The sequence below is a fragment of the Diceros bicornis genome, chromosome 17 (genome assembly GCF_020826845.1).
Source record: "Diceros bicornis minor isolate mBicDic1 chromosome 17, mDicBic1.mat.cur, whole genome shotgun sequence".
In the NCBI taxonomy this organism is placed as follows: Eukaryota; Metazoa; Chordata; class Mammalia; order Perissodactyla; family Rhinocerotidae; genus Diceros; species Diceros bicornis.
The window spans coordinates 54,481,463-54,540,184 of NC_080756.1; the positions used below are offsets into that span (position 1 = coordinate 54,481,463).

The window sequence follows — 58,722 nt, forward strand, 5'->3', positions numbered from 1 at the left end:
AGACAGATTGATGGCCTAAGATTAGAAATATAGTTCTTATAAGCAATCCACTTTTATGGTTTCATGTTTTATTTTTCTGGTAGTTTTTGATGGCGTAAAATTCCAAAAATATCTTCGGTGACCTAAATTGGAAAGATAAGTCTGGATGTTAAGAAAACATAGAATTATAGCAGAGGGAAGGGCTGGTCCTAGCCATCTCTCTTGAAACCCTAGGATATGTCAATGAACTGGGGAGAGACTGAGTTCTCAGGGGGACTTTAAAAGACAGCTGAGGGGCCGGCCTCGTGGCTTAGTGGTTAAGTGTGCATGCTCCGCTAGTGGCGGCTCAGGTTCGGATCCCGGGCACGCATCAACACACTGCTTGTCTGGTCATGCTGAGGTGGTATCCCACATATAGCAACTAGAAGAATGTGCAACTGTGACATACAACTATCTACTGGGGCCTTGGGGAGAAAAAGGAGAAAAAAAGGAGGAGGATTGGCAATATATGTTAGCTCAGGGCCGGTCTTCCTCACAAAAAAAAAAAAGAAAAAGAAAAAGACAGCTGAGTTTGCTGATCCCTTCCTACCAAAGTGTTTTCTTTTGAGATCAGTAGTCTTAGTAATGCTAAGGAGTGATAGTAATTGATTTTTATCCTATCATTATGCTAACTCCGTATTCCTATCCAACATCAGCAAGATAGTGGAATAGGAAGTCCTTAACCTTCATTCTCACACAGAAACAATGATATGGCAGCCATCCATGGACAAAAGTGCAGTTTCAGGAAGCTTTGGATCCAGGCGGGAGGTTGCAAAATCGTGGTGGATACAAAGACTGAGGAGGGCCAATATGAGAAGTCACGTCCATGCCCTCATGGCAGGCCTGCTGACTGTGGTCCCAACTGCAGACCTGAAAGCAGCTCCAACCCTCTGTGGACTTGAGTCCAGCCTTGCTTGTCCATGGTCCTGCCAGAAGTCCCATCCACCAAAGGACCCTGGAGAAGCCATACCCATCCATGTCCCCAGTAGCAAGCTTGGCAATGTGGACATGACTGTGAACCCAGAGGCAGCTCTATCACCTGGCTCCAACCCTCTGCCACTGTGGTCCTGGAGGCAGTCCTGTCCACCCAAGTACCCAGAAGGAGACATGCCCATTGGTGCCCCTGGTAAGAGGACAGCAAAATGCATACCTGACTGTTGACTCTGAAGCAGCCCTGTGACCCAGCTCTGGCCCCACTCTACCACACATCAGAGGCAGTCCTGCCCACCCAGGAACCCAGCAGAAGCCACATCCATCAATGCCCCTACTAAGAGACTCACTGACTGTAGACCTAACAGCATACCTGGCAGCAGCCACATCACCTGACTCCAGCTCTGCTAGACCATCATCCTGGAGGCAGTCCTATCAGTCCAGGGACTTGGCAGAATATCTTTAACCTGTAAAAACCAGTCTGTAAAGACTGGAAGAGCTGTCTGCTCCTTCAAATGCATAGACACAAATGCAAGCATAAACAAATCATGAAGAACCTGGCAAACATGATGCCATCAAAGGAAACTAATACTTCTCCAGTAACTAACTCTAAAGAAATGGATACCTATAAACTACTTGACAAAGAATTCAAAATAATTGTCTTAATGAAGCTCAATGAGCTATAAGAGAGCACAGACAGACAACTAAACAAAATCAGGAGAAAAATATACGAACATAAAGAGTTTAATGAAGAAATATAAAACATAAAAAGAAACCAAACAGAAATTCTGGAGCTCAAAGATACAATGATGAAACTGGAAAATTTAATAAAGAGCTTCCACAAGACTTGATCATGCAGAAGAAAGAATCAGGAAGCTCAAAGACACTTCAAGGACATTTGAAATTATCAAAGTAGAGGCATAAAAAGAGGAAAGAGTGAAGAGATCATATGGGATATATGGGACATATGGGACACTATAAAGCAAAATAATATACACATTTGAGAGTCCCAGAAAGAATAGAGAAAAAGAAAGGGGCAGAAAGCTCATTTAAAAATATGATTGAAAACTTTCCAAATATAGGCAGAGAAATGGGCATCTCGATTTATGAAGCACAAAAGTTCCCAAATAGGTAGAGCTGAAAGAGGTCTACACCAAGACACATTAAAATTATCAAGAGGCTAGCCGAGTGGCGCAGTGGTTAAATGCACATGCTCCACTGTGGTGGCCCGGGGTTTGCAGGTTCAGATACCGGGTGCACACCAACACACTGCTTATCAAGCCATGCCTTGGTGGCGTTCCATATAAAGTAGAGGAAGATGGGCATGGATGTTAGCCCAGGGCCACTATTCTTCAACAAAAAAGAGGAGGATTGGCATCAGATGTTAGCTCAGGGCTGATCTTCCTCACAAAAAAAAAAAAAATTCAATTACCAAAATTCAAAAACAAAGAGATAATTTTGAAAGCAATGAGAGAAAAGCAGCTTGTCACATACAAAGGAGCCCCTGGAAGACTGACAGCAGATTTCTTGCAAGCCAGGAGAGTAGAATGATATATCCAAAGTACTGAAAGAAAAACACTGTCAACCATGGACACTTTACCCAGCGAAACTGTCCTTTAAGGGGTAAGGAAAGAGAAAAAATTTTCCAGTCAAGCAAAAACTGAGGGATTTCATCACCACTAGACCCACCTTATGGAAGTGCTAAAAGGAATTCTTAAAGATGAAATGAAAAGATGCTAAACAACAATGCAAAGTATGTTCATGTATGAAAGTATAAGTCTCACTGGTAAAAGCAAATATAAAAGAAATACAGAATATTGTAATATTGTCATGGTGGCACATAAATTGCTTTTAACACTAGTATATAAATTAAAAGACAAAAAGAATAAAAATAAATATACCACAGAAATTTGTTGTTGGAAACACAATATAGAAAGAAATAAAATCTGATATCAATTACATGAAGTGTAGAGGGAAGTAAAATGTAGAGTTTTTGTGTACTATTGAAGTTAAGCTGTCAGCTTAAAACAGACGGCTATAACTATAAAATGTTTGATGCAAGCTCCATGGTAACTACAAAAAAACTACAGAAGATAAAAAAAAAGATAAAGAGAAAAGAATCAAAGCATACCACTATGAAAAATCATCAAACCATAAAGACAATAACAGAAGAAGAACAAGAAATACAAAACAGACAGAAAACAACAAAATGACAACAGCAAGTCCTTACCTATCAATAATGATTTTAAATGAGAAGGGACTAAACTTCCCAGTCAAAAGACATAGAGCACCTGAATGGATTAAAAAACAAGACTCAAATACATCCTGTCTACAAGAGACTCATTTTAGATTTCATGACACACATAGGCTGAAAGTGAAGGGGTAGAGAAAGAAATTCCATGCAATGGTAACCAAAAGAGACCAAAGGTGGCTATACTTACATTAGACAAAATAGACATTAAGTCAAAAACTGTCACAAGAGACAAAATCATGATGTAATGATAAAAGTCAATTCAACAAGAAGATATAACAATTACAAATATCTACACACCAAATATCAAAGCACCTAAATATATAAAGCAAACATTGATGGATCTGAAGGGAGAAATAGACAGCAATACAATAATAGTAGGAGACTTCAATATACTTCTCTCTATAATGGATAGGTCATTCAGACATAAAATCAATAAGGATACAGCAGACCTGAACAACACTATAGACCAAACAGAACTAACAGACATGTACAGAACATTTACCCAACGGCAGAAGAACACACTTTCTTCTCAAGCACACACAGAATATTCTCCAGGATACATGACATGCTGGGTCACAAAACAAGTCTTAACAAATTTAAGATCAAAATCATTCCAACTCTCTTTTCTGCCCACAGTGCAATGAAACTAGAAATCAATAACAATAAGAAAATAGGAAAATTCATGAATACATAGAAACTAAACAACACAATCATATTTTAAGGTTGTTTTTTCTATTTCTGTAAACAAGGCCATTGGGATTTTGATAGGGATTGCATAAAATCTATAGATTATTTTGGGTAGTATAGACGTTTTAACAATATTAATTCTTTTAGTCCATGTATACAGGATGTCTTTCTATTTATGTGTATCTTCTTTAGTTTCCTTCATCAATGTTTTATAAACTGAACATATTACAATTAAAACAGAAGCTGGCATGCTACCAAAAAAAACAGAGAGTGAGAGGAAGAAAGTAGAGAGCAAGCAAGCCATAATTTGGAGACTTCTGAATTGTAAAAGCCTCAATATAGATAAAATACATAGTATTTGGGGAAAACACTTGTTGAATACATTTTTAGCATATTGCATCACCCTCTGCTTCCCCCGTCTACCACCTAACCCTGCCATCCTTTCCCATTCCTTCCACTTCAGACAAGCAAAAACAATCTTGAAAGATAAAGATATGGATGAAAAATAAAATCAAAAAGGGAAGCAACTGCTGTAGAAGTGGAGTGTGGGTGGCGGATGTGGCAGCAAAGGTAGCATCATAGGAACCTTTGAAACTAAAGGAGGGACACCAAAATAAAAATTCATTATTTGGTCATCCAAGGAATATATTTTGAAGAAAATAAAAGATAACACAATGGAAAATTTTTTTAATTCATAAAGTACAATTCCCTGGTTTCCAAGTGTACTCATGATTATTTATTGCTAGAATTCTTTTCTGGAAAGAACTCCCCAATGATTCCCAGTATCTAATCAAAAAATTACTAAAATTTCCAAAAAAGAAAAAGATAACCCTTAACAAATTTTTAAAAAGAGCAATCATTAAAAACAGATTCAGAAATTACAGCAATGATTGAATTAGCTGACAAGGTCTTTAAACTACTAATATAAATATGTTCAATTAAACACAAAAATAAACCAGAGAGAAAAAAAAATAACTAAATGGAACTTCCAAATACAACAATACAACATCTGGAACAAAAAATTATCTGGATGAACTTAACAAGAGATTAGACACTGCAGAATAAAAAAATTGTGAACTTAAACACAGCACAAGATGCCTGAGAAATCCATGCATCTATATATCTGAACATAGACGCCTGGGAGGCAGTGGAACCAGGGGAGCAGCCCTCTCCCCCTCCCCTGGTGGCAATGATCCAGGGTGGGGATCCCCACACCACCATGTGCACCTAGGAGTGGCTGCTGCGGGAGTGGAAACAACAGACATGGCTTGGTCCCTGTCCAACTCCCAGTGGAGCCAGTGCATGAAACTGCATATAAAAACTGGGAGCCAAAACAGCAGGCACTGCTTGGTCCCTGTGCCTCCCCTAGTGGATCTGACGTGCATTACAGTGATCAGACGCTGCAGGGACAGAAACAACAGGCACGCCTTGGTCCATGCCTATCCCCCAGTGGATCCAGCACATGCACCTGTGAACAGGCACTGAAGAAGCCGAAATACCAGGCATAGCTTGGTGCCTTCCCCTCCCACAGCAGATCCAGTGTGTGGGCCCCCTCTTCCTCCCCTAGAAGTGGCCAGGTCTTTCTAACAGTGGCGACAATTATACGAAACTCATAACTTCCCAGCTAGGGTAGGTCATCCTGACCTGAATTTTCAAAACACACCAGCTAGCACAAGAGACGAGAGGCTGCAAGAGTGAGTAGAAACAATAACCTCTTCCTGCCTAGTCTCTGCTCCCGCCTAGCAGTGATGGGTGGGACCTCTGACCAGAAGCTTCAGGAACTGCAGAAGAACTGGTGACCTAGCCCCTGGTGGTGGCACCCCGACACTGGCTCCACCAGCAATGGGGGCTGCATACAAGGCCCTGGGTCCATGGGCCCCCAACAGTGACAGCAACACCAGTGAACCCAGTGCCCCTGGTGTGGTGCAGCCAGCAGAACCAGACAACCCAGGAGCAGCAGCACAGGTGGTACATAGGCGAGCAGCATCTGAGCCTGTGGAGAGCTCACAGAGAGCCAGTGGAGGAGCATGAGATCCAGGCGACCCCAAAAGAAGCAGAAGTGCTCACCACCTAGTGACCCTGCAGGCAACACCTGATACTGCAGTAACATTGTAAGCAGGAAGGCACCAGCAACCTCAGAGGCACAAGGAGGTCTCTGATGATGTCTCTAGCAGAGGCAGTGGAGGGTGGAAAGGGCAGTCTCTAAAATACAACCAGAAGCAGCTCAGAACCAAAGTAACCAAAGCCCTACCCAAATAAGAAAGGTGGTTACTACCACAAATACACTGGCAGAGAACCAATTCATCAAACACCATCAAGAACTACAGTAACACAGCAGAACAGAAAGAGAATTACAACTCTCCTGAAAACAAACTTGAAGTGGAAGAAAATTACAATATAAGTGATAGAGAATTCAAAAGAGCTGCCATGAAGAAACTCAACGAATTACAAGAAAACTCAGAAAGTTCAATAAGCTCAGGCATAAAATTAATAAACAGAAGGAGTACTTCACCAAAGAGATTGAAACTGCAAAATAAAACACCAAACAGAAATTCTGAAGATAAAGAAAACAATTAAAGAGATGAAAAATAAACTAAAAAGTATTAAAAATAGAGCAGATCATATAGAAGAGAGAATTAGTGAGCTCAAAGATAAAAACCTAGAAATGATTCTGGTGGAGGAGGAGAGAGAAATAAGATTATAAAAAAAGAAGAAATTCTACAAGAAACATCCAAATCAATTAGGAAAAGTAACATAAGGATTATAGGTATCCCAGAAGGAGAAGAGAAAGAGAAAGGAGCAGAGAGCTTATTCAAAGAAATAATGGCTGAGAACTCCCCAAACCTGGGGAAGAAACTGGACATACAAGTACGTGATGCTAATAGAACTCCTAATTACCTGAATGCAAAAAGACCTTCTCCAAGGCAAATATTAAAACTGTCAAAAGTCAATGACAAAGAAAAATATTAAGGCCAGCAAGAGAGAAGAAAATAACCTAAAAAGAACCCCCATCAGGCTTTCAGCAGATTTCTCAGCAGAAACTGAGGCTAGGGGAGAAAGGAGTGATATATTCAAAATACTGAAAGACAAAAACTATCAGCCAAGAATACTCTAACCAGCAAAATTATCCTTCAGATATGATGGAGAAATAAAAGCTTTCTCAGATAAACAAAGCTGAGGGAGTTCATTGCCACTAGACCTGTGTTACAAGAAATGTTGAAAGGAGTCTTCCCACCTGAAACAAAAAGGCAAAGGTTTACAAAGATTTGAGCATGGATGTAAATAGACAGACAGAATCATAAAACTGCCACTCTATATCATAATAGGTTAGTAAACACTTAATTGGCACAAAAAGGATAAAGAGAAAGAAAGCATCAAAATAACTATAAACACTTCAATTTGGTCACAAACTCACAACACAAAAAAAGAATAATTTGTGACAACAACAAAAAAAGAAGAGGAAGAGGAAAATTATGGAACCTGCATAGGCTAATAGAGATAAGAGGCTATCAGAAAAATGACTATGTCATCTATGAGATCTTTTACACAAACCTCATGGTAACCACAAAACAAAATTCAGAGGAGAGCTCACAAATCATAAACAAAGATAAAACTGAGGAAAACATCATAGAATATCACCTAATTGGAATGGCAGAAAGAAAGACAAAGATACAATGGAAATATAGATCAAACAGTAACAAAAGACAAAATAGCAGTATTAAGCCCTCATATGTCAATAATCACTCTAAATGCAAATGGATTGAATTCACCAATTAAAAGACACAGAGCGGCTAGATGGCTTAAATAACAAGACCCAAGAATATGCTTCCTCCTGGAAACACATCACAGCTTTAAAGACAAACATGGGCTCAGAGTGAAGGGATGGAAGATGATGCTCCAAGCAAATGGGAAGCAAAAGAAAGTGGGTGTAGTATACTTATAGCAGAAAAAACAAACTTCAAGACAAAAAAGATAAGAGACAAAGATGGGCATTATATAATGATAAAAGTGCCATTCCACCTAGAAGACATAATACATTAATATATACACACCTAACACAGAAGCACCAAAGTATATAAAGCAACTATTAACAGACCTAAAGGGAGAAATTGACGGCAACACAGTAATAGTAGGGAACGTTAACACCCCACATACATCAATGGATGGATCATCAACACAGAAAGTCAACAAGGAGACAGTGGTCTTAAGTGAAACACTAGACCAGAGGGACTTAATAGATACATATGGGACATTCCATCCAAAAACAGCAAAATACATATTCTTCTCAAGTGCACATGGAACATTCTCAAAGATAGGCCATATCTCAGGAAACAAAGCAACCCTCAACAAATTTGAGAAGACTGAAATCATATCAAGCATCTTTTCTGACCATAACGCTATGAAACTGTAAATCAACTACAAGAAAAAAGCTGATAAAGTCACAAATATGTGGAGACTAAACAACAAGCTACTGAACAACTATTGGATCAATGAAGAAATCAAAAGAGAAATCAAAAAATACCTGGAGACAAATGGAAATGAAAACACAACACACCAAAACTTATCGGATGCAGCAAGAGCAGCACTAAGAGGGACGTTTATAGCAATACAGGCCTACCTCAACGAAGAGGAAAAATCCGAAATGAACAATCTTACACTATATTAAAAGAACTAGAAAAAGAAGCACAAAGCCCAATGTCAGTAGAAGGAAGGAAATAAAAATCAGAGCAGAAATAAACAAAATAGAGACTAAAAAAACAATAGAAAGGATCAATGAAACTAAGAGCTGGTTCTTTGAGAAGAGAAACAAAATTGACAAACCCTTAGCCAGACTCACTAAGAAAAAAGGAGAGAAGACTCAAATAAATAAAATCAGAAACATAAAAGGAGAAATTACAATGGACACCACAGAATTACAAAGGATTATAATGGAATACTGTGAAAAGCAATAGAACAACAAATTGGATAACCTAGAAGAAATGGATAAATTCTTAGATTCATACAACCTCCGAAAACTGAATCAAGAGGAAATAGAGAATGTGAATATGCAAATCACAAGTAAAGAGATTAAAACAGTAATCAAAAACCTTCCCCAAAACATAAGTCCAAGACCAGAGGGCTTCTCTGGTGAATTCTACCACACATTTAAAGATGATAATACCTATCCTTCTCAAACTCTTCCAAAACATTGAAGATGATGGGACATTTCCTAACTCATTCTACAAGGCAACATTACCCTGACACTGAAACTACACAAAGACAACACAAAAAAGGAAAATCACAGGCCAATACCGCTGATGAACATAGATGCAAAAATCCTCAACAAAACACTAGAAAATCAAATACAACAATACATTAAAAGGATCATACACCATGATGAAGTAGGATTTATTCCAGGGATGCAGGGATGGTTCAACATCCACAAATGAATCAATGTGATACACCACATAACAAAATGAATAATAAAAGTCACACAATCATCTCAATAGATGCAGAAAAAGCATTTGACAAGATCCAACATCAATTTATGATAAAATCTCTCAATAAAATGGGTATAGAAGGAAAATGTCTCAACATAATAAAGGCCATATATTACAAACACACAGCTAACATCATACTCAGTGGTGAAAAACTGAAAGCAATTCCTCCAAGAACAGGAACAAGACAAGGGTGTCCACTTTCACCACTCTTATTCAACATAGTATGAGAAGTTTTAGCCAGAGCAATTAGGCAAGAAAAAGAAATGAAAGGGATCCAAATTAGAAAAGAAGAAGAAAAACTGTCACTATTTGTGGATGACATGATTCTATATTTAGAAAACCCTAAAGAATCGTCCAAAAAACTATTAGAAATTATCAATGAATACAGTAAAGTCGCAGGGTACAATATCAACATAAAAAAATACTGGGAAGAAAATGCCAGCCGAATATTCAGTCACCAGAGAAAATGCCTTTCAAAACTGAATAAAAATAAACCACAGATAAAAGATTATAGAATTTGAGGCCACCAGACCTGCACTATACAAAAATGTAACAGAAAATTCTTCAAACTAAAGCAAAATGATAATAGATGAAAACTTGGATCTAACCAAAGGTATAAAGACTGCTATAAATGATAAATCTGTGGTAAAAATTTAAACACTTTTTCTCATTTTTTAAATAATAGAACATTTGAGGCAAAATTAACAGCAATGTATTATCAGATTTATAACATATTTATAAGTATTATGTACGAAAGCAATAGCACGAATGACACGAACAGGGAAAAGGAAGCATACTGTGACCTTACATTATATGTTAAGTGACATAACATCACTTGAAAGTAAAATGTGATTAAACAGTAATAATTTCAACATTATGATAAAATCTGTAAAAAATGATATAGTTAAGAAACCAATAGAGTACTAAAAAATGCTCAAAGATTAAAATAGAAACAATGAAAACACAGGGCAAATAACAAGCTGGTAGACTTAAATTGAACCATATCAATAATTACATTAAATTGAAATAATTTAGACAGTCCAAATAAAAGCAAGATGATCAGACTGGAGGAAAGTAAGACACAACCATATGCGGTCCACACAAACATATGTGCATTAAATGTAAACACAGAAACATATTAAAAGGGTAAAAAATGATACACCACGCAAGCCCTAAGAAAAGTAAGCTGTAGTATCTATGTTAATATCAGACAAAGTAAGACTATAGGACAAAGCATATATTCAGAGAGAAACAATAAACATTTCATGATGATAAAATACAAAAGAAATCATGTAATATCAAAATTAGTGGGATACAACTGAAGCAGTACTTAGAAAAGAATTTAGATCCTTGATGCTTTCATGGTGCATTATTAGAATAGAAAAGGAAACCTGAAAGTAGACAGTTTAAGATTCAATCTCAAGAATCTACAAAAATAACAGCAAATCATAACCAGAAAAGAATGAAAACTAAGAACAGAAATCAATGAAACAGAAAGCAAATACACAATAAAGAATATCAACAGAGTCAATGGTGATACTTTTTAAAAGAATAATAAAACTGATAATCCTCTAGCAAAACCAATCAAGAAAGAATGAGAGGGGCCGGCCTGGTGATGCAAGCAGTAAAGTGCCCACACTCCGCTGCAGCAGCCCAGGGTTTGCCAGTTCAGATCCCAGGCGCGCATTGATGCACTGCTTGGCAAGCCATGCTGTGGTGGCATTCCATATAAAGTGGAGGAAGATGAGCATGGGTTTTAGCCCAGGGCCAGTCTTCCTCAGCAAAAAGAGGAGGATGGGCAGATGTTAGCACAAGGCTGATCTCCTCACAAAAAAAAAAAAAAAAAAGAAAGAATGAGAGAATACTCAAATTAATAATATTAGGAATGAAAAGAAGGATACCATAGTAGATCCTACCGACATTTAAAAGATAATGAGATATGAACAAATTCTACCCTAATTTGAAAAAATTATGTAAAATGGGCTGAGTCTTTGAAAACTAATTACTAATTACTTGACAAACAAAACTTACCAAAAACTAATACAAAAGAAATGGAAAATCTGAGTAGTCCTTGTGAAAGAAATAGAATACATAAATTATAAAAACTTCCCAAAAGAAAATTTCAAGCTTGTCAAATGCCACTTCTGCAGAGCTCAGCAACTACTCCTACATCAAGAGATAGGAACAGAGGGAGGGAAGAAATGAGAACAGGAAGGAAGTCTAAAACAGAAGCTGTAGTGAAGATATGAATTAACATGCATCTTCAATCTCCAACCTCCTCTCCTGCAATTAGTTGCATCTTCATCCCCTTACCATTTCGTACTTCAGTACTGTAGTCCTTCTCAATTTGTGAAGCCCCTCCCAAATCTTTCTCCTGAACCCTCTGAAGTGCCCTCTTTATTTCAAACAAGTCCCTCTGTAGTCTTCACAGATCATTGTTTCTACCTCTGGATTTCTCCTAAACACAATACTTCACTCCCAACAATCTACTAAAGCTGAAATTTCTCTTCCATACCCCTTTCCTAAAATTGAGAAGACACCCAAGAGTTCAATTTAAATTTGAAAAATTGAAAAGGCACGTTTTCCTATTCTTTCTTCTTTCTTTTACCATTTATTTATTATTTTTTTATTGAGGCAACATTGGTTTATAACATTATGTATATTTCAGGTGTACATTATTATATTTCCATTTCTGTGTAGACTACATATGTTCACCACCCAAAGGCTAATTACCATCCATCACTGTACCCATGTGCCCTGTCACCCCTTTTGCTCTCCTTCCTCCCCCCTTCCCCTCTGGTAACTCACAATCTAATCTCCATATCTATGTATTTGTTTGTTGCTGTTGTTGTTGTTTTAATCTTCTACTCATGAGTCAGATCATATGGTATTTGACCTTCTCCATCTGACTTATTTCACTTAGCATAATACTGTCAAGGTCCATCCATATTGTCACAAATGGCAAGATTTCATGTTTTTTATAGCTGAGTAGTATTCCATTATGTATATATGCCACATCTTCTTTATCCATTCGTCCCATGATGGGCACTTAGGTTGTTTCCAAGTCTTTGTTATTGCGAATAATGTTGCAATGAACATAGGGGTGCATATATCTTTACACATTTGTGTTTTCATGTTCTTTGGATAAATACCCAGCAGTGGAATTGCTGGATCATATGGTAGTTCTATACTTAATTTTTGGAGGAATCTCCATACTGTTTTCCATAGTGGCTGCACCAGTTTACATTCCCACCAGCAGTATATTAGAGTTCCATTTTCCCCACATCCTCTCCAACACTTGTTATTTCTTGTCTTATTAATTATGGCCATGATGATGGGCGTGAGGTAATATTTCATTGTAGTTTTGATTTGCAATGTTTTCCTATTCTTATCTATGTGTATGGTACATCACCACTACTTTGAGTTACCCTCACATCACTAAAATATGTTCCTAAAAATATAAAAAAGACAGACCAGAGGGAGGAAATTGGTGACAAAGAGATTAGTAGAAGAAAACTGGAACAGTTCATAAAATATGAGAGCTTAAATTAGAGCAACAGTAGTCAGGGAGAAAAACCAAAATCAATATTTCGATGCCAGGGCACTCTCAAACTCTTCTTATTCTTAAAAACATCTTAACTGAAATTAATAGCAAGGGCATCAATTTTCTTAAGATGATAACATTAGAAGTTCCAATATCACACACTCCAACTTTACTCAAATACTCATTTATCAAAATAAGGCAGGGCCTCCTGCAGCATTTCCACAAGCTTATCTGCAATTGATATCATGATCAGGACATTGTGACAACAAGGAATGTTACTGGAAATGCCAGAAAACAGGTTTCTTAAAACAAAAATTCCTAACTGAAATTCAAATGCCACTTGAAAATAATTATTTTAATAATAATAACAATAAAGAGGATGGAAGAAAATTTTTGAGGTGATGGATAGGTTTATGGCATAGATTGTTGTAAAAATTTCATGGATGTATACTTATCTCCAAACTCATCAAGTTGTATACATTAAATATGTGGAGCTTTTTACTATATGTCAATCATACCTCAATAAAGTAGCTTAAAAATGAAAATTTTTTTAGGGGCCTCAACTAGTACAATCAAAGATCTGCTGCAGGTAAGATTGAAAAAGATGACTTTTCCAGTGACTTTCCCCAAGATCAGTGATCTTCTTTCTTCATGAAAGAGGTGATTGGCTATGCGATCAGGCTGTCAAGCTGCTAAGGACCTACTGCAGATGTTTGATGGTCTCCACCTGTCCCACCATCCCATCTAAGACCCAACCACCTACCTTAGGGAATTCACTGTGGTATTTATAACATCTTCCTCAAGTCAAGCTGTTCTGATGGCATCAGTGTCTTGAACATTTCATCAATGATTGTGATAACAACTGGAAACATCTCTGGCAAATACTGAGACCACCCATTCACACTCTAGTTTCATTGCTGTCTTTACTGCCTCACCTTGGCACAGGTCAAACACACTTAGACAGAATTGAGAACTTCTTATATGCCACCTCGGGTTCTCTTGGCCTCGCTGAACTTGGTATTTGTTTACTCCAGCTATTGTACTGTAAATTTTAAAACTTCATATTTTCCTGTTCCCTCAACATCCCCAGAAACAGGCTATGAGCACCCTACCCAGGTGACCAGTTGCACCAATGTGGTAAGGTTGACATCTACCACAAGTCCCCCTTCTTGCCTTCCCCTGCTGTGACCTTGTGACATTTAAACTCACCAATGAAATCCCCTCAGGCCTTTTGCTTGTGTACTCCACCCTGACCCCCAATATAGTCATTTGGCCACAGGTCTTCACTCTCTCCCTTGACTCCCCACTTGCTTGGGTGAGCCTGGTCCCTCGGTGCTTCCACTATGTGGCCCCCTTGTGGCATTAATTGACTCTGTCTTCCTAGGATCTCTGAGTATAATAAACTTTGAGCTTCTGTGCCTTTTCAAAGACTCCTCTTGTGGCTGCACCTGAATGACCATTTCGTCAAAGAATACAAAATCGTTACCATGATGACACTTATTTCACACAGGTACAACCCAGCAGTTGTATCTGTAAGAAACTTTTTACTCCACCTCCCTACCTCTTATGATACACACCAGAGATCTGAAGACCCAGTGATAAGAAGGTCTGGAGCCTTTAATGTCTAGGGTCAAGCAAGTCCTTATGCTCTCTTGAACATCTAATGCTCTAGGAATCACCGTGTGACTGGTCTTCATTCGCGTATACTCTAAAGGCTGTGATCCTGTATTCTCATGGTTATTCTGAGAATGAGACCAGGGCAATTCCTGCTGAGAATCCCCTGCCAGACCAGACAGGCCTTACCTGAGCAAACTACTCCAGCATCCCACTTATGGTAATAGCCATAATTACGATAGTTTTTAAAATCAGAATGGCGACAGTCATTGAGAGTTGATTCTGTCCCTTTGCAAAAAAGATATGCAAGCCAAATGGGCCCAACCCCTGATCCAAAATGAGCCCCTCTGGGAGCACCAACAGCATCTCCACAATCCAACTGTCTGCACAGCACAGCTGCATTCTCCAAGGTCCATTTGTAACCATGCACTGTTCCCCATATTCCTTGGTGCTTCACTTCCACTCTCCCCTCACAGTGGTGGCCTCCATTCTTCAGCCTCAGCTCCACAGCTGCAAGAGAGACACAGACACAGAACACAGGACACAGGAGAGATTTTAGGAGACTACCAAGCTCTCTGGGGGAAAAAAAATCTCTGATGTATAGCATTTGTTGATTTCTGTGGTGTAAATATTCCCACTATGGCCAATTTTAAGCTACCAATGTGGCATCATTGAACATGGAGTTGGATAGAGATGCACACGATTATTTCTCACAAGCCAGGAAGACCCAGCTCAAGGCAAGCCACTGACAACACACCTTCAGAGGACTCTGGATGCTGTCTTCCCAGTAGATATGCCTAAGGCTTGTAGGGACCCAGTTTCCTCATCTCAGTTACAGTTTATGGCCATGAGGCCAGTGGAGGAATCTTCCTTCACCTTCTCTGTCCCATAGGGAGCACTCCCATCTAGTTCTGCAACAGAAGACTGTGGTAAGCAGCTTCTAAAATTTCCTGATTATTCCTGCTTCCTGGTATTCATGCTCTTATGTAATCTCGCCCCCAACTCTGGCACTTGAATGTGGGCTGAGCCTACTAATGTATATCTAACAAATGGAATTGGGCAAAAGCAGTGAGATGTCACTTAAGAGATTAGGTTTCAAGAAGACTCTGGTTTCCCTCTTGTTGCTTGCTCCAATGAAGCCAGGCACTGTGTTGTGAGCTGCGTATGGAGAGACCTGCAAGACAAGGAACTAGGGGAGAACTCTAGCCAACAGCCAGCAAGGGACTAAGGCTCTCAGTTAAACAGTCCACCAAGGCCTAAATGCTCAAAATATCTAGGTAAGTAAATTTGGGTGGTATTCATCCCCGGTGGAACCTTAAGATGATTGCAGTGTTGTGAAAGATCATGAGGCAGAGGACCCAGATAAGCCATGTCCAGATTCCAGGCCCACAGAAACTATGAGATACTAGACGTTTGTTGTTTTAAGTTGGCAAGTTTGGCAGTAATTTGTTGTACAGCAATATATGACTAATTTAGGAGTTCCTTCCAGAGTCAGAAAACAGCAGGGTAGACCAGCTGAAGATTAATATGAGTAGTTTAATTGCTTTATCCAAATAAGACTGCTTCCTCGGTGACCAATTCTGGACCTTGGTCCTACTTGGAACTGGGACCCAAACCACCTCTCTTGTCACATCACTTTCTCATCCAGTAGCCTAGGTTCCTGCCCTCCTGTCAGTAATACAGAAATGAGTTTCCTGCGGCACTAGAATCATCTCTATTAGCTTTGAATTGGGGTCAGCAAAATGAGAATATTTTCTTATAATCTAAGCAAGACTTGATCCCTGGGGCACCCATTCACACTGCTCAGGTCTATGCCTGGCTCCCTATGCTTCCACTCTGGAAAATAGAAGTGGTGCATTGAAGAGGGAAACGTCTGGGAAGATGCTGAACTTGAAAAGAATCGTGGCGTATTACTCTGCTCAGGTGGGCTGCCATAAGAAAATACCATAGACCAGGTGGCTTAAACAACAGAAATTTATTTATTTTCTCAGAGTTCTGGAGTCTAGGAAGTCCAAGATGAAGGTCCTGGCAAGGCAATTTTCACTCTGAGACCTCTTCTCTTGGCTTATAAGCCACCACCATCTCATTGTGGGTTCACATGGCCTTTCGTCAGTGTGTGTGCATGGGGAGAGAGGGAGAGAGCTCACTCTCTCTCTTCCTCTTCTTATAAGGCCACCAATTCTATTCGATTAGGGCCCCGCCCTTATGACCTCATTTAACCTTAATTACCTCCTAAAGACTGTATCTCCAGTGACAGTCACATTGGGGGCTAGGGCTTCACCATATGATTTTGGAGAGGCACAATTTAGTCCATAGCACCTGGGGCGGTCCATTCTAGGAAGGAAACAAAGATCAATGGGAAAGAGATAGAAGAGACAGTGGAAGCAAGGAGACAGCCTGTGAAGCTTACTCAGAGTTTTTTCAAATGTCTGACATTGGGGTGGGAGTAAAGAATTGAAATGGGATGCTAAAACTACACAAGAAGCTACTTTTGTTAATACTAAAAGTACCTAATGAGAGGCAGGTCCTGAGATAAGTGCTATAATTGCAGAAAATAATAAGACAATGTTCTTGCCTTCAGGTAGCTTATATATAGTTGGTGACACAGACAAACAAGCAGATGATTTCATTACTGTGAAAACTTCCAGGATACTTGCTCAGTAATAGTAGGCTTGGTTATTGAGGCTATCTTTTCTGCTGAAAATAAAAAGTAGAACAAAATATACTAAAAATTATCTTAAAAGTATTAAAGTCCTGATGCGATAGGAAGGAAAAGTCAGGCCAAATCAGAAGAGAAAAATAGAAATTCATTGAGCTACAGGAGCATGGAAGGTGAAGGCATTAGCCTATCCAAGAAAATGTGGTTTTTTATGGCCTTTGATGGTGAGGAGGCATAAATCAAGTCTCAAACTCACACCCAGATAAGATATATAACAGAAGACATTCTCCACAATAAGCCAAACACCAGTCAAAATAGACATGACCTTGTATAGAATTAGATTTGGAGTTTGAATCTCTGGATTGCCCAGGAAATATCAATTTTTGCACTTGTATTAAGGTGGTCCACAACTGATAATACCATAAAATTGTGGAAAAATAAAAATAAAACACTATCTAGAGGAAATTACCTTCATCCTAGGCCTCAAATTAATTCTATGAATAGTTTTTATAAATAAAGTAACCAGTACATTGTCAAAAATAAACAGACACACAAAGAAACAAAGGTCCATTAACAAGAACCAAGAGAAACTCTGAAACAGACACAGAGACCTCTGTATTCAATACATTGAATACTAGGCTATATAACTACCATAGATACTATATATTTAAAGAAATAAAAACACAGCCTTGAAGAATTCTCAGGAAACTAAAAAATGCATAGAAACTTTTTTTAGAAATGCAGTGATAACTTCTATGAATGAAAAATATATTTATTGAAATTAAAATTTTTGTATCATATTAAACCCAGGTAAAGAGAGAATTAGTGAAGGGAATAAGTCAGAAGAAATTATCTGGAATGCTGCACAGAAAAACAAAAGGATGAAAAATACAGAAGAGAAGATCAGACACATAAAATGGAGCAAGGGTGTTTAACATAAGTTAAATTGAATTATGGGGAGGAAGAGAGGAAGACAGAGACAAAGAGACACAGAAAGAAAGAGAGAGAATTGAGCAGAGGCAATATTTGAAAAATATTGGCTGAGAATTTTCCAGAACTGATGAAAGACATCCTTCCTTAGAGTAAAAAAGCCCAATAAAACTCAGGTAAGACATATAAAAAGGAATTAATTTTTAGTCACATCATAGAGGTGGTAAGCATTACCAGTGTTCAGTGATATTTAAAGTTCTCTTGGGGATCTGGGGAAGATGGTGGTCTAGGAGGATTCCGAACTCACCTCTTCACATAGACACAGCAAATCTACAACTACTCGTGGAAGAATTTCCTCTGAAAGACATCTGGAAGCTGTATAAAAAGAACCCCCACCACAAGGGACAACACTGACAGGGGTGGAAGAGTCAGAAGTATACTTCTTCTGAGGAAAAAACCACATCCCAGCCACAGCACTTCATGGCCAGGAGCAACCTTAAATGTATGAAGCTTTTCCCAGAGGAGTGGGGGGATCTAAGTGGGGGATCTATGCCACAATAGGCATCCCAGGCTCTAGCTTCAGCACAACCGAGGTGAGATCCCATAATACCCGGCTTTGCTGACTTTTAAAACCAACATGGAATACCTCCAGAAAAACTATCAAACTTCAGAGAAAGAAAAAACCTGCTCTTAAAGAGCCCATGCATAGATTCATCAACAAAGAAGCACACAAAAAAGGGCATAGTCCATTGATAAAAGAGACTTAGGAATAAGCTCTGAGAGCATCTCAGAGAGGCAGGAAGTGGTTGTGCCCACCCCCCACCCAGGGACTGAGACACTGGTCACAGCCATTATTGTGACCTAGTTCAGTCATGCTGACACAGACACTGGCAGACACTATTGGATTCCTCCCTCTAGCCTGTTAGTGCAGGGTTTGCCCCTCCACCAGAACACTGATTCAATTGAGTGGGCCAGGGCAGGCAGCCCAACCTAGAGACTGGCCCCACCCATCAGCAAGCCCACAGTGATCTTGTGGCACCTCTGCAGTGGGGCGAGTGGGTCTGCCTCAGCAGGACATGTGTGTGGGGTGCACCTGAGTTGGCAAGGTGTGTGGGCCATCAAGCAGTGGGGCGTGTCAGCCACAGCAGATTTGTGCTGCTGTCCATCATGAACAGCCACACAGGGGATCTGTCCTGCATTCTAACACCTGAAATTATTGTATGTTGCTGCACCTGGGACCGGCCCCAACCATCTGTACTCCTAAGAGAGCCAGAAAAAACTGCATGCTATAGAGAGCCACACCAGAGGCCGGCAGCAATTGTGAGTCCCTGAGCCTAGTAACCAACTACACTGGGGGACTGACTCACTTAACAGCAAAACAGCAGTAGTTGTGCGCTATTAGACCTTGCAGCCAGCAATGCCAGGGCTTGCCCCGCCCAATAAAGTGACCACAGCAACCACACACGGCTGAGCCAGACAACCAGCCAACCTGAGGGCCAGCCTAGGCTACCTGCATGCCTACAGCAAGAGCAACCCCAGCACAACAGAAGGGCAAATGCAGCCCACACAGGAGACACTCTTGGAACATTTGGAATGGGTGACAAAAGGGAAGCACATTGTTGGGCCCTACAAGGCATCTCTTACTTAAGGCCACATTTCCAAGATTGGAAGATACAGCTGATTTATCTAATACATAGATATAAGCATCGAGATGTAGGCAAAATGAGGAGACAAAGGAATATGTTCCAACAAGAGAACAGGACAAATCTTCAGAAAAAGAACTAAACAAAAGAGATAAACAATCTACCTGGTAAAGAGTACAAACTAATAGTCATAAGGATGCTTACTGATCTTGGGAGAAGAATAGATGAACATAGTGAGAACTTCAACAAAGTGGAAATATAAAAAATAACCAATCATAACTGAAGAGTACAATAATGGAAATGAAAAATTCACTAGAGGGAAGCAACAGCAGAATAGATGTCACGGAAGAATGGATCAGTGATCTGGATGAAAGAGTAGAGGAAATTACCAAGCTGAACAGAAAAAGAGAAAAAAGAATTAAAAAGAATGAGGACAGTATAAGAGACCTCTGAGACAACATTAAGCATACTAATGTCCATATTATAAGTTTCCCAGAAGGAGAAAAGAGAGACAAAGGGGTAGAGAACCTATTTTAAGAAATAATAGCTGAAAACTTCCCTAACCTAAGGAAGGAAATAGACATCCACGTACAGGAAGCACAGAGAGCACCAAACAAGATGAACCCAAAAAGACCCACACCAAGTCACTTATAATTAAAATGTCAAGAATTAAAGATAAAGAGAGAATCCTAAAAGCCACAAGATAAAGGCAACAAGTTACATACAAAGGAAACCCCATAAGGCTATCAGCTGACTTCTCAGCAGAAATCTTACAGGCTGAAGGGAATGGCACAATATATTCAAAGTGCTGAAAGGAAAAAACCTACAGCCAAGAAGTCTATCTGGTAAGTTATCATTCAGAATTGAAGGAGAGATAAAGAGTTTTCCAGACAAGCAAAAACTACCAGAGTTTATCACCACTAAACCAGCCTTACAAGATATGTTAAAGGGACATATTTAAGTGGAAAAGAAAAGGCCACAAATAGGAATAAGAAAATTATCAAAAAATAAAATAAAATCACTGGTAAAGGCAAATATACAGTAAGGGTAATGGATCAACCACCTATAAAGCTAGTAGGAAGGTCAAAAGTACTAAAAATATCTACCTCCATGATAAGAGGTTCCATATGATAACGAAAACATAAAATATGGGGGAAGGGGAGTAAAAGTGTAAGGCTTTTAGTAAGAGATCAAACTTAAGAGACCATCAACTTACTATAGATTGCTATTTACATAGGCTATTATATATGAGTCTCATGGTAATCACAAACCAGAAACCTATAATAAATTCACAAAAAAAATTAAGAGAAAGGAACCCAAATGTAATACTAAAGAAAGCCATCCAGGGAAAGGGGGGAGGGAAGAAGGCAAAAGGGGTGATTAGGCACATGTGTATGGTGATGGATTATAATTAGTCACTGGGTGGTAAACATGATGTAATATACACAGAAATTGAAATATAATGATATACACCTGAAATTTATATAATGTTATAAACCAAAGTTACCACAATAAAAAAAAGAAAGCCATCAAATCACAAGGGAAGAGAGCAAGAGAAGAAGAAAGGAACAGTGAAGACCTATTAAAACTCCCAGAAAAAAGTAACAAAATGGCAGTAAGTACATACTTATCAATGGCTAGTTTAAAGTCAATGGACTAAATCCTCCAATCAAAAGACATAGGGTGGCTGAATGGATTTAAAAAAAAGACCCATATATATGCTGCATACAAGATACACACATCAGACCTAAAGCACTCACAAACTGAAACTGAAGGGATGGCAAAAGATACTCCATGCAAATGGAAACGAAAAGAATGCAGCAGTAAAAATAATATATCAGACAAAATAGACTGTAAAACAAAACTGTAACAAGAGACAAAGGGCAATACATAATGATAAAGGGAGCATTACAACAAGAGGAAATAACACATCTAAATATCTATGCATTCAACATAGGAGCACCTAAATATATAAAGCAATTACTAACAGACATAAAAGAGGAAATCAACACTAACACAATAATAGTAGGGGACTTTAACACTGCACTTACATCAATGGATAAATCATCCAAACAGAAGATCATAAAGAAACATTGGCCTTAAATGATACATTAGAACAGATGGACTTAGAAGATATATACAGAACACCCCATCCAAAAACTGCAGAATACACATTCTCTTTGAATGCACATGGAACATTCTCCAGGATAGATCACATGTTAGGCCACAAAATAAGTCCGAATAAATTGAAGAAGATTTAAATAATTGAAGCATCTTTTCTGACCACAACAGTATGAAACTAGAAATCAACTACAAGAAGAAAACTGGAAAAGCCATACATATGTGGAGAGTAAACAAAATGCTACTGAAGAACTATTAGGTCAACAAAGAAATCAAAGGAGAAATCATAAAATACCTGGAGACAAAATGGTATACAGCAAAAGCAGTACTAAGAGGGAAGTTTATAACAAAACAGGCCTACCTCAAAAACGAGAAAAATCTCAAATAAACAATCTAACAGTACACCTTAAGGAACTAGAGAAAGAAGAAAAAACAAAGCACAAAATCAGAAGAAGGAAGGAAATAATAAAAATCAGAGTGGAAATAAACAAAGTAGAGAATAAAAGACAATAGAAAAAAATCAATGAAACTAAGAGGTGGTTCTTTGAAAAGATAAACAAAAATGACAGACCCATAGCTAGACGCACCAAGAAAAAAAGAGAGAAGACTCAAATAATTAAAATCAGAAATGAAAGTGAAGAAATTACAATGAACACTATAGAAATACAAAGGATTATAAGAGAATACTACAAAAATCTACATGCCAACAAATTGGGTAATCTAGAAGAAATGGATAAATTCTTAGAATCATAACATTTCCAAAACTGAATCAAGAAGAAATAAAGAACATGTGTAAACCAACCACAAGCAAAAAGACTGAAAAAGTAATCAAAAACCTCCCAAAAAGCAAAAGTCCAGCACCAGATGGCTTCTCCAGTTTATTCTACCAAACATTCAGTTAATTCTACCAAACATTCAAAGACGATTTAATACCTATCCTTCTCAAACTCTTCCAAAAATTGAAGAGGAAGGGATGCTTCACTCATTCTATGAGGCCAATATTACCCCGATACCAAAATCAGACAAGGACAACACAAAAAAAGAAAATTACAGGCCAATATAGCTGATGAACATAGATGCGAAAATCATTAACAAAACACTAGCAAATCAAATACAACTATACATTAAAAATACCATACACAACGATCATACAGGATTTATTCCAGAGATGCAGGGATGGTTCAGCATCCACAAATTAATCAACGTGATACATCACATCAAGAAAATGAAGAATAAAAATCACATGATCATCAAAATAAATGCAGAGAAAACATTCAACAAGATTCAACATCCATTTTTGATAAAAACCCTGAAAAGAAACGGGTATAGAAGAAAAGCATCTCAACATAATAAAGACCATATATGACAATGCTACAGCTAACATCATACTCAATGGTGAAAAACTGAAAGTTATTCCTTTAAGAACAGAAACAAGACAAGGATGCCCACTTTAACCACTCATTTAACATAGTATTGGAAGTCCTAGCCAGAGCAATCAGGCAAGAAAAAGAAATAACAGGGATCTAAATTGGAAAGGAAGAAGTAAAACTGTCACTATTTGCAGATGACATGATTTTATATACTGAAAACCCTAAGGAATCCACCAAAAAACTATTAGAAATAATACACAAATACAGAAAAGTTGCAGGACACAAAATCAATATACAAAAATCAGTTGAGTTTCTGTACACTAAGAACAAATAGCAGAAAGAGAAATTAAGAATACAATCCTATTTACAATCACAATAAAGAGAATAAAATGACTAGGAATAAATTTAACCAAAGAGGTGAAAGACCTGCACACTGAAAACTATAAAACATTGTTGAATGAAATTGAAGAAGACACAAAGAAATGGAAAGATAACCCATGTTCATGCATTGGAAGAATTAACAGAGTTAAAATGTCCATACTTCCTACAGCAATCTACTGATTCAATACAATCCCTATCAGAGTCCCAATAACATTTTTCATGGAAATGAAAAGAACTCTAAAACTTATATGAAACAATGACAGACTCTGAATAGCCAAAGCAATCCTGAGAAAAAAGAACAAAGCTAGAGGTATCCCACTCCGTGAATTCAAAATATGCTACAAAGCTACAGTAATCAAAACAACATGATACTAGCACAAAAACAGAAATGTAGATAAATGGAACAGAATCGAGAGCCCAGAAATAAACCCACACATCTACGGAATGCTATTTTCAACAAGGGAGCCAAGAACACACAAGGGAGAAAGGAAAGTCTCTTCAATAAACGGTGTTGGGAAAACTTGACAGCCACACGCAAAAGATGAAAGTAGACCATTATCTTTCACCATACACAAAAATTAACTCAAAATGTATTAAAGACTTGAATGTAAGACCTGAAACCATGAAACTTCTAGAAGAAAACATAGGCAGTATGTTCTTCCACATTGGTCTTAGCAGCATATTTTCAAGTACCGTGTCTGACCGGGCAAGGGAAACAATAGAAAAAGTAAACAAATGAGACTACAACAAACTAAAAACCTTCTGCACAGCAAAGGAAACCATCAGCAAAGTGAAAAGACAACTTAACATTTGGGAGAAGATGTTTGCAAACCATATATCTGATAAGGGGTTAATATCCAAAATATATAAAGAAATCATACATCTCAACAACTAAAAAAACTAACAAGCCAATTAAAAAACGGTCAAAAGATCTGAACAGACATTTCTTCAAAGAATATATACAGATGGCCAACAGGCACATGAAAAGATGTTCAACATCATTAACTATCAGGGAAATGCAAATCAAAACTACAATGAGATATCACCTCACTCTCGTCAGAATGGCTATAATTAACAAGACAGGAAACAACAAGTGTAGAAGAGGATGTGGAGAAAAGGGACTCTCATACACTGCTGGTGGGAATGCAAATGGGTGCAGCCACTATGGAAAACAGTATGGATATTCTTGAAAAAATTAAGAATAGAACTACCATACGATCCAGCTATTCCACTGTTGGGTATTTATCCAAAGAACATAAAAACACAAATGTGTAAAGGTACATCCACGTCTATGTTCATTGCAGCATTATGCACAATAGCCAAGACTTGGAAGCAACCTAAGTGCCCATCAAGGGACGAATGGATAAAGAAGATGTGGTATATATACACAATGGAATACTATTCAACCATAAAAAATGATGAAATCTGGCCATTTGTGACAACATGGATGGACATTGAGGGTATTATGCTAAGCAAAATAAGTCAGAGGGAGAAAGTCAAATACTGTATGATCTCACTAATAAGTAGAAGATAAAAACAACAACAAACAATCACATAGAGACAGAGATTGGATTGGTGGTCACCAGAGGGGAAGGGGGGATGGAGGAGGGTGAAATGGGTATTTAGGCACACATGTGTAGTGATGGATTGTAATTAGTCTTTGGGTGGTGAACATGATGTAGTCTACACAGAAATCCAAATATAATGATGTACACCTGAAATTTATATAATGTTATAAAGCAATGTTGCCACAATTTTGAAAAAAGAATAAATTTGGCTATTTGTTACTACAATATAACCTAGCTTACTCTTACTAAAATGATAAGAAACACCAGAAAATTGACAAAGAGAAAAATATTAACATAGACACTAGATATATATTACCTCAAATTGAGAAATATCTATATTAACATCTAAGTCCCCAAGAATAAGAGACACCAGTATAGAGTAGACTGAAGCCTTAGATGTGCTAAAAGAAAAACAAATTGCCAATCTGAAATTCTATACTCAAAACCACTCTATTAAAGAATGCAGGCCTTATCTGAATAGACATTTTTCCAAAGAAGATATACAGATGGCCAATAGGCACAGGAAAAGATATTCAACATCACTAATCATCAGGAAAATGCAAATCAAAACTGTACTGAGATGTTACCTTACACCCCTTAGAATGGCTGTAATCACCAAGACAAAAAATAGCAAACGTTGGAGAGGATGTGGAGAAAAGGGAACCCTCATACACTGCTGGTGGGAATGCAAACTGGGGCAGCCACTATGTAAAACAGTATGGAGAGTTTTCAAAAAATTAAAAATAGAAATACCATGCAACCCAGCTATCCCACTACTGGATATTTATCCAAAGAACTTGAAATCAACAATTCAGAGAGCCTTATGCACCCCTATGTTCATTGCAGCAGTATTCACAATAGCCAAGATGTGGAAGCAACCCAGTGCCCTTCCATGGATGAATGGATAAAGAAGGTATGATATATATATACAGTGGAATACTACTCAGCCATAAAAAAAGACAAAATCATCTGATTTGCAACAACATGGATGGACCTTGAGGGTACTATGTTAGGCAAAATAAGCCAGACAGAGAAAGACAAACACCATATGATTTCACTCATATGTGGAAGACAAACTAACGCATGGACAAAGAGAAATGATTAATGGTTATCAGAGGGGTAGGGGGCTAGAGGGTGGGCGTAAGGGATAAAGGGGCACATTTATATGGTGTCTGATAAATAATAATGCACAATTGAAATTTCACAATAATATAAACTTTTTTGACCTCAATAAAAAAAAAAGAATACAGGCCTCAGAAGTGACATCACCAAAATAGCAATGTAGGAGATACCAGCCTTTGTCCCTCCACAGAGATCAACAATTAGACAGTTATCTATGAACAAAAATACCTCTGGGAAAGCTCTGGAATCCACTTAAGAAATGTCAGCAACATGAAGACATCTTCATTTTGCCTGCAACATTCCATCCCTCAAACCAGCATTGTTCATTGTCAAGAACGCCAAGAGAGTTGCCCTCGCCAGGCAAGTAAGAGCAGGCTGAGCAACCAGCTCCCCTGGCCTTTTGGGTCACTGCATGAAGGTCCTGCTTCAGTTTCACCCCACCCAGACCAGCAAAGCTAAGCATAGAGAGATGACTAGGAATAAGGAAGAAAAGCAGGGGCTACCAACGGCAACCACTCAGCAGGAGAAATTGCAGCTCACAATGACCAGCTCTGGAGACAAAGGCAGGAGATTTTGCCGCTGAAGAAAGTAATAGCCAGCACAGGCATTGTGGACCCCCTGCAGACTTCACTAGCTTTAGCTCCACAGTATACACCTTCACTGACACCAGCTGCTGGAGTCCCTCTCTGCTCCCTCCCCCTCCTCTTGCTCCAGAGCCCAGGGACAGCACTGGCAGCCAGCTCATGCCTCTGTGGTTGCACGAGTGCAAGATGTTAGCCTAAACCCAGGGTGCTGACCCCCAACACCATGCACGTGCTCAGGGTTAGACCCTCTAACTGTACACCTGCATACCACCAGCCTGACAACTGTCACCAGCCACCATTGCAGTGTGCATGCCCAGGGGAAGAGTGTGCAGCCACATGAAAGTACATCAAAAGCGAGAGCCCCTGCAGCTGGCAGCAAGCCACCAGTTGACCCAAGTCCTTGCTGCCTTCCCGAGAGCCCACCACCACATGTGTGTCTGCAACTGGCACCTCCTCTACATAGGCACATTCAGTTGGCCCCCAAAACCAAGTGTATGCACACCAGTGGCTCTGGCCACCACCACTGCCTGCCATGGTCCCTAGTCACTGGACCTGGAGGCACCACTGAGGACACCAACAGTCCTTGTGGCCACTGCAGACCCCCCACAATGCTTGCCAAAGTCCACACAGTTATCAATGATGTGGACATCAGTATCTTGAGCCAAAGAGACATCACGCCCTCCAAGACCCAGTGCCACCACAGGCCTCTGCACTTAGCATCCTGCACCACTAGCACTGGGGTCACAATACAATCCATTGTGCCCCCACCCACAATTGAAAGGGTCCCCCTACTGAAGTCAGTCCATAAAGACTTCCAGACATCCATAAATTCTGGAAGAGGTGACTGCTCCTTCAAATGTGCAGCCACCTACAAGAGACTAAGGTTTCATGAAGAATCGAGGAAACAAAATTGTACCCAAAGAACACAGTAAACCTCCAGTAATTGGCCCCAAAGAAATGGAGATCCAGGAATTGCCTGACAAAGCATTCAAAATTAATTGTTCTAAAGATGCTCAGAGAGCTACAAGAGAACACAAGGTAGATGTTTAACGATATCAGGAAAGCAAAAAAACAAGAAGAGAAAAACCACAAAGAGATAGAAAAGAAAAAAAAGAACCAACCAGAAATTTTGGAAGTGAATAATACAATGAGTGAACAAAAGAATTCAATAAAGACTTTCAACAGCAGACTTGACCAAGCAGAAGAAAGAATCAACAAGTTAGAAGACAGATCAGTTTGAAATTATCCAATCAGAGAGGCAAAAAGAAAATGAATAAAGAAAGCCTGGGGGACTTATGGGATACTATCGAGAAGATATGCATCATGGAGTTCAAAAGGAGAAGTGAGGGAGAAAGGGATAGAAAGCTTACTTAAAGAAATAATGGCTGAGAATTTCCCAAACCTGGGGAAAGATTTGGACATCTAAGTTCACAAAGCTAATAGGTTACCCCAAAATTTCAATCCAAAACAATCTTCTCCAAGAAACACTACAATAAAAGTGCCTAAAACCAAAGACAAAGAGAAAACTTTAAAAGCAGCAAGAGAAAAAAAAATTTCCCTAATACAAGGCAAGTCCCATAAAGCTATCAGCAGATTTCTCAAAAGAGACCAAGCAGGTCAAGAGAGAATGGGATTATATATTTAAAGTGCTAAAAGAAAGAAATTGCCAACCAAGAATATTTTACTCAGCAAAGTTGTCCTTCAGAAATGATGGAGAGAGAAAGATTTTCTCTAACAAACAAAAGTTGAAGGAGTTTGTCACCACTAGATCTGCCTTACAAAAAATGCTGACAGGAATTCTTTAAGCTGAAATGAAAGCACACTAATTAGTAACATGAAAATATATGACACACTGGTAGAGGTAAGCATACAGTCAGATTCACAATATTCTAATACTGTAATATGGTAGTATGTTAACTATCATATTAAAAGTAAAAAAGACAAAAATATTGAAAATAGCGATAGGTACAACAATTATTAATGGGTACACAATATAAAAATAGGTAAATTGTGACATCAAAAACATCAAATGTAGGAGGGAAGAGTAAAAGGGTAGAGTTTGTATGCAATCAAAGTTAAATAGTATCAGCATAAAAAAACACCACATATATATATATGATGTTTTATGTAAAACTTATGGTAACCACAGAATTAAAACGTACAATAGGTTCACAAAAGATAAAGGAATCAAAGCATACTACAATGGAAAATCACCAATTCACAAATGAAGACAGCAATAGAGGAAGAAAGGAGTAAGGGAACTACAAAACAACCAGAAAACAATTAATAAGATAGCATTAGTGAGTACTACCTATCAATAATTAATCTAAAGGTAAATGGATTGAATTGTACAATCAAAAGACACATACTGTCTGGATGGATAAATAATATGAGACCCAACTATAACTGCCTACAAGAGACTCACTTCAGCTTTAAGGACACACATAGGCTCAAGCAAAGGGATCTAAAAATATATCCCATGGCAAGTGGAAACCAAAAGAGAGCAGGGGTAGCTATACTTATATCAGACAAAATAGACTTTAAGTCAAAAGCTATAGCAAGAGACAAAGAAGGTCATTATATAATGATTAAAAGGGTCAATTCACCTAGAGGATTTAATAATCATGAATATATAGGTACTCAACATCAGAGCACCTAAATATATTAAGCAAATAATAACAGATCTGAAGGGGAAAATAGACAGCAATAAAATAAAAGTTGGGTACTATGATACATGACTCTCAACAATGGACATAACATACAGACAGAATCAATAAAGAAACAGCATATTTGAACAACACTGCAAACCAAATGGACCCAACAGATATATACAGAACATTCTATCCAACAGCAGCAGAATACACGTTCCTCCATTCTTCTTAAGTGCACATGGAATATTTTCGAGGATAGATCATACAATAGGTCACAAAACAAGTCTCAACAAATTAAAGAATATAGAAACAATATCAAATATCTTTTATGACCAAAATGATTTGAAATGAGAAATCAACAACAGCAGGAAAACTGGCAAATTCACAAGTAAATAGAAATTAAACAACACAATCCTAAACAACCAATGGATCAAAAAAGAAATCAAAAGGGAAATAAAAAATATCTTCAAACAAACAAAAGTAGAAACACACATACCAACACTATGGGAGCAGCAAAAGCAGTTCTAAGGAGAAAATTTATAGTAATAAATGCATACATAAAGAAAAAAAGAAAGACTTCAAATAAACAACCTAACATTACACTTCAAAAAACTAGAAGAGAAGAAGAAACTAAAACTAAAGCTGGCAGAGGAAGGAAATAATAAAGATTACAACAGAAATAAATGACAGAGAGAAATAGGGAAACAATAAAAAAAGATTAACAAAACTAAGAGTTGGTTCTTTGAAAAGAAACAAAAATGAGAAACTTTTAGCTAGACTAACCAAGAAAGAAAGAGAGAAGACTCGAATAAAATTAGATCGGAAAGAGAAAACATTACAACTGATACTACAGAAATACAAAGGATTGTAAGAGACTACTGTGAACAATTTTATACCAACAAACTGGATAATCTAGAAGAAATGGATAAATTCCTGGCAACGTACAACCTACCAATAGTGAATCATGAAGAAATAGTAAATCTGAACAGATTAATAATGAGTAAGAAGATTGAATCCATAATTTAAAACCTCCCAACAAAGAAAAGGCCAGGAACAGATGTCTTCATTGATGAATTCTGCCAAACATTTAAAGAAGAATTAACACTAATCCGTCTTAAACGCTTCCAAAAGATTGAAGGAGGAACACTCCTAAAGTTATGTTACATGGCCAGCATTAACCTGATACATAAGCTATGTAAGGACACTACAAGAAAAGAAAATTACAGACCAACGTCTTCATGAATATAAATGCAAAAATTCTCACGAAATATTAGCCAACTGAATTCAACAGTACATTAAAAGGATTATACACCATGATCAAGTGGGATTTATTCCCAGGATACAAGGATGGTTCAACATATGCAAATCAATAAATGTGATACACCACATTAACAGAATGAAAGATAAAAATCATATGATCATCTCAATAGATGCAGAAAAAGTGTTTGACAAAATTCAACATCATTAAATGAAAAAAAACTCTCAAAAAATTGGATATGGAAGGAACATTCCTCAACATAATATAGACCATGTATAACCAGTCCACAATTACATCATACTCAATGGTGAAATATTGAAAGCTTTTCCTCTAAGATCAGAAACAAGATAAGCAGGTCCACTCTTACCACTTCTTATTCCACATAGTACTGGAAGTCCTATCCAGAGCAGTTAGGCAAAAAAGAAATAAAAGGCATCCAAATTGGAAAAAAAAGAAGGAATATTGTCTCTGTTCACAGATGACATGGTGTAATACGTAGAAAATTCTAAGACTCCACAAAAAAATCTGTTAGAACTAAATTCAGCAAAGTTGCAGGAGAAAAACTCAACATACAGAAATCAGTTGCATTTCTATACACTAAAATTGATCTGAAAAAGAAATGAAAACAATCCCATTACAATTGCATCAAAAACAATAAAATACTTAGGAACGAATTTAACCAAAGAGATGAAGATCTGTATACTGAAAACTATAAGACTCTGAGGAAAGAAACTGAAGAAGACACAAATAAATGGAAAGATATCCCATGTTCATGGATTGGATGAATTAATATTGTTAAAATGTCCATACATTTTATGTCCATCCCAGATTCAATGCAATTCCTATCAAGACCAATGGCATTTTTCACAAAAATAGACAAAACAATCCTAAAATTTGTATGAAACCACAAAACACCCCAAACAGCAAAAGCAATCTTGAGAAAAAAGAACAAAGCTGGAGGTATCACGCTTCCTGATATCAAAATACACTACATAGCTATAGTAATCAGACAATACGGTACCATTTGAACAAAAGCTCGGAAATAAACCCATGCATGTAAAGTCAACTAATGTCTGACAAGGAAGCCAAGAATACTCAATGGGGAAAGGATAATCTTTTCCATAAGTGGTATTGGGAAAACTGGATATTTACATGCAAAACAACAAAACTAGACCCCTATCTTACACCACTCACAAAAATTAAGTCAAAATGAATTAAAGATTTAAATGTAAGACCCGAAACCATAAAACTCCTAGAAGAAAACACAGGAAGAAAACTCCTTGACATGGGTCTTGGTAATAATTTTTTGGACATGACACCTAAAGCACGAGCAACAAAATCAAAATAAACAAATGGGACTATATCAAACTAAAAAGCTTCTGCACAGCAAAAGAAACAATCCACAAAATGAAAAGACAACCTATGGAATGGGGAAAAACATATTTGCAAATCAACTATCTGATAAGGGGTTAATATCCAAAACATGTAAGGAACTTGTGACTCAATGGCACAAAAACAAATAATCTGATTTTAAAATGGGCAAAGGACATGAATAGACATTTTTCTAAAGAAAATATACAAATAGCCAACAGGTACATGAAAAGGTGCTCAACATCACTAATCATCAGGGAAATACAAATCAAAACCACAATGAGCTATCACCTCACACCCGTTACAATGGCTATTATAAAAAAGACAAGCAATAACAAGTGTTGGGGAGGATGAGGAGAAAAGGGAACCCTTGTATGCTGTTGATAAGAATGTAAATTGGTACAGCCACTATGGAAAACAGTATTGAGATTCCCCAAAAAATTAAAAATAGAACTACCATATTTTCCAGAAATTCCACTTTACGTATATATCTGAAAAAATGAAATCATAATCTCGAAGAGATATTTGCACCCCCATGTTCATTGCAGCATTATTCACAATAGCCAAGACATGGAAACAACCTAAGTGTCCATCAAAAGACAAAAGAATAAAGAAAATGTGATAGAAAAAAAAGTGTTGATAGATATAGATATAGAGATATACAGATGGTCTCCAACTTACAATGGTTCAACTTAGGATTTTTCAGCATTACAATGGTGCCAAAGTGATATGCATTCAGTAGAAAACATAAATCGAATTTTGAATTTGATCTTTTCCTCGACTAGCGATATGTGGTACAATCCTCTCTCATGATGCTGGGCAGCAGCGAGCCGCAGCTCTCAGTCAGCCACATGATCACAAGGGTAAACAACCGATACACTTACAACCATTCTGTACCCTGTCAACCATACTGTTTTTCAGTTTCAGTACATTAGTCAATAAATTACATGAGATATTCAACACTTTATTATAAAATAGGCTTTGTGTTAGATGATTTTGCCCGACTGTAAGCTAATGTAAGTGTTCTGAGCATGTTTAAGGTAGGCTAGGCTAAACTATGATGTTTGGTAGGTTAAGTGTTTAAATACATTTTCAACTTATGATGTTTTCAACTTACAAAGGATTTATCAGGATGCAACCCCATCATAAGTTGAGGAAGATCTGTATAGATATATAAATACATAAATTTATAGGTATAGATATAGATATAGATAGATATAGACATAGATACACACACAATGGAATATTATTCGGCCATAGAAATGAAGAAAATTCTTCCTTGTGGGACATCAAGGATGGACCTTGAGGGCCTTATGCTAAGTGAAATAAGTAAGATAGAGAAAAATAAATACTGTATGATCTCACTTATATGCGGAATCTAAAAACCCTGAACTCATAGAAACAAAGAATAAATTAGTGGTTGCCAAGGGCAGGGGGTGGCGATGGGTGAGGGTACTAACTTCCAGTTATAACATGAATAAGTCCTGGGGGTGTAGTGTACAGCGTGGTAACTATAGTTAATAATACTGTAGTGTACACTTGAAAGTTGCTAAGAGTAAATCTTAAATGTCGTCATCGCAAAAAAAGGTAACTAGGTTATGTGATAGATACGTTAACTAACAGTATTGTGGCAATCATTTCCTAATATATACGTATTTCAAATCATCACATTGTACACCTTACACTTACAAAATATTGCATGCCAATTATATCTCAATAAAAATGGAAAAACATAGAAAAATATATACATAGTTAAAAGCTTTTGAAGATGCAAGGAGAAATTGACAGAAGAATAATAGTAATAGGAGCTCAGAATATATTTCTCAGCCTTTAATAGTTGAAATAAACAATTTAAAATAACTGATGTTATAGACAAGTGATATATACTAAACATATATGCATACATGGGTCCATATATTATATTAGACATTATTAATCATACCATAAATTGTAAACAGTAAACAGCTTCATTTCCAGAATGCATGGCCTCAGCTTAAATTTTACTTCTCTAGGGACGTCTTCTCTGCTTCTCCCAGCTCGATTAAGTAACCCTGCTTGTGTCCCTACTGAGGGCACCTATCAGAGTTTTTATAAATTCTTGTTTTGGTGTCCAGCCTCACTAGACTGTAAGCTTTATAGGCCAGGGAACCCTTTATTCACCACCACTAGGGCCTCAACACCTAGTGAACTGCAAACAGGATGGACTTACCCCACCAGCCCATCTTTAACTCAATAAACATTTGTGGAATGAAAGTCTAAATAAATTCCAAAAAGCAGATATGGAAAATGCCATGGTGTAATTTAGCATGTTTTTTAAGTTGCATTCAAATCAGTGAGAAGGAAAGACATAATTCAGAAAATTTATTGAAAAAATAATATAAAATTAGGTATCACTTCATGACGTACAATAAAATAACTTACAGACTTATTTAGTATTAATGTATATTTAAATATATTTATAAAATTATTAGAATAAAGATGAAATAATTTATTTAAACTTGAAGTGGAAAAGAATTTTCTTACAAGTCTCTGAAAGCAGAAACAAAAAAAGGGAAATTTTTATAGACTGTTAATATTAGAAACTTCCATGCATCTAAAAACAAAGGAAAAATAAAATGAAAACAATAAACTGGGGGAAATATTTGCAGCCTATAAATGGAAAAATTCAATAGTGACAAGGCCTCTGGACCCAGGCTGCCTGGGTTCAAATCTTGCCTCTACTATTTACACTTGTCTCACCTTGGGCAAGGATTTAACTTTGCTTTGCCTCAGTTTTCTGATCTATTTTCTATTTTATGACAAATGTCATAAGCAAGGAATTCACAAATGAAGGATTAAATTAACTAATATACGCCAGTTTTTGCCTACAAAATTGGCTAGGATTTAAAACTTTGATAAAAAGCCTACGTTGGTGAGGGTATGTGGAAACTAATATTGTCATATAACGTTAGTGGAATAAAATGTAGTGCAAGCATTTCTGGCAGACAATTAATCTTTAAGTATCAAAAGCCTTACAAGTATTTCTAGCCTGTAAAACAGCAATTCCACTCTTAGAATGTTATTAAGAGAAAAAAACACGGACATTCCTTACATTTAAATACAAAGAAGTTCAGAGCAACTTTTTACAGAATAGCAAAAAAGCTGAAATCAACTAAATGCCCCACACGGGTGATCAGGTGAGTATATTGCTTTTCAGTCATATAATAAAATAATTGGAGGCAATTAAAATTTTCTACATTATCCCTGTAATATTCTATTTTTTGCAATACTATAATAAAACATTCTTAGTGTATAAAAGAATAGCTAACGATACAGAAAGATGTCTAAAATATATTGTTAATTTTTAAAAACAAATTACAGAGTAATATATACCAAATTATCCAATCTCTGAAGTCTATGTTTTTGTGTATAATGGCATAAACTGTCTTTGAAGGGATAATTTTTTGCCAGTGCCCGTCATAGATTTCACGGTGGAGACTCCTGTAATGTGTGCCCAGCTCAGAATTCATCAAATGCTCAGCAAGGCCAAGACTATGGTTTTACACAGAGTAAGTCTAATGTCGTATGAAATAGAACAATACATTTTCAGTAGGATAACACTGAACAGTGTTGTTTCAGGTAAAATGAAAAGAATGCTTACTTTGGTGAAATGTTCTTGCTTCTTAAGTAACTACTGATGAAATTTCCTACAGTTTCCCCAGTAAGAAGCAGGGGCCTCGTATCCAAACACCCACTGTCTCTCCCTCTCATGGGACCAAATGTAACTCTGCACTTCAGAGCTATCAAGAGAAGAATCTTGGGGCTGGCCCTGTAGTGCAGCAGTTAAGTTCGCACGTTCCACTTCAGCGGCCTGGGGTTGGCCAGTTGGAATCCTGGGCGCAGACCAACTCATTGCTCATCAAGCCATGCTGGGGCGGCATCCCATATAAAAGAGCTACAACTCTACAACTATGATATAAAACTATGTACTGGGGCTTTGGGAAGAAAAATATATATATAAAGAGGAAAATTAGCAACGGACGTTAGAGCAGGGCCACTCTTCCTTAAAAAAAAAAATAATTAAAAAAAAAATGAGAAGTATCTTCACTAGCATCTGGCCCAGACTTGAGGAGCAGAAACTTGGAGGGATAGGGTTTCCCAGGGAGAGTTATGGGACTGAGAGACTGAGCTTTAGGAGGAAGACAATGAGCAGTGAGAGGAGACAGAGCTGTACCCAGTCTCAGCCCGGATCAGTACCCAAATCTGAAAGAGCTGCCTCCTCCAGGCTGAAGGCTAGGTTTTCTGCAGCCCTGTCCCTGATGCCTGCAGTCCTCTCTCAGTGGAAACCAGCTTGCAGGGAGGGACAGAAGAATGCACGTACCCTACAGAATTCACAACAGATCCTAGGGAGTGGAAAATGACCAGTCTAGGACCGTAGCAAGTCAGGAAACAATTTATGAGGACTGGGGCAGGGACAGGGACCTATATAACTGATGCTGTATATCAGTTAATCTCTATAAACAACAGGTCCCGTCTTGTGGCTGCAGGTTCTTCTGCTCTACAATGAACACCTGGTAGGAATAAGCGAGGCCAAGGGGCAAAGCCTCTCACAGAGCCCAGTGCTGGGCAAACACTGCAGTCAAGCAGAGAGAAGGCTGTGAGATTGAAGGAGAGGAGCCAGAGAGAAGCAGGCAGGTGCAAGATTATCTATGATCTGGTGACACGCAACTGATATAACACCCCAACAGTGTGGGCACCGTGTGTTTCACAGACCAACTGACTCAATCACTTCTCAACAGCCCAGTTCTTCTCACACATACAGCCTTCACACGCTCCGCACACACCCCTCACATCCATTACACACACACACACACACACAAGCACATAGCCTAAAGGAACATAAATACATAAAATATACAAAATACATAAAACATAGAAATCCTCATAGGCAGTCCTCTACAAAGCAGGAAAATGGAGTGTGCGAGGAACAGCCCAGAGACCCAGCTGAGGTCAATCATTGGTCCTTCCCACACACCGGGATCCACTGGGACTAAACAGACACTCCCTAAAAACAAGGGAGACATTGGGGAGGCCTGAAACTGACTGACCTCAGTCTGGGATCAAATATCATTTCTCTGCAAAATCTGCCACTACGACCAGTTGACACCCCACAGGAGAACCAATTTTCATAATCATTGTGGTTCCTTCTTGGTCAAAAACATATGGTCCACATTGAGGTTTGGCTCCATAACTCCAGGGACCTTTCCCTTCACCAGGGTGTCCACTCACTTACTGTTGAACCCAGGAAAAAGAGGCAACTCTTACCTTGAGCACCCACCATGGTGCTGAGGAGGAGAAAACAGAGTCTCTGACGACAGAGATGTCCATTCAAAGCCATCCTGACTCCTATGTCATCAAGGTCACAGTCCCAGCTGCAAAATAACCCTGTGAGGAGGCATAAGGTTACCAACAAAGGTCTACAGCAATGGGAGGGGAATATATAGACACGTCCCCTGACATCCTCCCTTATGAGAGCCAATAGAGACATTTTTTACCATTTCAGATGCTATCGGAGACTTCTTCCGCTGCTTTATGAAACTCAAACACCAATAAGATTCTGGATCTTCAATATCTCCTTATATGAGCACACAACCCTTTGACATCATGTTTCCTTAGGTCCCTGAGAACCAAGGCCCCACGGTCTGGGCTGGGGTAGAAACGTTGCCTCAGAAAGCATAAGTGGCTTTCTCCTCCCCATAGTCCTGGCTGATCCCTGCAGATTATGAGAACTTTCAGGGTCAGGGTGCTGGGATCAGTTACCTTTTGGCCGTGAGAGGATGTCTTTGGTGTAATCAAACATTGTCCTTCCCTGTGACTGAGCCAAAGCAGAGAACCACAAGAAGAATTGAAATGTGAAAATAATTATCAGGCCTGCAGAAAATGAGGACCAGCAACATAGGAATTCACAGGTGAATGTGGAGGGGATGAGGGGGGAATCATCAAGTGGGGGAGGTGTGATTGTTGTCTTTCCCGTCTTCTCATAATGATCTGGAAACTGGGGACCTGAAGCACAGAAGAGCTCATAATAACAAAGGCTTTGACAGAATCTAACTTTTCCCTCTCAGGGATCTTTTGTATCCCCTAAGACCACTCTGCCCAGCCCACACATGTCACCTGGGGCTAAATTCTCCTTCTCCAGGATAAAGAGGGGCTGTAGTCTACAGGGTATTTACAGACTCGATCTCCTCCTCTCTGTGCAGCTGCCCAGGGCCAGCAGTCCTGCCCTGAGAGTCAGACTGGTGCTCAGGGGTCAGAGAGAACATCAGCCTATTGGCTGATCCACTTGTAGCATTTTTCTACCTGCATCTGCCCTCCCACCCTTTTGGAATCTCTCCTAACTCATAGCGTGGTGTAGCATGAAGTTTAACCCCAACTCAATCTTACCTTTGCTGTCCCTAATACATATACTCATTGTCTTTTCATTTTCAATGGCTTTACTGTTAGTCATACCAGAGAAAGAAACAGGGGAGATAGCAACAACAAGTATGCATAAGGTATGAACACTCACTGAGTAAAATCTGTGAGTTACTGGGCATAACACATAACACATCGTCAGCTAGAATTTACCAAGCATCTACTGTACACCATTGCATATAAGCCCTGTGCTGTGGGCTGGGAATAAAACAATGAACAAGACAGATACTATCCCTGGGCTCATGGAGTTTACAGTCTAGCTGGTGGGGAAAGACATTATACAAATAAATATACATATAATTGTATAATAACATATGTCAAAAAGCTATAAAAAAATACAATGAGTAATGAGAGGTTATAATATGGAGGCAGATTGCAAGGAGATTGAACCCAGTCAGGGGAAGAGTCTTTTTGGAACAGATATTCAAGCAGATACCTGATGAGTGAGTTGGAGTTTACCAGGAAACTCAAGTCCATCTACTCACACCCATGGCCCCTCCCTAGACCCTGTCATTCCTGCTAAACATTCTCTGTCTGAATTTTTACATGTTAAAATTCTATTATTCTAGTTCTTGCTCTCATTTCAACCATATCTGTCCTTCTGCTCATCATCACCTCTCCTCCGTTGAATCTCTTGCTCTAATTGAGATAGGATGCACCACAAATTGGAAAAAGAATTAAAGATTAGATTACCAAGAGATCGATTTGAGTTGAATAGGGTATAAAGATCTGAAGCCAGCCCTCAGGGGGTCTAGAGTTTGAAAGAAATAGCTGATGTTATTTAACTTGCTGGGAATGCTGAACTAGAGGAAGAGGGACAGTGAAGCCACCATCTTCTTCATGGTCCATGTGTAAAATGCCACAAGGACTGATGCTACTCAATTGGCCCTACAATTTTCCTATTTCATTGTGAAACATGATTCCCATAGACCAATGCTTTGGTGCTGTAAAGGGAGTGGAATTCAGGAAGTTCCAGCCTGTAGGAGCCTAAACTAAGGGAGAAAGCACATGAAACTCTCAAGTGGAGGCAGAAACTACTACAGAGGACAAAGACAGCTGTAGAATCCATATGATCTGTCCAGAAAAAAAATAAATAACCAATGGAAATCTCTCTGACAAGAAAAATGCAAACACTACCTCTCTACAGCTTGCTGGCTAATGGTGGAATGAACTCAGTCAAGCTGACTCACCAATACTGTCGACTGTCAATAGGTGCACCATTAGGACAAGCTGTCCCTTCATTCACTTGCCAGGCATCCAAGCAAAACAAGGAAGCTCTCTGTCCAGAAAGGTTTTGAGCTCACTGTTTCTCTTCCCTTCAAGGAATTACAAATTCACACAGAATCTTGGCACCCCAGCCAACAGGATGACAACACAACCCTCTTACTCCAACTCACCTTCTGTTGATTATTTTGTCTTCACTGTCACCTACAGAATATGAACAGGATCCTAATGTTGTACTCATTCTGCTCAAAGAGTCCTCTTACATTCAGACCCAAGTTTCATCAGCTCAACACCCTCTACACAGGTAGCTATAAACCTGAGGCCCCATTCATGGTTCCCTCACGCTCCAGTATCTGAAGATGAGTGCAGGGTCCCAGACTCCATCCTCCTGGAATAATCAGAGCTACTTCCTGCACACCACTCGTGCAGCCCCACTCTTGCTGGACCACTCTTCAACTCCACTGCTCCCCACAGCGGCCTCTCCGTCTTTACTAACTGATATCAACCACTATTAATCCAGGAACCTCCAAAGCCACTGAGCCAGGCCTGCAGAGACTCACCTTCAAGCCTGGGTCAAAAGGCGGAAGACCCCAGGCCGTCAGGCAGCAGTTCTAGCCTATCCTCTCCCTCTGCCCAGAGTTTCAGGGTGGACCTTAACGCCTTCACTTCCATCGGGCAAAGAAAGTTCCAATTACTCACTTCCATGTTTCAACCATTTTTCTTCAGCAGCCATTTTTCCTACACCCAGGCAGAAGAGGAAAATGATTTTTACCATGTCAGGTTTATTGGTAAAAGTAAAAACTCTCAGGACTTTGTAAATATTCCTGATAAGAGTCAGTTCACACCTTAGATAGGATACACAGGGTCCATACAGCCCTCTGAACATTCTGCTTCTCATTTTAACTACTTTTGTGGAGTTTATGACACTGGGTTAGGCCCAATTCCTCATCGGATTCCTCAAGGAACTGAGACCTAGAAGGGGAGTGGAGAGACAGGCCTTGAGTGGAAGGAAAGGACTCTGTTCTCGGGGATGAGGGGGATGAACAAGTACTGGTGCTGCTGCGAACACGTTTGTAGTGAAAAGAGAAGACTATTCATTAAATCATTGTCTGAGAAGTTCACTTTCCTCCATGAAATAGAAGACAACGTTACCAGAAGGAAGGAAGTTGTTAATAAAGGGTTTGAAGAGAGAAACAAAAGTTTCCAATTGCCCCTGATGGGAATGGCAGAAGAAATCATATTGCATTGTTTTATATATCTATGAGAACTCTGAACTTCTGGAGTCAGAAACCCAGAAATCCACCTCTAGACAGATGAAGCAAATATGAAATTTACTGGAAAGGCCTGAGGAAATTCACTGAACCACTGAACCAAAGGAAGAGCCTCTGGGTCTGGAAGCTATGACTGGCCACTGCCAGGAGTCGCCTCATTGGTGCCTCATCTGTCCTTGTTCTTGCCCAGCTCCATTCTTTTCTGCTGCAGACCAACTCTATCCCCTTCTTACTCCAAGAGGCGAAGGAGTCTCTCCTTCTAGCTGCAGGTTGACAAACCCAGAAGAGGACACTGGCTGGCCTGGCTTGAGTCTTGTGCCCATCCCAGGACCAGGAGCTGTGTTCAGAATGATGAGCTGCTCTCTCTGGTCCAGCCTGCATCAGGTGCTCAGGGTTTGGAGTGCACTACCAAAGGATCAGAGGAATAAGGAAAGACAAAGTGATGAATGGGGCATGCTGCACACGATAAAATACCAAAGTTACCTAACCGTAAACCAAGAAAAGTTGAATGAATCCTGGTCAAAACCATGTCACTAAGAAAGGAGATTAGTTAGCCACAGAAAATAACTGGGATGTTGAACAAACACAATTCATGAAGCAATGAAAAGTTTTTTACTCCACCCATCCCTTAAAATTTATTCAGGGGGAAACATTTCCCTGCCCCATGGCAGATCCCAGGACTTCTCACTGTTAAATAACAGACAGTTCCAAGGTCACTTTAGGTTACAAAACACAGGCTCAGTGCAGTAGTTAGAATGTGTCCAGGCAGAGCTCCCCTTAGATTCAGTCTGGAGCGGCCCCTGCACTGGAGCCTGCACTTTATAGGACACAGCTCTGGCCATCCTCTAGCCGGCCCCTCCCAACAGGAAGAGGAGTCCATGGGCTAAAGTGGACATGCCCACCAGACAGAGTCCACGCCATCCCCCTTCTAGACCAGCTCTGGGTTCTCAGAACAGGAATTCCCTCTGCTTCCAGACCTGCATCAGCCCCTTCCCAACACGTCCTCCCAAAAGTGGACAAAGAGTGAGCAACCCTAGTCTTAGGGGGTGACCAACGGCCTGCTGCTTGCTGTGGAAGTGGGGGTGTGGTTTAGACCAGGGCTTCTCAAAGTGTGGTCCACCCACAGGCAGCATCAGCATCACCTGGGAGCTTGTTAGACTTGAAAACTCTCAGGCCACACCCCAGAACTACTAAATCAGAATCTGTGTTGTCACAAAGTTTCCAGGTTATTCTCACGCACATCAAGGTTTGAGAAGCACTGGTTTACACAGAGCAAGGACTCACAGGCTGGGCTGAACAGCTGCTTACAGGCCTGGCCCCTTGCTGCGGGGGAGGTGTGAGAATTGGGAGAGTAAGAGGGCAGGCCTCAGGCTGGCTGTCCCCACAAGGCTGTGTTCTAAACCTAGCCTCCCAGCCCCAGGTGCCTCTGAGGGGATAAGGGATTAGAGTACCTTCTGGGCAATGGTTGCCTGCCTTGGAGTGGGTAGCATGAGGAAAAATCTCTGGCTTCAGCACTCAGGCACAAAAGGTGCTCAAAAGTGAAGGTGAGCAAAGGCAGGCCTCAGGCAAGGGGTGAAAGAGTTCCCTCCAAATAGAGAGGAAGAGAAAGTGTGTATTTATCGTGTTAATGTCCTGGCTTATTGGAAGAGGAGACTGAGGGATCTAGCATAAGTAAGCCAGCAAACAATTTTTTTTTTGGTCATTTGGAAGGAATATTGTCAAGGGAAGAGGATATAACATGTTCTCTTGAAATTCCGGAACTTGAATTAGGCCTTTTAATTATTTCAATACGTAATATGTGGTCCCCAATTTGTATTCTTGCTGGGACCCACAAATGTTGGGGGGGGGACTTTGTTCAGAACAAGATAATAATCAAAACTTCAATCTTTATTCAAAGGTGAGGCTTCTCCTCTCCCTCCCCTATTCTAAGGCCTGTTGTTCTGGACGAGCTAATTTGGGAAAAGTAGTTTTGTTGGGTTGTGTTTCCTCTACCTGTTCACTTTCTCCCCCACTTGCTAGTTGCTGTGGAGAGAAAGGAGAGAGGTATGTTGTCAGGGCAGTTCATGCTTGGCTGGGTGGCTTCACATTTACCTTCAGAGTAAGTTCATCAGAGATTTCTATCACCAGGGACCTTTCTCTCACAGTTCCCTGCTCAGGGACGACGCATCTCTATTTCACAACTCTGCTCACAGTCCCTAGAAATCAAGCATTCACCTCCTGCTGGACCGGACTCAAGACAACCCTGCACTGGTCCTCTCTCCTGCTCAGGCCACGTCCGGCCTCTCATCCCAACAAACTCCTGGAATGCAGGCCAGGCCAGGCCTGGTGTAGCCATCTCTATCCTGCACCAGGCCAGCACCAGCTCAATGAGTTCAGTGAGTCTCCCAATATTTCAAGCCCTCCACTCTGGTCACTGAAAATCTTTCTCCTTAGGCTTGAGATAAAAGATATGACTCCCCAACTTCTTCCCTCTTTGTAGGGAGGAGAACTCACAGCATTGCAACAGTTCTCTTTGAAAAAGATTTCCTTCACAAATCCCCCTCTTGACATTATGATCCCTTTAATATCCATATTCTGCTTAAGGGAGCCAACTGCCACGAAACCAAGTCTAACATATTTCCTTTGCAAATTCTGTATTCAGAAGTCTGGCTTCAGAATTTCATATCTATTACATTTTGGTGTCTTGGTGGGAATTTCAGGTTTAACATTCTACTCTAGAAACATAAAAGAGCCATCAAAGACAAACAGTGGTATTGCCTATGCAAGGATAGTTTAAGTCAGCGAATGCCTGTATTGACCGATATGATGGTCTGGTCTCCTGAGGGCATATGATATTTTCTGGTTGGAATGAAAGGTACATCCATCTTTGTTGGAAAGATGTGTTTTTCAGCTTGCAGAGCTTGAGGCCATTAAACCTTCCAACCAGATATCCAACTGCCCCTGTTCATTATGCAGATTTGCAATCATTGCATACCAATCCCTCCTTCACCCTTGTGGATTACAGTTAGAAGATGCTTTGGTCATCTTGAAGTAACATCCAGTCCATCTGACAGTTGCATTTCCCAGTGTAAATTAATAAAAATGGCAGTCTGATTTAAAATTTAAATTGTTTTTTGAAAAGTTGCAGTCAGTAAATATCCCATATCCTTTTGAAAATAAGAACATGTTAAAGAGTTAGCTTCTTTAATGGTAATACTTTATCAACAATTATCAGAGAGGGAAAGGAAGAAGAAAAGAATGAGGATAAGGAAGAAGATGGAAAGGAAAATTCCATATCTTCATTTTCATATAATTAACGTTACCATAAAAATCTTTTCAAATAAATTTTGTCTACATTTCAGATTATTTACTTGTAACAGATACTCCAAAAGGGAATTATTATTATTATTATTACATTTGCAGAAAAGAAATGTATTATTAGCCAAAGGCAAAAATATTAAGTTTTTTACCATATTGCCGTGTAGTACCTGGAAATATATCTGCAGTCATGTGCCACCTAACAACGTTTCAGTCAACGACAGACTGCAGATATGGCGGTGGTCCCATGAGATAAGTACCATATAGGCTAGGTGTGTAGTAGGCTATACCATGTAAGTTTGTGTAAGTACACTCTATGGTGTTTGCACAATGATGAAATTCTTGCCTAAGGACGCATTTCTCAGAACGTATCCCCGTTGTTAAGCGACACATGACTGTATTCTCCTCTGAATCACTCAACCTTCCTGAAGAAGGAGAAAGGAAAAAACAAATCTATGTCCTTCTTCCCACTCCAGGTCTAGGTCACTATCTCTTCCAGAAGTGGCTGAGGTGGGGAGTGTTTAAGGCAAAAGAGACTCTTGTCTTGATGACTTCCCCCCAACCCTAACCCTGCCCTTCCCCAGGGCTCACTGCCAGCCCTCAGCTCAAGTAACCATGGGATCTTTATACAGTCCTTTATACAGTCCTTAATACAGTCCTTCTAAACTTCTGAGTTCCAAATATTTAAATGATTATTCTTTAAAAAGAAATTTTAAAGACAAACTGTAATCCACTCATTGTGTCAGTGGACTTGTCCAGCGTGTGAAGGCATCAGTTTCCACGTGGCTGCTATGTGTCTAAGATCAGAGGTTCCAGGTTGCAAGTGTGCAGTTTACAGGATCGCCACAAGATGGCAGAGCTGGGAATGACAAATTCCTGGAAGCTAAAGGAGCAAAGTAAAATTTAACTGCTTGTTTTTCAAAAAGATCACAATTAATATCCATTTCATATTTAAACATCCTAGAATGGTCTACTGACTAAGATATCAGAGTTTCATTGTTAGAACTATGAAAGAAATTAATGAAAATGGAAATACAGATAGACACTAAAGAAAGATTAGATAGATGGGATGAGGCATTGATGATAGTGGTAATGGTGATGATAGATGATAGATGGTAGATAGATAGATAGATAGATAGATAGATAGATAGATAGATAGATAGATAGACCACAGATAGATAGACAGATAGACAGACAGACAGATACAATAGCTATATATAAGGGGCTTTTAAAATATGCTAAATCTATTTTCTTTTATTGCATTTTATTTTATGTAAACTGTCCCTTTCAGCCAATCACCAAATGATGCTTCAGGAGAGAAAGAGATTGTTATTACAGGAAATAAAAAGAACAAAGGAGTCAAAGTTCATCTCTAGTCCTCTAAAATAGGATTTTTGGATCTAAAGAAGAAAACAAATGGTTTTGAAAGACTAAGATTTGCTAAACTTCAAACATTTCCCCTTTATATATTAGAGTTTGGTTTGGTAGGACTGAGAACACAACTGTAGTATAAACCAGAGCTAAAGAAGATGTAAAATATAATTTAACAAACTGCCCCAGACAGAAAGGCGAAGTAGAAATTCTTTTCTTAAGGGAGGCTGCAGCGTAGGGGGGAAAAGAGGCATGTGAAAGAGAAAAGAGAAGGGGGCAAATACCTTTCCTCTTGACCTCAGAGTGAAGGAGGTAGGGTCACTGATGGTTTCAAGCCTCCTTCATTCTGAGGTCAAGAGGAAAGGTGGTGGCAAGAATGAAAGCCCAGATGGGTTGAGAGGAAAGCAGAGGGGGCTTATGCCCAGTTTAGCCATTGCTGCCTTACTCTGGTTTCCATTGATCAGAGAAGCTCCCAGATGCTCCCAGAAAGCAGCCCCGGGATTGGTATGCAGAGGAAGAAAGGCAGTAAAGGGATGCAAGATAGGGCCCCTGCCTCAGAATTCAATGTTACTAACACATGCTACCACTCCGTTCTTCACAACCCCTCAAGCTCACTGGTGCCATAATGCACCCCTGCCATGCACACAAAACAATCCTGTGGCCCCCTGCCCCGGCCCTCAACATTTACACACAGATATGAGAAGGAAGCATTCTGTGACACCCTGATCCCCAGATTCCCCACCAGAGCTCAGAGACAGCTTCATGCCCTCCCTCACCCCACACCTGAAGTTCTCAGTGGGACAAACTCTGAGGGCAGCTGTGAGTCAGTCCACAGCCTTGTCACATGCCCCACTAGAAGACCCACCTCATCCAGGTCAGCAAATACAGGTTCTCTGTTCCTGCCCTGCCCTTTCTTTCTCCTTGAGACTCAGGTAAATTAAAAGGGAGTGAAAACAATTGAGCACATGCATTTCTCCCCCTAAATACTCTAATATTTACCCATTAATTTTCCAAGCATCTCTTACCTGTCATTTGTCCCTCCCACTCCTAAGCCCCATGGCTACAATGAATCCTGTCTCCTTCTATATCTGTAATCTTAACATCTTAATGATAATAACTGATTATAAATATCAGAAGCAGGAATGTACTCAGGTACCAGAGCTAGGATCAGGATCTGCTTCGTCACATAGAGTTGATGCTATCCGCCCTCTGGGGTCCAGATTTACCATTTTTACTGCAGTTTTGGACTCTACACCATCACTAGAAACCATTCACTCAGACACCTAGAACTTAGGATATGCTTGCTGCAGTCCAGCCACGCCTCCCCCAGAATGGCACAGGCATGCATTGAATGTAACCAGTTTCATATGGTCTCACTTAAGTCAGGATTGAGATCTCATAGATGAGGCACCTTTATGGGCTCCAGACCTGTTATAGGGAATGATGGGCTGAAAGGAGGGGCTTGGCTCAGGGCTGGCATGCTGTCTCCAAGCAGCACCCTATACTCCAGAGCTTGGGGTGCAGTGTCAACGTGGGCCAACTCACTCTCCGATAAAGGTAAGATCTTTGCCACATAAGGAAATCTCAGAGTACAATCTCATCAAAGATCTGAAAAAGGAGTTTAGGAGAGGACACCAACCCAGCTGGGTCCCACAACAAACCTGAGAGAGAGCAATGCAGTGGTCAAGAAAACAGACTCAGGAGCCAGACTGCCTGGTCTTGACTCCCAGCTCTCCACGTACGTGTAACATAGCAGGTTTCTTCAACTCTCTGTGCCTTGGTTGCCTCATCTATAAAATGAAGGTAACAATCATGCCTAGATAATAGAGGTTTAGTGAGGATTAAGTGAGTTGGCATTAGTACCTAATATTACAAGTGCTAACTCTTACTGCTACATAGCAGTAGTAGAGAATTAGTAATAGGGCATCTTTCTCCATCCCATCCCAAGAATCACATGACTCTAGAATGTGAATTTAAATTCTAAATTATCTCTAGCCTTGGCTGGAGCCTGTCAAAAATCTATCGTATAACCCCAGGGGTGCCTTGGTGGTGTGATGATAATTGGTGGGGCTCAGAGTTGTGAGCCTTCTACAACTGGCCCCTGGCTCTTTTCTGCTCCCATTCTACTGATCATGAAATTCTACCTTAGCATCTGTAACCCTTTCATGAACTTATTTGTTTACTTGCCAATTTTACTTTATAAGCTCTAATGTTCTTAGTAGAAGTTCTGTGTCTAATTCACCTCTATATCCCCAATGGCTGGCACTTAAAAAACCCCAAATTATGTATATTGAATGAACTAATGGCACTCTGCTACATGTTTTACACAAATCATCTCAATAAAAAGAACTCTTTTGAGAACATTGTTCAACTTGATGTTGTGAGTACTTCGCATCACAATACAAATTATATCATTTAATATAACGATAATACGATAGCATTAAATGGTTTGAGCTATGGTTCAAAACAACACAACATTTCTGCAGTGAATGCAGTAAATTCCAATTTCCAGAAACAAATGCAGCCCCACTCCCAGGGCAGGGCTGACACAGCCAGTTCTAGAAACAGACAGATGCTACAGGTCTCTTTGTGTATCCAAAGACACAGAAAACAAACCATGACATACTGCCAGGTGGAGACCGCGTAGCCTCTTGCTCTAGTCCTAATCAGATATGGCTCAGTGAGCAGGATGTTTATATGTTTATCATTTGGCACATTTTCAATTAAAACCACACATGACTGTAACAGGAAGAAAATTTTGTTGTAAAAATTCTTCGTTCAGCAGTTTCTATACTGAATAAGAAGTGCAGAAGTAAAGAGCAGAAAGAATTCTGTTCATTTACTCAGGATAACTGCTTAATTGGCCTTACAGATTGTAAAACAATAGAATATATTACAACGAAATTGTAACATAGCATTATTATCCCCAACTTACCCATGAAACAGTGGAGGTTTAAGAGGTTAAGTAATCTCTTTTCTGAGGAAGTGAATAATTAATCATTCTTGCTTGAGGAACAGTTCCTCAGGACCTATCAGAAACAGAATGACTAAGATACAAAACATTCCTTATGAATTACAGAGGATCTATACCACATTAAAAAGAAATTATTAATTGTATTGTTTCACTAAAGCATTGGAGATCCACCTCACCAGTCTGTGTTCCTTGTGTGGTAGCAAAGGCTCCTTTACCAAAGCCCACTTCATCTCAAGGGCGTGAAAGAGCAAGGTCATGAGCTGGCTCAGGTCCAGCCCATCATCCTTGATCAACCCTTTGCAGACCATCACTAGCAACATCTAGCAAAGAGCCTGGCCCTGAACAGGCCTCATTCATTTCTCCACAAGTCCAGCACATGCTGCCCAGAAACCAGACCGGATCAAACCTACTAAAATCAAAGACAAGCAGATACTAAGTGGAGAGTACGCAGACCAAGGACCCTTTACCCACTGCCATTAGGGTAGTAAGAACCCCCACATCCCAGACACCATCTTTGGGAGGAGAAACAAAGAGGGTGCCTCCTGAAAAAGAGGAAAACCAACCCCGACAGGGATTTTGAATCTGGAATTGACAAAGTATTTATTACGTTGAACCTGAGCTTAGTTGAAGAAGACATTTTAAGTGGAAGAGTCTGAGTTAATTTTATGGAAACTTTTAATTCACACAACCACCCCTTGCTAGTGAGCAAGATAAAATCGGTTATAAATATAGATTCCTAATTTGAATCCTAGAAGACATGTTTTCAAACCCACCACGAATAGGTAATTCCCAAATCTTCCCATGTTTATAAATGCACACAGCTGTCAGCTATGATGCTTCCAGCTCAAAATTACTGCTGTCTATTTAATCTGTACAAACCTACTTGCTGTCTCCACAGTGAGAGCTTCTTGAGAGCAAGGATTGTGTCTTATTCTTCAACGTCTCTTTAGGACCAAGTAAAAGCACATGGTAAGAAATTAATAAATATTGGCTAAATAAAGAAATTAACGCACAAAGGATGAAAATAACCCTGCAGTGAATGACTACTGGGGGACATGGGAGGTGGGGAAAGGGGAAGACACAAATCTGATGAATCACACTCAGCACAGACTAAAGTCAAAGTAAGAAGTTAGAGACCCCACCAGTCAAAGGAATCAAATATGAAATGTCTTCAAACCCCACTCTGGTGAGATTCAGATCACATTCAATTTCTGCACAAAGCTGGACTTCAGAAGCTTCTCCAAGGAAAGAAAAAACTGACAGCATCACTATTAAGAGTTCTATTGAAGGATGTGAATACCTCCATAGACAGTAATACTCATCAAATATTTATTTTCCTGGTCCCCAGTGACTGGATCAGGCTAATGAAATGTGAGTGTCACATGTGTCACTTCTGAGTGGAGGCAGTGAAAAGCCCAAGTATGATTCTCTAGTCTCTCTATTTCCTGCCCCAGAAACTGCATGTTCCAGATGGTACGTCTACAAGATGGTGGAGCCTCGTTGGCCTGGGTCCCTGAGTTACTATGTGTAGCAGAGCACTTACCACAACAGATTTGTAGCTTGGTGATAAATAAATATGTATGTGTGTTTGAGCCACTGAGATCTTTGGGTTAACTTGTTCCAACAGCATAACATAGTATATTCTGACTGAGGTAAGGGGGAAAGAAGGCTTGAAAAGAAGATGGAATCTGTCACATGGAGAAGGTGCTTCTCAATAGTTTTCTGGATCTAGGCTTCCTTCTGTGTATTCACTCCAAACTGCTCTCTCAGATCTCACATTGCTTCCACTGTTGGACCTTGCTGGTTCCCAGTCCCATTGCTAATTTACTGACAACCAGATCTAAAACCACTTTTAAGAGCAATTGGACCTAGGTGCATCCCCTTTTTCCTTTTATATCAGTCTGTGCTGACGGTCACCCTCTAATTCCCCTGTTTTTTTCTCAGCATCTTGACTTAATCATCTCTCTTTTCCTCTGGGTTAGTAAATCTCTCAACTTTTTTTTTTTTAATTTTTTGTTTATTGCAGTAACATTGGTTTATAACATTGTAAAAATTTCAGGGGTACATCATTGTACTTCTATTTCTGCATGGACTACATCATGTTCACCACCAAAATACTAATTACAACCCATCACCACACACATGTACCGAATTATCCCTTTCACCCTCCTCCCTCCCCCCTTCCCCTCTGGTAACCACCAATCCAATCTCTGTCCCTATGTCTCTCAACTTTAATTTTATTTTCCACCATTCCTATACTAATGAAAAGGCAGCATGTACTTTTTAAACCACTTCAGTTTCTTCTTGATTTTCTGAGCAAATCTGATTCCTGGATTTAGTGCCCCATGCTCAGGCCCTTTTCATTACCTTCAGGACCTTTGGGAAAACAAATAATTTCACTGAATTGCGTCTTTTCCTAACCAAGAAAATGGTGCACTCAAAACATAAGCCCTGTGAGCACAGTGCCAGCGCCCCTCTCAGAGCCTTGGAGGGGGCTGGTGCAACGAGAAGCCGTGAAGCTTAAGCTTCTTTAGCTTCCTGGTTAATCCACCTCCGGTCAGAGCTATGTAATAAACAACTCCCCAGCAATTTGAGTTCTTGCAAGTGGTGATTCTTAAACCACTTAAATCCAAAGTTAGGGCCCCCACAGTTCGCTCTCTTGCTCAGAAGACAGTTCAGAACAAAATAAAAGAGGACCAGAATTTGGGCAGCTGATCCAAGATTGCCCATCTATGGGTGGCACTTGAAGTTCAAAGCTAGATGCTCCCACACTGGTCCTCTGCTGCACATGGAGTTTTGGTGCAGCTTAGTCCTGCCTGCAGACCTCCTTGAAAACACTGAAAATACAGCAACATTTGTTCTTCGCCTTAACATCTAAAAAGTCTGTGAACAGATTCTCTCTTCCTTGTCATTAAATCCTTCTATGGATTCAATGGTAACTAAGGCCCCTGCAGGCTACGGGCATCTGCTATGCCCTGCAAGGGCCCAAGATTGGGGTAAAGCCTATACCTATGTACCTCCTGTATGCCCCATTTTGCCTCCTCGGTACTGCTACCACAGCGCCTGACATTTTTAACTAATTGATGTGCCACTCAATCTCCTAAACTAGATTTTGAGGGGATTGGCTCTGTATTTCCAATGTCTATAACTTAATAGATGCTCAACTAATGTTTTTGAATTACTGAATGACACTGTGCTAGACCTTTAAGAGAAAGTATCATAAGTAAGGACAATTACTTTTAAGAACATTATTTAGGTAATTTATATTTAATTTCAAAGCCATAAGATTTCAGCAATTAATAAAGCAAATTCCAATTTTCAAAAACAGAAGCAGCTTATCACCAACAAATGTATAGCAAAAAATGCTGCAAATCTCTCTCTGCCTCCAAAGATAAAAAAGACAAACCACAACATGCTAACAGGTGGAGATAATGAGGCTTCTTATTAAGTTTAACCAGACCCTACAGGGGAGACAGGATATTTGTATATATATTTATCATTTGGCTGCTTTTCAAGTAAACCACACAGGAATATAACAGGAAGAAAAATTTGCTGTTAAATAAGTTCCGCAGCACTGTCTATATGACATCAAGATGGAGATGAGGTGCAGAAAGGGTTGTTTTGCTTAAGAAAACAACTTAATTAGTCTTTCACATTGTGAAAGGAGAGTCCTCTTGAGCTGATCTTGAAGGATGCTGTAGAGACCAAGACAACTAAATTGTTCTGTACAATATAGCAAATTACCAGCAGGGATAACAACAAATGGAGAGAAGAGAAGCAGGAAAGTCACACGCAGAGGGAGGATATGTCTGTGCCTAAGAGATTTCTATGAGGATTTTCCCAGAAGGCACAGTGGCTCAAGAAGACTGGTCCTCCCTGATCTGTACTTACAGTGTCTGTCCTAAAGTGGAAAGAAATTAGTTATTCAGAATGAAATTAAATGGTCATCCACAAACCTGTTACTACATGCTACTACATTAACTCAGATAATATAGCAGGATGTAGCCCTAACAGTGAGAAGGGAGGAAAAGAAATCAAAAGAAAGTATGGAAGGGGACCAAGAAACAAGGACTTCTAGACACCCATCGAAGTAAGACTCTGTAGAGACAAAGGCAAACTTATAGAAAAGTTAATAATTGGTTTGCTCCATCACAAATATACTTATTATGTAAATAATATTAAATCATCATTTACTCGAGAAAAATGCACTCATAATATGGGTTTCAGAGATGCTCATGATCAACTATAAGAAGTTTGGGTTCTTTTTGACAATGAACTGTACTTGCATGGCTTTCCAAATGTTAGAAGGGACGGTGGCTGGTAAGGCTTTTCCATGTAGGCTTTTCCAAGATTGGTAAACTGTAATATAGTAACAAGAAACCAGCTTAGCCTGGTCAAAGCACTCAATAGAAAATACCAAAGAATACACCATCATGCCATTCAAACTGTTAGCTGAATGGGGCTTGAGGCAGGAGAGGGAGGGAGATCAGGGAGATTTGGCACAAACAATTATGGTGCTAAAAATAACTTAGAGAAAAGGAATTGCAAGGGTGAAGAAAGGATCAAGATATTGGAACCCAGGAGAGAGTGGTTTCTAGAATCCAACTAGAAATCCAGAACCGTTCTTTATTATATGAATCTGCCAGAATGATTCCTGCAGGAATTTTCCCCAAAAAGGGTAATAGAGGAGAAGCCCCTGGAAATCCTCATGTCACACAACATACATTTTTTAAAGAAAGCTGTATTCCTCAAGAGAAGGAAGGAAGATCCATAAAGGGTTTGGTTAAGATCTTAGAAAGACTGTAGCTAAAACTGAACCTGTTCCTTCCTACCACAGGATGATAGGCTGACTGCCTGAGTAACAACATGGCAAGCGAAACACCTGTGCCAAAATGGCACCAACACCAAAAGCTCAAGATTTTTATATAGGAGTGTAGAAAAAGTGCCAAGTGAGAAGTAAGAAGAAGAATATAAACTGTGTGTTACAGAAATGGAGCGTTCCAGTCATGGGAACGCAAGTTAATTGAGAAGAACTAACAGAGCTCTCCCCTAAGTGTGTAAGTAATTGGATGAAAGTGAGGAAGTTTGGGAGAGGCTAGAGTAAGGAGTGGAACCCCTAGCTTTTTGGAACCTACATAGCTTTGGATCCAAATCCATTTCCTGATGCCCTGAGGATTTCTGAATTTTTTTCTAGTGAGATTTCCAGGAAGCAACTCACCCTGGCCCCCACACTATGAAGATTTACAATTTTAACCACCTTTAATGAGGAGGCCAACACCTCACCTTACAGTTCTTCAATTACTTCTCTCTCACTCACTAAAAGAAGGTCTCAGAACCTACATGCTGCTTCAGCCAGTGTCTTTATTCCCTGATTCTTTTTTAAATTAATATATAATTGACATATAACATTGTATAAGTTTAAGGTGTACAACCTGATAATTTGATGCATGTACACATTGAGAAATGATTACTACAATAAGGTTAGTTACCATCTCTGTCACCTCACATAATTACCATTTTTTTATTTTCTGGTGAGAACTTTTGATAACCATTCTCTTAGCAACTTTCAACTATATAATATAGTATTATTAACTTTAGTCACCTGGCTGTCCATAAGATCCCCAGAACTTATTCATCTTATAACTGGAAGTTTGTACCCTTTCACCAACATCTCCGCATTTCCCCCAGCCCCTATCAACCACCATTCTACTCTCTGTTTCTATGAGTTTAGCTTTTTTAGGTTCCACATATAAGTGAGATTATACAGCATTTTTCTTTCTCTGTCTTACTTATTTCATTAGCATAATTCTAACCATGTCGTCCCAAATGGCAGGATTTCCTTCTTTTTTATGGCTGTGTAATATTACACTGTGTGTGTATGTATACCACATTGTCCTTACCATTCATTCAATGATGGACACTCAGGTTGCTTCCATGTCTCGGCTGTTGTGAATAATGCAGCAATGAGCATGAGGGTGCAGGCACTTCTTTGAAATAGTGATTTCATTTCCTTCAGATATATACCCAGTTGTGAGAGTGTTGGATCGTATGGTAGTTCTATTTTTTTTTTTTTTTGAGAAACCTTCATACTGTTGTTCATCGTGGCTACAGCAGTTTATTTTCCCACCAAAGGTGCACAAGGGGTCCCTTTTCTCCAAATTCTCACCAACACTTATTATCTCTTGTCTTTTTGATGACAGCCATTCTAACACACATGAGGTGATATCTCACTGTGTCTTTGATTTGCATTTCTCTGATGATTAGTGATGTTGAGCATCTTTTCATGCACCTGTTGGCTATTTGCATGTCTTTTTCGGAAAAATGTCTATTCAGGTCCTCTGCCCTCTTTTTAATCAGGTTATTTGGTTTTTTGCCATTGAGTTGTACTAGTTCCTTATATTTTTTGGATATTAATCTGTTATCACCATAGTCTGCAAATATTTTCTCCCATTCCATAGGTTGCCTTTTCATTTTATTGATTGTTCTTTTGCCATGCAGAAGCGTTTAGTTGGATGTAGTTCCACTTGTTGATTTTTGCTTTTGTGCTGGTGCTTTTGATATCATTTCCAGAAAATCGTTGCCAAGACCAATGTTAGGGAGTTTTTCCCTATGTTTTCTTCTAGGGTTTTATAGATTCAGGTCTTACATTTGTCTTTAATACATTTCAAGTTGATATTTGTGAGTGGTGTAAGATAGAGGTCCAATTTCATTCTTTTGCATGTGATTATGCAGTTTTCCCAATACAATTTATTGAAGAGACTATCCTTTACCCATTGAGTCTTCTTGGCTCCTTTGTCAAATATTTGTTGATCATAAATGTGGGAGGTTACTTCTGGGCTCTCAATTCTGTTCCATTCGTCTGTGAATCTATTTTTATGCCAGTACCGTACTGTTTTGATTACTATAGCTTTGTAATATAGTTTGAAATCAGGGATGTGATGGCTCTAGGTTTGTTTTTCTTTCTCAGTGTTGCTTTGGCTATTCTGGGTCTTTTGTGGTTCCATACAAATTTTAGGATTCTTTGTTCTAGTTCTGTGAAAAATGCCATTGGATTTTTGATGGAGATTGCATTGATTTTACAGATGCATTGATTTTACAGATGGCTTTGGGTAGTATGGGCATTTTAACAATATTAACTCTTCCAATCTGTGAACACAGGATATCTTTCTATTTATTGTGTCTTCTTCCATTTCTTTCATCCAAGTCTTATAGTTTTCAGTGTACAGACCTTTCACCTCCATTGATTAATTTAATCCTAAGTATTTTATTGTTTTTGATGCTGTTATAAATGAAATTGTTTCCTTTATTTCTCTTTCTGATAGTTCATTGTTAGTGTATAGAAACACAACTGATTTCTGTATGTTTATTTTGTATCCTACAACTTAACTGAATTTGTTCATTAATTCTAATAGTTTTTTGGTCCAGTCTTTAGGATTTTCTATATATAAGATCAAATCATTTGCAAAACTTTTCTCTGTTGAATATGATGTTAGCTGTGGGCTTTTCGCATATGACCTCGATTATGTTGAGGTACATTTCTTCTATACTCATTTGTTGAGAGTTTTTATAATGAAAGGATGTTGTATTTTGTCAAATGCTTTTTCTGCATCTATGGAGATGATCATATGATTTTTATCTTTCATTCTATTAATGTGGTGTGTCACATATGTTGATTTGCATATATTTAACCATCCTTGCATCCCAGAGGTAAATGTCACTTGATCATGGGCTATGACCTTTTAATGTGCTGTTGAATTCAGTTTGCTAATATTTTGTTGAGAGGTTTTGCACTTAGCTTCATCAGGGATGTTGGTCTGTAGTTTTCTTTTCTCGTGGCAATTCTGGCCTCATAAAATGAGTTTGGGAGTGCTCCCTCCTCTTCAATTTTTTGGAAAAGTTTAAGAGGTATTGGCATTAATTCTTCTTTCAATGTTGGGTAGAACTCATACGTGAAACCATCAGGTTCTGGACTTTTCTCTGTTGGGAGGTTTTTGATCACTGATTCAGTCTCGTTTCTTGTTATTGGTCTGTTCAGCTGTTCTACATCTTCATGATTCAGTTTGGAAGGTTGATTGTTTCTAGGGATTTATCCGTTTTTCTAGGTTATCCAGTTTGTTGGCATATAATTATTCATAGCACTCTTTATGATCCTTCGTATTTGTTGGTATCAGTTGTCTCCTCTATCATTTGATTTTATTTATTTGATTCTTCTCTCTTTTTTTCTCAATGAGTCTAGCTAAAGGTTTGTCAATTTTATTTATCTTTTCAAAAAAATGTTAGTTTTATTGATCTTTTCTATTATTTTCCTGGTCTCTGATTAATTTCTGCTCTGATCATTATTTCCTTCCTTCTGTTAACATTGGACTTTGTTCTTCTTTTTCTAGTTTCTTGAGGTGTGCAGTTAGGTTGTTTATTTGAGATCTTTATTTTTCCTTAATGTAGGCATTTATCACTATAAATTTCTGTCTTCCAGCTTTTGATGCATTCCATATGTTTTTGTATTTTGTGTTCCTATTTCTGTCTATTTCAAAATATTTTTTGATTTCCCTTTTGATTACTTCTCTGACCCATTGGTTGTTCAGAAGAGTGTTGTTTAATTTCCACATTTCTCTGAATTTTCCAGCTTTCCCCTGGTATTGATTTCTAGTTTCATTCCGCTGTTGTTGGAAAAGACAATTGATATGATTTCAGTTTTCTTAAATTTGCCAAGACTTGTTTTGTGACCTATCATATGATCTTTCCTGGAGAATGTTTCTTGTGTGCTTGAGAAGAATGTGTTTTCTGCAGGGTTTGAGTGGAATGTTCTGTATATGTCTGCTAGGTCCATTTAGTCTAAAGTATAGTTCAAGTCCAATGTTTCCTTATTGATTTTCTGTCTGGATGATCTATCCACTGTTGGAAGTTGGGTATTGATCCTTTACTATTATTGTATTGTTGTCTATTTCTCCCTTCAGATCTGTTAGTATTTTCTTTTATATTAGGTGCTCCAATGTTGGGTGCATATATGTATATTGACAATCGTTATAGCCTCTTGATAAATTGACTTGTTTATCATTATATAATGACCTTCTTTGTCTCTTGTTACAGATTTTGACTTAAAGTCTATTTTGTCTGATAAAAGTATAGCTACCCCTACTCTTTTCTGGTTCCCATTTTTATGGAATATCTTTTTCCTTTCCCTTTGCTTAGAGCCTCTATGTGTCCTTAAAGCTGAAGAGAGTCTCTTGTAGGGAGAATATAGTTGGTTCTTGATTTTCTTATATGTTCAGTCATTCTATTTTTTTTTTTTTTTTGGCTTTCAGATTTTTTTAGTTTTGTTTTTTCAGAGAACTGATATCTTTTTTCTTCTTTTTTCTTTTTAGTTATTTTATTGAGGTGATATTGGCTTATAATATTTTTTAAATTTCAGGTGTACATTATTCTATATTAGTTTCTGTATAGACTGAGTCATGTTCACCACCAATAGTCTAGCTTTTATCTGTCGCATACATATGTCCTCTTTACCCCTTTTGCCCTCCCCCCATCCCCTTCCCCTCTGGTAACCACTAATCTGTTCTCCTTATCCATGTGTTTATCTTCCACACATGAGTGAAATCATGCGGTGTTTCTCTTTCTCTGTCTGGCTTATTTCACTTAGCATAATACCCTCAAGGTCCATCCATGTTGTCACAAATGGCATGATTTTGTCTTTTTTATGGCTGAGTGGTATTCCACTGTATACATATACCACATCTTCTTTATCCATTCATCTGTTGATGGCACTTGAGTTGCTTACACATCTTGGCTATTGTGAATAACGCTGCAATGAACATAGGAGTGGATTAATCTCTTTGAATTGTTGATTTCATGTTCTTTGGATAAATACCCAGTAGTGCAATAGCTGAATCATATGGTATTTCGATTAATTTTTTGAAGAATTTCCATATTGTTTTCTATACTTGCTGCAC

The 58,722-nt window shown here is 38.9% G+C and overlaps 1 protein-coding gene across 1 annotated transcript; it reads right to left on the reverse strand.

Annotated features, from left to right (window-relative positions):
- Window positions 1-5,628: 5,628 nt before the first annotated feature.
- Window positions 5,629-37,614, reverse strand: LOC131415601 (antigen WC1.1-like). The gene is made up of 3 exons (XM_058557428.1): window positions 37,490-37,614; window positions 14,717-15,037; window positions 5,629-5,882 (listed from the first exon to the last, which is right to left on the reverse strand). Exons 1-3 carry the CDS (start codon window positions 37,560-37,562, stop codon window positions 5,629-5,631), a joined length of 648 nt encoding a protein of 215 aa, XP_058413411.1. The 5' UTR covers window positions 37,563-37,614.
- Window positions 37,615-58,722: the final 21,108 nt, after the last annotated feature.

What these genes read in the sequence shown, in the direction of transcription:
- LOC131415601 (XM_058557428.1), bottom strand. Translation starts at nt 37,562, where the DNA reads ATGGCTTTGAATGGACATCTCTGTCGTCAGAGACTCTGTTTTCTCCTC. An exon ending in CACCATGGTGGGTGCTCAAG is followed by an intron (nt 15,038 to 37,489) that starts GTAAGAGTTGCC and finishes TCTCTCTTGCAG; the next exon opens with CTGTGGAGCTGAGGCTGAAG. An exon ending in TGCTGGAGTAGTTTGCTCAG is followed by an intron (nt 5,883 to 14,716) that starts GTAAGGCCTGTC and finishes AGCTCTCCACAG; the next exon opens with GCTCAGATGCTGCTCGCCTA.